Consider the following 72,089-nt stretch of genomic DNA (forward strand, 5'->3'; position numbering starts at 1 on the left):
ATGTAACTACCCTTAGTTCATTTTACATTGAATGAATAGCATGTTTGAAATATGTGATAGATTAGGTCCTATTAGGAAAAATCAAAGTATATTAAGATTGTGTTTTAAGATTTTAAATGTGTAAAATCTAACAGTAACGAAGAGGTTCCTTCAAAATTTGATTGGCATGATGCACAATGATGCTGATGTCTTGATTGATTTTTACCAGTATTAAATGTCAAATCTCTCCCGTATATGAGCCAACTAATTATATAGAGAAATTTACCTGATAGGCCTAACTGTTGCATGTTATTACAAAAGCTCCCTTGTAGTTCTGACAACTCCAAGGGAACCTTGTTTAATACAGTTTGTTATTTGCCAAACCTCATTCTATCAAGTTTGTTACTGGGCAAACCCTGTAGTGGAGATCAATGTCATAAAATTGAAGTTTATGGGATTAATATTTTACTTGTAGAGTTCGATTTTGTGATAAATTGACCTCGATCATGATTTCACCATTAAATCTACAAAATAATATAAATAACATGGAAAGATAGAGAAGATAAGGATTTTTTACATGGTTCAGCAAACAAGCATACGTCCATGGGCTCAGGGAGCTGTTTCACTATAAATCTCAGGTTACATGACCTCACCTCCCTTCCATTTTTCTTTTCCCTTCATTCCCTTTTCTCCATTCTTCTCCTTTTACAATAGCCTCCAGGTCTTTTAATATAAAAATCCTAAAAAGAGTCCTAACCCTAATTAAGTTACAATTGACCATATTACCTTTACCCAAATTAATAATTACATAAAAAGGGGAAGATCCTCTTAAATTAAGATTCTTTCTTAATAAGATAGAATCATCTTCAAATGATGTCATATGTTTGCCTCAAGATATGTGTTGACGGTCCGAATTGATGATTCGGATGGGAGACGATTTTATCCCTCCACATAGTCCCCTCTCAAAGATGGAGATCGATGTATTCAGATCCGCCTTTGAGATATACTTCTGATATAAGTGAGCACCATCTTTGATTTTTGAACTGGTATGATTTAAAATCCTTTGAACTTATTTTCTTTCTTATTTTTATAATTTTTTACAAATTAGATATTCAACTTGGTTGAGCTCTCATAATAAGTAAATGCTTCAATAATAGAATTAACCGCAAGTCAAGCTTAGTTTCCTTAATGAGCCAAAACTTTGATAAATGATAGAAGAACTGATCGAAATCCCAATTTAAGCTTAGATCTCAAAATGATCCAAGACTTAGATAACAATAAAATAACTGACCGAAGTCCCAGATCGGGCTTGGATCCCAAAATGATCCAAGACTTGGATAAATAATAGGTGAACCTACTAAAATCCCAAATCGGGCTTGGATCCCAAAATGATCCAAGACTTGGATAAATAATAGATAAACCGACTGAAATCCCAAATCAGGCTTGGATCCTAAAATGATCCGAGACTAAGATAAATAATAGATGAATCGACCAAAATCCCAAACTAGGCTTGGATTCTAGAACAATCTAAGACTTAGATAAATAATAGAATAACCAATAGAAGTCCAAGATCGAGCTAGGATCCCAAAATGATCCAAAACTTTGATAAATAATAAAAGAACTAGAGTCGCCCTTGTCTAGTAAAAATTTGCTTCACTCTCTTTAAATTGAAGCTCGGTTCACGTAAAACCAACTTTCATGCCTTGTTTGAGTTTTGCATAACTCACCTCGTAGAGTAATGCTCAGTTTCATGAGGAATCGAACTTCTTGCCTTATTTGGTTTTGCTTCACTTAACTCATAGAGTGATGCTCAGTTCCAAAAGGAACCGACCTTCTTACTTTTTTAGGTTTTGCATCACTCACCTCATAGAGTGATGTTCTATTTTAAGAGGAACCGACATTTTTTCCTTATTGGATTTTGCATTACTCACCTCATAGAGGGATTTAAGAGGAACCGACATTCTTGCCTTCTTGAGTTTTGCATGACTAACCTCATAGAGTGATTCAAGAGGAACCGACCTTCTTGCCTTTTTGGGTTTTGCATCACTCACCTCATAGAGTGATGCTTGACTCTAAGGGGAACTGACCTTCTTGCCTTCTTGGGTTTTGCATTACTCACTTCGTAGAGTGATGCTCAATTCCTAAGGAAACCAACCTTCTTGCCTTATTAAAATTTGCTGAAAAACTTGAAAAACAGAGACCACAAAGTAGGTAGAATATAATCATTTTAATAACATAAATTCATAGAATAATTTTTTTTTATAAAATTGGAAGGAAATCAAATATATTTTTCTTACCGTGTTGAAAACTTCAAGGAAAATAATTTATAATACCATCTTTAAAATATATATCTTTTATATAATCCCGAGTCCAGTCCTTAATTATACTTGGACCAAGCCCTAAGTACGAATTAACCATTTTATTTTATTGATTAGGCTTGCACCGATTTCCCGTGTATACCTTTTATCTCGGTGGATTAGAATTATGGGTTGAACCTCTTACCTCAATAGAGTCTCTAAACTCAATCAAGTTAGGTACAAGATTAGTCCCCATTCCACTTTTATGCTAAGTTAACTCACATAATAATTGGGTCAAGTTCCTTAATTATGGGTATGACCTAAGCCCCTGAGCAACATAATTGTCTGGCTCAATTTGATGGGAATTGGGGATCCCAATGAATTAAATTGGACCCATGTCCTTTTAAAGTTTTAATTTATTTATACAACAATATGAATTTCCATATACACCAATTATTGATGTGCAAGTCAAGCCTTGATTTTCAATTTCTTTTAGTGATATTAATTACTTGAACTTAAATAATAAAAAAAAGGTCTCATATTCCATGTATCCAAGCTAATTCTTTTACCCCTCTTTCTTGTTTATGAAAAAAAGATCTTAAACATCAAAATTGATGTATAAGCCATGCACTAAAGTTTAGCCTTGAAAATACCTTTTACCCTTTTAAAACATGAAAAAATATCTTACTCTCTTACATCAAGATTGGTGTATAAGTCATGTATCAAAGTTTAGTCTTTTAAACATACCTTTTGACTTTTTGACTATTATTTTTCTTTTTGCTAGGTTGCTGATCCTAAACGCAATAAATGACGATGTCATCTTTCATTAGTTGGGGCACACTCACACGTTTCCTTCACAGGCCAATTGCACGTGAGTCCCATTCTTCTCATTAATCTTGAGTACCAAAACTAAACCAACTCATTGATGTATCGAGACAATACACTACTATTGTCTTCAGCAAACCCTTTTTGCCTTCTGTTTTCCATTCCTCAATAATGAAATCATCCCTTCCTCCACCACAGACTTCATGATCAACTCCACAAAGCCTACTGAACTAGTTCAGTAAGTCCACGAGTGTGGAATAAATGATAGCCGATAGCTAGGAAAAACAAATATGGGCAAAACTCGAAGTGCCTTCGTCTTGCAATTTATATCCATTGATCGTGTTGTCATGATAACATAACCCACTACAATAAATTTGAGAATGATAGAGAGAATAATAAGATTCAAAACTATCCGTTGCCATTTTTGACGACTTATAATCGACCTCTATTTGATTTTGCATCACTCACTTCATAGAATGATGCTCGGTTTCAAGAGGAACCGACCTTCTTGCCTTATAAAAATTTATTGAAAAACATGAACAAACAAAGATCACAAAGTTCATAGAATATAATCCTTTTAATAACACAGATTCATAGAATAATTTTTTTATATATAAAATTGGAAGAAAATCAAGTATATTTTTCCTACCTTATTGAAAACTTCAAGGAAAATAATTTATAATACCATCCTTAAAAATATATATTTTATGTAATCCTAAGTCAAAATCCATGATTATACTTGGACCGAGCTCCCAAGTGTGAATTAACCATGTTATTTTATTAATTGGACTTGTACCATGCCCCTATGTATACCTTTTATCTCGGTAGGTTAGAATTATAGGCTGAACCTCTCACTCAATAGAATCCCTAAACTGAATCAAGTTGGGTATGAGCATAGCCCCCATACTATTTTTATGTTGACTTAACTCACGTACAATTGGATCCCGTATTAATTATGGATATGACCTGATCCCCCGAACAACACAATTGTTTGGCGCAATTCGATGGTAATCGGGGGAACAGATGATAGCAGATAGGCTAGGCAAAAGAAATATGGGCAAAACCTGAAGTGCCTTCATCTTTCAGTTTAAATCCATTGATCTTGTTGTCATGATAGCATAACCCACTACAATTGCTTCGAGAATGACAGAGAGAGAATAATAAGATTCCTAACTATCCGTCACCATTTTTGACGACCCATAATCTACTTCTACCCGTTTCTTTTTCTTTCTTTCTTTTGTGATCTTACAGTAATCCTCTTCACAGTTACCCGTACCATGCGGTTTCTCGTAGTTCATTGTTCCTTCCCATGGACAATGCTAATCGTAGATGTCAATTTTGTGATAAATCGACTTCGATCACATTTCACTATTAAATCTACAAAATAATAGAAAGAACATAGAAAGACAGAGAATACAATGATTTTTTACGTGGTTTGACAAACATGCCTCCTTCCACGAGCTTGAGGAGTCGTTTCACAATAAATCTCATGGTTACATAGCCTCCTCACCTACTCTTTGTTTTTCTTTTCCCTTCCTACCCCTTTCTCCATTTTCCTCATTTTACAATGGCCTCCAAGCATTTAAATAGAAAAACCCTAAAAAAATTCCTAGCCCTAATTAAGTTACAATTGAATACATTACCCTTACCTAAATTAATAATTATATAAAAGGGGAAAAATCTTCTTAAATTGAGATTCTGCATTAATAAAATAGAGTCTTCTCAAACGAAGCCACGTATCTACCTCGGGATATGTGTTGATGGTGCGAATTGATGATCCGGATGGGAGACGATTTTATCCCTCCACATTACCCAACATACCTTGGAGTGGATTCCAACTACATCAATTTGTGCCATTTAAAAACATTATCTAATGTCATAAGGCTATAAAGGATAAAATTGTGAAAAAGATAAAACCCAAAAGAAAAAAGTTAATTTTCACTGATGAATATTAGTTTTAAATCTAGGAGTTTACTAGCCATCGACTTTCAACAATTACGATCAAGTTGAAAAAGGATCTTTCATATTTTTTTAAAAATTTTTTCTATTGAATCAGGGTTTTTGCATGAAATCTAGAAGACTTGGTGAGTTGATAATCCATGTGGGTCAAATGACCTTTAGTAAGATTTCTAAACTAAGTTAGTCACATTAGCCTGATTTATAAAGTAAGGTTTGTTCAAGTAACGAACTTGATAGAGTAAGAGAGTTTTTGTAATAAAATTGCAACAGGTGAATCTGATTGTTAGCAATTTGGAATACGACAAAAATTTGATTCATGAAAAATTCGAGTTCTATTCGATTTTAGATTGCAAAAATCTGGTCTAAAATTCATCTAAAAATTCAATAAATGGAAAATATGATGCACATACTTCATATGCGTATTATCCCTTCATTTCAAAAATTCGAAAACCAAAAATTTGGCCATATGATAATGATGTTAATAGTGACGGTGATCATAAAATTGGTGATGTTAATGGTGATGGTAATAATTAAGGTGTAATCTCAAGTAAATGTAGAAGGTCTTGTCATTATTTTTATTTAACGATAAAAAAAAATATTTATTATGTAAAAAAGTGGATTCCTCCAAAATTTTGATGAATAGTCGCTTCAAAGTTGGTTTGTGTTAGATGTCACAACTTACAAATTTACATTTTGTAACATATAACAAGTTATAATAACAGTATTTTTTTCTCCAAGTTTTATAAAAATTCATATAAATTGTAAAATTCATAAAAATCGTATTTTATTTTTTTCAAATTTAAAATTTATGAATTATTCAAAATTACACAATAATTCAATAATCAGGAGAATAATACTCTCATTGGAAAAAACGAAAAATTCGTTTATTTTTCAAGGAGTCTGACCCCGTCAACATTTGAAGATAATGTTTTCAATTACCAACGAAAAGACAAGCAGCGCTCCTCGTTATCACGTCATTTGCCGTCTCCACCTCGTTATAGTTTCTTTTAAAATCTGGAAAACTCGAAGCAGATATGATATGGTAACCACATCTCTTCCCAACTCACCATAACCTTAGAATTCAACGATCGAGTTAGCCAACCATGGACGAGACAAGAACACTTTCTTCATCTAGCCCCGCCAAGAATCCAAGGCTTGGCCTCTTCGTCTTGTTGGTGGCACCACTAGCCCTCGCAATGATTCTCTACCGAATTGACTTGTTCGACCCAGCGACGATTCCTGAGGACAGCTTGTCTTGGGCATCAGTCTCTGTCTCGAACCACAATGCCCAAATTCTCCAAGTTACGGAAAGAATTGGAGATGGGCTTTTGTCAGGGCCCGAGGATATCGCCTACGATGCTGAATCGCGAGTCATCTACACGGGTTGTGATGATGGATGGATAAAACGAATCACAGTGACCGAGTTGGCTGCCGATGCTGTTGTGGAGAACTGGGTTCATGTTGGTGGCCGACCCCTCGGACTCGCTTTTGGACCTGACAAGGAACTCGTCGTCGCCGAGTCATATAAGGTCAGTAATTTAGTCGAGGAGTCCATCTCTTTATATTGAACTCGTTGGGTTTGAGTCACGTGAGACCCACCTTTTTAGTTTTCACAGACCACTAACAAAAAGTCTAAGTCAATTTCTTGGGTGAATTTTATCAGTTGGATCCAGTCATTCTCGTCAAAGTTGAGCGATTGTTGGCTCATAGCGCTGCAAATTTAGGAAATTTTTTTTTGCTCACATAGATCTGGGATCCACCAATCACATGTACTCATTTGTATTAAGGGCATTTTTAATTTACCAAAACACCCTTGTTAGTTACAAAACTATCTTCTATGCTTGGTGTGGCAAGAACTAGGGTGCAACTTGGTTCGGTTTAGAGCAAAATCAGAATCGAATCGACCAAGGTCGGTTCCATTATATGGGAAACAAAATCGAACCGATTTAGTTTAGAACCGAACGAACCCAAACCGATCTTAATTCGGTTTGGTTCGGTTCGATTCCATGGGTTGTAAAAAAAAAATTTACACAAATTTATCAATAAAAATTATATAAACAAATGAATTATGAAAAATTAAAAACCCAAAAGCAAGATTATGGGACACATAAAAAATTAGATTAAAAAAAAAAAAAAAAAAATCGAGGTTCCTTACTAGACTTGCAACAGATTTTAAAAGCACACAAATGTTCCTTACTTGACTTGCAACCGATTTTAAAAATTATGGAAAAAAATTAATTTTTCTCCAAAACCAAAACTACCAAACCCAATTTCCATGAGAGATTGAGAGGTACCTGCAGCCGCATGCCCTCAACCACAGGCTGAGAGAGAGAGAGAGAACCTGCTGGCCACCGGAGTGGAGAGCACGCTCGCAGTCACACACACGTAACCTCACACCGAGAGAGAGAGAGAGAGAGAGAAGGCGGTGTGTAACGGCCATATCATCTGTCACCTAGAGTTAGGTGTAAGCTCGCCCCAGAGCTACTCGGAAGCACTCGTGTAACAGTATGTAAGGCTCGTTATAAAGTCATGTCAGCCCCCGTACCAGGGCATATCTGTTAGCTTAGGGTACATGTCAGCCCCGTGCCAGGGCACACTTGTTAGCTTAGTGGCATTTTCGTAATAAGGGAGTATGACCGGCCTCCACTTTTGATGTTTCCTTCTGGAAACCTGGGAAAGACTTAGCATACACTTTGTAGGAAGGGTGTCAGTACTATCCCAATCCCGGGCCTACACCCACGTTGTTGAAGTCCTTGAAGCCCAGTTCCGTGGAAGTCCCGCGTGTCATAGGATCATTTATTGCTTTGTAACGCATCTATTGCTTTTGTAACGCGTTACCCCGCGTAATCAATATTATATCAACAAAGTTGCCTCCGGGCTTTGCCTCGTGCTGCCTCATTTACTTGTTTGCTAGCTACGTGTGTGTGGTGTACGATCATTTTACAAGCTTGCAAGTGGATTTGACCCCCTTGTGCCGCACGACCTCGCTTCGAAAGAATAGGGCCGTGATAGTTGGTATCAGAGCTACAGTTGTTTGAGCACAGTTGGAATTTCAACTACGTTGGTTAGGTACACGTTGGTTTTATCCCCAGCTCTTCCCCCAATTTCCATTTAGTTCACGCGAACGATGGCAAGAGGAACTACTAGTATCGCGGACCAACCCGCTCCAAACACACTACCACCACGTACAAACAAGGAACGCATCGAGGTATTAAAAGAGAAGGTAGCCATGCTATCCGGTCTCGTTGATGGTATTGCACAATTAGATGGTCGACAGTACACGTAGGAAGAAGAATCCGTGACCTACAGAGGTAGAGTGACAGACCTCGAGGAAGATAACCGAGGCAACCTAGCCGTCTTACAGGAACAGATTACGGAGCTCATTACGAAAGTAGGTCTCCTGGTTTGCGCCGTCGGTAATTAACGGCCTACCAGTAGTGATGCTTCTCCCTCACGCTTGTGAGCACCTGAGCCACGCACCTTCGATGGTGTTCGCAATGCGAAAGAGCTCGAGAATTTCCTGTTCGACATGGAGCAGCACTTCCGTGCAGCTCGTCCGGATTTCGAAGAGATAAAAGTAACAACTGCTTCTATGTACTTTGCAGGTGACACCAAGCTATGGTGACGAACGAAGTACACCGAGATGGAAAGTGACCAATGTTCCATCGATACATGGGAGGACCTCAAGAAAAAATTGAAGCACCAGTTCTTACCAGAGATCGTGGAGTTCATTGCCCGCAGAAAGTTGAGGCAACTCCAATATATAGGTACAGTTCACGATTACGTTAAGCAGTTTTTCGCCTTGATGCTTGATATCCGTGACATGTTAGAGAAAGACAAGCTGTTCTCATTCCAAGAAGGACTCAAGCCTTGGGTTCAGACAGAACTCCAACGGCAACATGTGGAAGATCTCGCGTCAGCAATTGTCATAGCTAAGCGGTTGACTGATTATACTCCCGCGGGAGGGAGCCAACAGTATGTACATCCTCAGTCGAAGGGTTACTACTAGCAACCTGAGTACACAAAAAAGTCTTCGAATGGCAAGAATGGAGGGCATAGAAAGAGTTCTAGTCCGGGATCTTCACGGAACTCCTCTCCTTCACAGAGTAAAAGTACCTCGCCAGTCAAGCGTCGTCACAAGCAAGTATGCGTTTTGTGTGGTGGGCCTCACAAAACAATTAAGTGCTCACAGCGAGCCAAACTGACTGCACTATTAGCTTCCTAGAGTGACCCTAGTCACGAAAGTACGAGTGGGCGAGATCATGAAGATTTTTCTCACATGGGAGCCTTGCATCTATTGAATGCAATGAAACAGACATCTAAGACTCGGAATAGCCAGAAACAGAAGGGTCTTATGTATGTCGATATTGAAGTTGGTAGGAAGACCACCTAGGCAATGGTTGATACAGGAGCAACGCACAGTTTCATTACCCCTGCAGAGGCAAAGCGTCTCAATATCCGGCTCGATAAGGGTTCAAGCCGTATGAAAGCTGTAAACTCCCAAGCCACTCTTATCCAAGGTTCGCCCAAGTCAGTGTCCGTCAAGATAGGTATATGGAAGGGTAAGCTTGATTTACTCGCAGTTCCGCTCGATGAGTTCAGAGTTGTCATTAGGATGGATTTTATGCGATAGAACAGGGTTGTACCAATGCCATTCGCCAACACCTTGGGCATGCTAGGTGAATGTCCAAGCTTTGTTCCCATCTCCACAAGCAAGGAAGAGGGAAATTTAATTTCAGCCATTCAGTTGAAGAAAGGGTTGAAGAAAGGTAAGCAACCGTACATTGCTTCCTTGAGAGTTGAATCCGCAGAACAGGACCATAGTTTAACTCCCACACAGTTTACACAGGTTTTAGCAGAAGTTGATGACGTGATAGCGAATGAGCTTCTGAAGACACTACAGCCACGTAGGTCGATAGATCATCAGAATGAATTGCTACATGTTGCCACACCTCTTATAGAGAGGCCTTTCAGGATGAATCCTCCAAGATTAGTTGAGTTGAGCAAGCAACAAAAGAAGTTTGGGTCTTCGCGACGTTGTATCGATTATCGAGTATCGAAGAAGATCACCTTCCAAAACAAGTATCCGATCCAACAGAGTACCGACTTGTTTGATAAGCTTGGGACAACCAAGTGTTTTTCAGAGTTAGGTCAAAGATCAGGTTACTGTAAGATTCAAGTTGCAGATGAAGCCCCTCAGTTACTTCGTCAGAGTGTCAGCAAGAATTGGGATGTACCTCAGAGTGTTCTCAGCGTCAGAGATTCAAGAGTCACAGGGAAGTTATGGGACGGACCGTGCAGACTACTTGGGTTCCAGCTTGATTTTCCAACTAGTGTACATCATCAATCAGATTGGCCAACGGAGAGATTTAGTTCTGCGTTGGAGTATTTTAGGCATCTTGCCAATGTCGATCATCAGAATTGGGTGAATTTGTTCAATTCCACCTTTCAGAAGAACTCTTCCTCCAACAAGAGTACTTTTGAACCTATATTAGGCCAACAGTGTTTAACTTCTCACATTATTGTTTTAGGCTACAGGAGACACAGTCCAAGGACGTATAGGTTTGCTAAACTCTAGTTACCGTACAGGTTATGCAGCATTCACTCTGTCATCCATGGAAGAAGTCTCAAGCCGTACTATGCAGATCCAGGAGATCCCGCACGCAACATTCCAACACGTACATCTTCTCATTTAGCTTTTCAGCCAGAGCGTGTTGTCGACAAAGTTCTTGAAGATGTCATTTCAGCAGCAGTTCCATCCAGCAACAGCAGCAGCAGCACGTGGAGTATTTCGTCACACAGAACATGCCAGAATTTGAAGCTACACAGGAGAGTGCAGAAAACGTACAACCTTTCAAGCAGAAGATTGAAGAGTTTGCCAGGTCAATGTGACGAGGACGTCTGCAGAATAGGTGGGGGAGTTTGTAACGGCCATATCATCTGTCACCTAGAGTTAGGTGTAAGCTCGCCCCGGAGCCACCCAGAAGCACCCATGTAACAGTTTGTAAGGCTCGTTATGAAGCCATGTCAGCCCCCGTACCAGGCATATCTGTTAGCTTAGGGTACATGTAAGCCCCGTGCCAGGGCACACTTGTTAGCTTAGTGGCATTTTCGTAATAAGGGAGTATGACCGGCCTCCACTTTTGATGTTTTCTTCTGGAAACCTGGGAAAGACTTAGGGCCTGTTCGTTTGGACTTTCAAAGCCAGCTTTTTGAGCTTTTAAGCCTAAAAAGCCGACTGATGTATGTTCGTTTCGGCTTTTGTAGCTTCGATAAATTAAAAAAAAAGCTTTAAAATGGCTCTTTTTTAGAGTCTCTCCGTGCCGACTTCTTCGTTCGGCTTTTGCGCGAAGCTCGTTACCGAAAAATGGTAGATGTGCAATTACCGAAATGCCCTCATCTTTAGTTAAATTTCCAAGCCATTTTTAACCTAAAATCGAAAGAGAATCGAACCATTCTCTCTCAACTTTCGTCTCCTTCAACCCACCAACTGTAACCCTTCTCGTTTCTCTCGCTTCTTCAACCCGATCAACTGTCAATCCTTCTCCCTTATCTCATCTGTCTCTCACGCTACAAGAATCAAGAAACATTTTTCGTTTCTCATCTTCTCCAGCAAGTTCGATCAAACGATCGACTGTCGACGATCGACTCTCTCAACTTTCATTATCGCAGAGGTCTCTTCCCTCTTTCTCTCATCTTTTTCTCACAAACGAAAGCCCTAACAGTAGAGCACAAATCTCGTCTCATTACAGACCGCGATTAACCACCTCTTCTGTAACGGCAAATCGAGTCCTTTGCTGTCCGCCATTAACGACCAGGTAAGGTATCAAATTTTAATTTGTTTATTTATTTTTATTTTTTGATAATTTGTTCAATGGAGCTGACTTCGGATGAGTTCTGATTTTGCTGTAAATCGACTTGATGAGTTTTTTTATTTCGGATTGTTATCGATTCCTCCTAATTCAATGCTTAATTTATTTTTTTTTAATTTGTTTATTTGTTTTTTTTGATAATTTGTTTAATTTGTTTATTTTGGATGAGTTCTGATTTTGTTGTAAATCGACTTGATGAGTTATTTTTATTTCGGATGAGTTCTGATTTTGGAAACCATATAAAAATGTGAGGTAATCAATACTACTTAAAGATCCCAAACTCATATAAAATATCATCATCATCATTATTTGGGATTGGCTGCACGAATCTGTTCCTCCATTCAATTTTATCTGTTAGAAATTTTCGAGAAGTTTAAGGGTCGTTGTGTACAACATCAGAAACTACCTAAGATGCAAATTTAAATAATTTTGGCAGTTTGCATTACTCTATTATGTACTGTAATCTCTTTAGTGCAATAGGAAATAGTTATCGTTTATAAATATTGTGTTATAGAGTTCCTCGAAATTTCTTACATATGGTACTAAATCTTAACAAATCATAGATATATTGGATTTGTTTGTGGTGTGGAGAAGCTTGAGTATGTAGTGGATGAATTGGATGTGTTATATGTTGCTACTAATGGTGGACTAGTTGAAATGTTTGTTTCTGATTTGAACACTTAAATGCTTTGGGGGTTGTTGTACTTCTTTATTTTTCTTAAGCATACAAAAGAAAACTTCTTACTGCGTAGATGTAATTAATTCCAGTTTACATTTTCAGCAATCAACCCATTAAGACAGGTTCCAATAATAGTCGATAATGAGTAGAAGGATCAAAATGAGCGATCATGGGACTAATCTGAGCTTCTCCTACACAAACAACTCACACCCAATTCAACAAATTTATCTACTAATTTAACTAAATGAATGAGTTGATATATAATATAATGGTAGGATATATATACCAGTGACCCAAGAGACCCACATGGAAGTAGGGGAAGAGATGGCTAGAGAAATCTGTTTAGGGAAGTTGGAAGTAGATTTCTTGGTAACCCTTGGATCATTTATAGGTAAGTCATCACTACCTCGAATGATGGATTGAAACGACTGAGTCTTGGGTACAAATGGGCCTTCTAGTGTTGTTGGGATGTTCTCCCCAGTCACCAACAACAGGTCTGTTAAGACCCAAAACATGATGAAAGATTTCCATAATTTACAATTACCCATGAATCTCAATCTCTTTGTTGTTGTTGTTGCTGATTTTTATATAAAGACCTCATGGCTTACGCATGAGCAATTTTCTTTTACTTGATGGGAGAATAAAGAAACTATATAAATAAACTAATAGTAGTGATAATCTAACTACCCCACGTGGCATACTCAATCAACTCTACTGACGTGACAAGTTCAAGAGCCGCAAATCTGTATGCCTCTGGATCCACGGTTCCCTCAGGATACACTTTTTTATGGGGAGGTGCAGTTGTGTATGCCGAGGCATACAGATCTACGACTCGAATTTATCACGTCAAGAGAGTCGATTGGGTGTGCCATGTGGGATACTCACAATTCATAAACTTAAATCTATTGTGGCAAAAATAGTTTATAACTTTACCATGTCAAGGCGTGTAGGAAGACTGTGTGCATTCATCATTATTCTTTCAAGAAGGGATATTATCAACACAATTTGTAAAGTGTAATGATTTTCTGATGCCACACGTTCACACACATCCCAATCACCGAACCATATATCATTTGCCTTGGTGACATTGTTAGGAAATTATTTCCAAATAACTTATGCCAAATTTTAAAATTTGTGATTGAGTTTATTTTGTAAGTTGAATTTTGGTGACATTGGTTGATATTGTATTTGATTGTTAAATTATAAGTTGATTTTGATTTAGGATTGAGTGAATGGTTTGATGAATTGTATGTTAGGTGTTTGTAAAATTACCAAACTTAATTATTTGTTTATGATAATTATTTGTTTGCTTATGATTCTTATTGTTGTTACTCATATTTTATTACGTTTTTCATTCTTTATTCTTATCTATTACTTTTCATTTTTTTAAATGAATAATCAAATTATCAGATGCCAAGACAAAAAGTAACAGAACCAAAAGAAACAGAGTCAAAAATTGATTCTGCAAGATGGACACCCTATCTTCATAAGATTTGGGTTGATATCTGTGTGGAATTAGTTAAGAAGGGAAAAAGACCCGGTACTTCATTGAATGTATCAGGGTATTCATCTCTAATGAAGCAATTTCAAACAACGACGGGGCTTAGTTACACTAAGAAGCAACATAAGAATCATTGGGATAAAACAAAAGATACTTGGGCTAGATGGATTAAATTAAAAGCATGTTCTGGAGTGGGTTATGATGCTGTTAACAATAAGGTATTGGCGAGCGATGAATGGTGGAACTCTTGGTTGGAGGTAATTTTCGATTAGATTACCAAATAGGAATATCACGTTTACCAATTCAATTTTATAAAACAAGTTTATTTATTTTGTAGAAAAATAAAACTGATGCACAATGGCGTTATGATGGACTAGAACATGTTGAAGAGTTGGATATACTATTTGGAGGGACTTATGCTACTGGAGAGTATGTTGCGAGCTCTTGTAATCCTGGTGTGCGTCCATCTACTGAGTCATCTAGAGCAGTTGAGCACGAGCTTCAGGATGATGACGATGATGATGATGATGCGTTTGTTCAAGAAACGCAACCACCAGAGTCCCAACCACCTGTCGATATTAGTCCTGATGTTGATAGTGATGGTATCCCTCCATTTATTGCACCATCGTGTATGAAATCTAAAAGTAACATAGATTTCCAACATTCCAAACGATAGAAAATGACGAATACAGTTATGTTGGGACGACAAATTGAGCATTTGGTTGAAGCAGTTTCATCTAGGACGAGTGCGAGTAGTGCAACACCCCCACCACCTACACAATCTGGTAGCATTAAGGAGTGCATTGATTTGTTGGATGCAACAACAGAAATCATTCCTAATAGTGATCGTTATCGGTTTGCACTAAAATTATTCAGTATGAAGAAGGAGTACAGGCAAATTTGGTGCACGCTGAAAACAAATGAACTCTGTATCGGGTGGTTGGATGGTGAAATGGAGGATGCTCGAGTTCATCATTCTAGATAGTGTGTGATTTTAATGTGTTTTTTGTGGTTTTAATATGTTTTTTGTATTACCATCTTTCATTGATGGTTATGACTATATGCCACCCCTATGGTGGTATGACAATGCTTGTCTATTTTTTTATGTTTTTTTTGGATTATGTAATATGTTCATTAGGTGGTGAATGCTATTGACAATGTCCATTATGTAGTAAATGTTAAACATGCTTATTTTATTATTTATATTATTTGAATGTTATAGTTTTAAATGAATAATTTGTGTTTATGTACTTATACAGACTTATGGATTCCGATGATGATATTTCCACCCATGGTGTGATTTGTCATTAGATATTTTAGTAACATGTGCCACTGTTGCGATACATCAATATGTTGACACCTTTATTTATAGAGAACCACATAGGAATTCTTGTTATACTGGAGCAGATTATGTGCGTGACATCATTGATGGACTTGGTAACACATGCAATGATTTATTTAGGATGGAACGGCATGTTTTCCTAAATTTGTGTGACATATTAGAAGGGAGGGGTTTGATAAAAGACGAAAAGATGATCTTGATCCAAGAACAAGTTGCAATATTTGTCTATACCGTGGGTCACAATGAAAGGCATAGGGTACTGAGGGCTACTTTTAAGCATTCATTGGATACTATTAACAAATATTTTCATGTAGTTCTTAGAGCCTTAATTGAAATTTCAAAATTTTTGATCGTTCCTCCTAATCTCAACGAAGTCCCTATGCATATACGAACCAATGAAAGATATTGACCATATTTCAAGGTATTTTCTCAATGATTTCTTTCATTTATCATTATTTATAATAACGTCAAATATAATTATTTATATTTGAATTATGTAAATATAAGGACTGTGTTGGGGTGATCGATGGGACTCACATCAGTGCACATATCCCATTCATGCATCAAAATAGATTTCGAGGACACAAAGGCATAACACAAAATGTTATGGCCACTTGTGCTTTTGATATGACATTTACACATATCGTAGCTGGATGGGAAGGATCAGCTAATGATTCTCGCGTGTTCTTCGATACTATTACGAGGCCATCATTACAATTTCCACATCCTCCTCCAGGTTAATTTTTTTTAAATAAAGATAAAATACAATATTGAAAATGTCATTATTAATAGGCTGTCTTTTTTTTTTCAAGGCAAATATTATTTAGTCGACTCTGGATATCCGTTGATGGAAGGCTACCTCGCACCTTACCGGGGTACAACATATCATTTACAAGATTTTAGAAGAGAGTCAAGGCCAAGAACAGATAAAGAATTATTTAACTATATGCATTCTTCACTTAGGAATGTCATTGAGCGATGTTTTGGAGTTTTAAAAGCCAAATGGACAATTTTGAAGTAAATGCCACGTTACAAATTTGAAACACAACGAGATATTACATTGGCTTGTATGGCACTCCATAATTTCATCAGGAAGCATGCAATTGCAAATGAAGAATTTTTACGTTTTGAGGAAGAACAAATTGTGGAAGATGAAGGGGGTGCATCTGAACATGATAATAATAATGAGCCTGTAGATCGTCGATCTCGTGTTACCATGGAGAGGACAAGGAGTGGAATAACTAATGCATTATATGCTGCTTATGATAGAGCTTAAGAACTTTGATCTATTTTAGATTTGCTATTAATGAAAATTATAATTCTCTCTTTGTATGACATTGCAACACTTTTGATTTTCGTATAATATGTATGTGTTTGAATGTTAATGTGTATGGGATATTATGTGGATGTCGGATTGTGCATGGGATGTTATGTGGATGTCAGATTGTACATTGGATGTTATGTGAATGTCAGATTATATATGGGATGTTATGTGGATATTTAATTGTGTATTATGCAGGTATTTTCTTTATCAGGAAAATTTCATATGTCCATTTTAAAGAGGAGGTGTTGCCAAAATTTCGATAAAATCATAAAATTTATACATTTATTTAAGTTGAAAATAATTATTTTAATCATTTTTTAATATAAATTGATTATATATATTAGTATAATTATATATTTATTGTATTCTGGTTAATTTTTGTGCATTATCAATATTAAGGGTATTCTGGTCATTTTACCAGAATCCAGCAATAAAAAGCTATAAAACGAACAGGCTTTTCTGGTTTCTGTGCTTCTATAACGAACAAGCTTCTGCCGAATATGGCTTTTCAGGCTCTGGGCTTCTGCTTCTTCCAGAAGCCAGCTTCTGGAGCTGAAGCTGGCTTCTGTAAAGAACAGACCCTTAGCATACACTTTGTAGGAAGGGTGTCAGTGCTATCCCAATCCCGAGCCTACACCCACGTTGTTGAAGTCCTTGAAGCCCAGCTCCGTGGAAGTCCCGCGTGTCATATGATCATCTATTGCTTTGTAACGCATCTATTGCTTTTGTAACGCATTACCCCACGTAATCAATATTATATCAACAAAGTTGCCTCCGGGCTTTGCCTTGTGTTGTCTCATTTACTTGTTTGCTAGCTACGTGTGTGTGGTATACGATCATTTTACAGGCTTGCAAGTAGATTTAACCCCCTTGCGCCGCACAACCTCGCTTCGAAAGAATAGGGCCGTGACATTGTGGCACCGTGGTCGTCGCCCGTCGGTGGCAGTCTATGGTTGCACATGGCAGCCACAGAGACGAGTAAAAGAGGGTTAGGTTTATATAAAAAAAATTGATTTTGGGTCGATTTTCAATTTGGTTCGGTTATTTATAAATCCTGAACCGAAAATCGAACCGAACTTATCGGTTCTTATTTTGTTTAACCTGAAACCGAACCGTTTTTAATTAAAACCGAACCAACCCAATCCAAAATTCACGGATTGGTTCGACTCTCGGTTTGAACCGAATTGACTTACACCCCTAGCAAGAACTGAGTCTGTGAGCATTGTGAAAAAAAAAACAACTCCAAATTTATTCATAGACTAACACTGTTTTGACATATGGCACAGACGACATAAGCAATAGCTCGAAAAACATTGTTTTTTTTATATTTTAACATGAGGTTTTTCATAAAATTCATAAGGTTGTGGTATTCAATTGCAAATATGATAATTCATGTGGATCCCACAATACTTTTTAAGATTTGAATTCTAAAAAGAATAATGCTAAAGTGACTTCTAGTTGGAATCTCATATCACACTTCTTGACGTGAAAGTACGAGAATCATAGATGTTTTTCATTGAGACATGAGTGAAAAAGCATATATGGTTCCTATCCACTTTCATGTCAAGAAGTCGATATGAGATTACAGCATGACTCATCTAAAAATTAAGATTTCTGGCAGTGGATGTGTGGGAAGGAGAGAGAAATTTCTCTCTTATTACTTACGTCATCAACGCCACATGTCAAAATGGTGTTGGGCTGTGAGCAAACAATCACTAATCAAAGTCATTCACAATGATCGTGGTGATGAATGCTTAATCAAATGGTTTGAAATTTCTTAATTAAGGAAAAGAAATTGTGAATAAGAGACAAACAAGTGAGGTATAATTATCCAATGCTCACAATCGAATGACCGGTATTTATTCAATTCCTCTAATAGTCATGTAGTTGGGTTAGGTAGGTGACTATTGAGAAATAGAATGAGTCCCCCTACCCTTCCTAACTTGTAAGGATTTCACCCTTACAAAGGGTCCTTAGGCTCACCTCTTGGCATCCAAAAACATGATCTGATTCTTCAGGGTTGTAGAGGATGAAATTATATGAATTTTGAAAAAACAATTCAAAAAAGAGTTATTTTTCATCATTGAATTTCATTTTTAAGTTTGGGAGTTATGCGGAATTTCGATAGCCATCCATTTTCAAAACCTTGGATCTAGTTCAAAAGCAATTGTTTTTTTTTCCTTCTTCTTTTTGCATCTCAATTTTTTGATGAAACTTAAGAGGGTTTTGGTGTTGGATTTCTGATGTGGTAATCCATTTGAGCAAAGGCTCAAAATTTTACTATGTTAGGAAGGAAAGGGTTTCACATAAAGTATTCAATAGTTAGGGATAGGGCTCTTAATGGATCGGATCAAATCGAAATCTGATCTGTTCTGATCCGATAACTTCGAATCTTGATCGATGTTTTGTAATCCAATAACGATCTGATTTGATAAGGTTTTGATGCGATATATTATTGGATCAGATCTGAATCAACCATGTAACAATCTGATAAGGACTCGATCTGATAGTATGTTAGAAAGTATATAAATTACATTATATATTTGTTGAGACGTATGAAGTTTATTTAGACTTTGAATATAAAAATGGGTTTGGCCCGATCCAGACCCAATCCGATACTCTTATCAGATTATTCTCGGATCTGATCTGATACTTATTGGACTGGTACCAATCAACCCCGATCCGTACCTGATATATTGACAATCCTAGATAGGAAGGACAGCCCACCTCGATTGACACATTCCTTTATCCTCTAATGTGTTTCGCAAAGAACATGATTAGGGTTAGGATTGTCGAAGCCTGACTGTCATGGACCTCGTTTGGGTATTCCATTGATGTCCATTTAGTTATCGAGACAGGATCAGAAAGGCTGAGTTTGGCCCACTTCATGTAAAGATAGGCTTGTCATGCGGTCTAGCTTGATCCTGTTACACGTGTGGAGGTCTTGAGTTTGATCTTATTGTTCATTTTGACAACCTGGGTTGGGTTTCGATTTATGTGACCAGGTAGTTGGTCCGAGAAGGCCCGACTTGATCATTGATAGACGAGTTTGATTTTTGTTATGGAAGCACAATTAAGCTCGAGCCAATTCAAGCACAATCCAAACTTAGCTTCATCCATTGAATACCTTAGCTAGGGGTGTCAATTGAGTAGGTTGGCCTACTAACGTAAAACGGTCCATTAACAAAATGGTTTGGGCATTGGTCTTAAGCTCACAAAGGTAGGAGCAAAACTCATTTTGTTTCTATCGTTAAATCAGGTCTGGGCCAACAATCAGCAATCTAGTCCCGTCCTTTTGTATATATATATAAGGAATCCTAACGTCCAATACTTCATAGGGACATTAGCATTGTCCAACACTTTTTTTTCCAATAACACCCCTCATCGTTTTATCTTTTAGTGAAAAAGACAAGTTTGTACTAGACTTTTACATAATAAATACTATGAACATTTAAGTATTTTCTAGTATGAGACCCAACAAGCGAAATGTGAGACCCAACAGGCATAACGTGAGACCCAGCAAGCGTTGCAAGAGGTCCAAGCTACTCTTGTGAGGCTGACGGCATGGAATAATTAGTAAGGCGACGGTCCTACGAGTCGTCAACCTTACTGAGAGAGGGCTGAAGAAATTTGTGAACGCCATCCAGAGATTCCACGTAGGCAGCTAGCCTATGAGGATAACCTGAGTAATGATGAGGAAGATGTTGAAGCCATACTTCGGAATAATCGGAGGGGTTACCAAGGGGAACATGATCGACAGACCTTTCGTATGAAGATGGACCTGCCCAGTTTTAATGGTCAACTTCAGATCGAGGGGTTTCTTGATTGGTTGGTATTAGTCGAGAGGTTTTTCGATTATATGGATATTCCTAAAGATAAAAAAGGTGAAATTAGCTGCGTACAGACTATTGGGGGAAGCTTCTGCTTGGTGGGAGCAATTCCAAATTACACGGATGTGACAAGGAAAGGGGATGGTTCGGACATGAGCTAAGATGAGACGACTGTTACGATCCAGGTGCTTCTAGATCATAAGCAGATTATGTTTCAACAATATTAGGACTATAGGTAGGGAAGTAGAACAGTCTAGGCTTACCTAGACGAACTCCACAAGCTATCGTCGTGTAATAACTTGCTGGAAACAGATGTACAACAAGTTGTTAGGTTTGTTGGGGGGCTGCGTTGGGCTATATAGGATTGAGTTGTGATGCAAATAGCCTACCCCTTAACCGAAGCCGTTGTGTTGGCTATTAAGGCGGAAACTCAATTGGACAAATCGAAAACAACGGTCGTAGCAAGAAATTCCTTTGATTCTAATAGTGCTATAGTAAATAAAGGAAAAGCCCCAATGACTTAGCCACCTTTGTTTAACACCACTCGCGGGACAGGTAACAATAGAGGTCCAACAAAGCCAACCAACACTGTTCCACCAAAAGTGGCACCTCGTAACCCTTATGTTCGTCTAGGGTTTGATACGTGATGTAGATGCGGACAGCCAGGACACCATTCCAACCAATGTCCTAAAAAGGGTACCGTTAACTTAGTGGAGCCAGAAGCAAATGGCAGATTCGAGATAGAGGAGGACAAGAATGAAGTGGCCTATATTTATGAAGAGGAAGAGGTAATGGATGGTAACGAAGAGGAGCTGTTGTCACGTTCTCTGGTGGTTCAACGACTTCTTTTAGCACCAAAACGGGAAAAGCCATCTCAATGGAATAATATATTTTGAACTAGATGTACTGTGAACAAAAAGGTTTGTGATGTCATTATTGATAGTGGCAGTAGTGAAAATATAGTGTCGAAAGTAATGGTTACCAAGTTGGGCTTGCAAACTGAGGAACACCCTTCACCGTATAAGATTGGCTGGATTAAACGACGTGTTGAAGTGAAGGTAACTGAAATCTGCAGCATTAATTTTTCAATTGGGAAGAATTATGCAGATGAAGTTGTGTGTGACGTTATGGATGCCTGCCATATGATTTTGGGACGACCATGACAGTTCGATGTGGATGCTGCATACAAGGGTCGTGTTAACGAATATGTTTTCATGAAGGGAGGCCTGAAGATTGTTTTGGGGCCCAGAAAAGAGGAATTTCAATTGTTGAACCGAAGTCAAAGGGCAAGTCAGTATTTCTAGTGGATGGGAGCAAATTCATAGAGGAAACTAAGGAATCCAGAGAGATTTTTGTTGTGGTAGTTGGGGAAGAATTTGGCAGAGAATCTATGGAAATTCCGCCTGCGCTTAAACCTTTGCTAGAGGAATTTCAGGAAATTATACCATCAGAGCTACCAGATGGGTTGCCTCCTATGTAGGACATACAACATCAGATTGATCTCACACCGAGAGCAAGTTTGCCTAATCGTCCACATTATTGGATGAGTCCCAAAGAAAGTCAGATTCTACAAGAGTAAGTAGAAGAGTTGATTAAGAAGGGATTGGTGCAAGAGAGCATGAGTCCTTGTGCGGTTCCAACCTTGTTAGTTCAAAAGAAGGATGGTACTTGGTGCATGTGCATCGACAACCAGGTAATCAACAAGATCACTATTAAATATAGGTTCCCTATTCCTCATTGGAAGATATGCTAGACATGTTGGTCGGATCCAATGTCTTTTCGAAAATTGACCTTCAAAGTGAGTACCATCAGATTCAGATCAGGCCTGGAGATGAATGGAAGACTGCTTTTAAGACCAAGGAGGCGTTGTATGAATGGTTAGTGATGCTGTTTGGACTCACCAATGCGCCCAGTACTTTCATGTTGCTCATGAACTAGGTATTAAAACCATTCACTGGAAAATTTGTTGTGGTGTACTTTGATGATATATTAATATATAGCTAGAACGAATCTGACCATTTTGCGCACTTGAGGAAAGTACTTACAGTTTTGTAGCAAAATAAGCTGTATGTTAATTTAAAGAAGTATAGCTTTATGACCAGCAGTTTGTTATTTTTGGGATTTGTGGTAAGTGTTGATGGGATTAAAGTTGATGAAGAAAAGATTCGGGCCATTCGGGAGTGCCCAACTCCACAAACAGTAGGTGAGGTTCGTTGTTTTCATGGTCTGGCAACATTTTACAGGCTGTTTGTTAGAGATTTTAGCCGGATAGTCGCGCCAATTATTGAATGCATGAAAAAGGGGAAATTCCATTAGGGAGAGGAAACAGAACAAAGTTTCACGCTGATCAAGGAGAAATTATCATCTACCCAGTTTTAGCACTGCTAGATTTTGAAAAATTGTTTCAAGTAGAGTGCGATGCCTTTATTGTTGGCATTGGTGTTGTACTTTCTCAAGAAGGTAGATTGGTTGCGTTTTACAACGAGAAGCTTAGTGAAGCTCGCCAGAAGTGGTCTACTTATGAGCTGGAATTGTATGTTGTTTTTCGCACCTTGAAGGTTTGGGAACACTATTTGGTGCAGAGGGAGTTTGTCTTATTCAGCAACCACTAAGCGTTGAAATTTATCAATAGCCAGAATAGTGTCAACCGAATGCATGCCTACTGGATTTCTTTTATACAACGCTTCACTTTCAGTTGAAGCATAAGGCGGGTCAATTAAGCCGGGTAGCTAATGCTCTAAGCAGGAGGACGTTGTTGTTTGTCACAATGCAGACTGAAGTGATTGGGTTTGACTATCTCAAGGAGTTGTATGCAAATGATGGAAGATTTTTAGGATAGTTGGGCAAAATATCAGTTAAGACCTTCTATTGACGGAATGCATATTCAAGAGGGTTATCTGTTTCGAGGCAACGCTTCACCTTCACCATGAATTACATGGTGGAGGCTTGGGTAGACACTTGGGTCGTGATAAAACAATAGCTCTTGCTGAGGAGAGGTATTATTGGCCCCAACTGAAACGAGACATTGACAGTCATGTTAAAAGATGCCCCATTTGTTAGGTTGCCAAAGGCCAATCTCAAAATCCAAGTCTGTACATGCCTTTTGCCCATTCCAGTAGCACTTTGGGAGGATCTTTCCATGGATTTTGTCTTGGGCCTTTCGCTAACCCAACATGGATTTGATTATGTATTTGTGGTGGTTTATAGGTATTCCAAAATGGCTCACTTTATTGCTTGCAAAAAGACCTCAGATGCAGGTGCACGTGGCAAATTTGTGTTTCAAAGAGGTTGTTCATTTGCATAAGGTTCCCAAATCCATTACTTCGGATAGGGACACCAAATTCTTGAGTCATTTTTGACAAACTTTATGGAGACGGTTTGACACATCCCTGAATTTCAGTAGCACGAGTCATCCTCAGTCCAATAGTCAAACAGAAGTGGTGAACCGCACTCTTGGGAATTTAATTCACTGCATTTTTGGAGAGAAGCCTAAATAGTGGGATTTTGCTCTTGCACAAGATGAATTTGCTTATAACAGTATGCTAAATCGGCCTACTAGGAGGACCCCATTGCAAATTGTTTATTGTTGGCCTCCACGCCATGCTTTAGACTTGGTTCCTCTGCCAAAACTTCCTAGTTTGAGTATTGCAATAGAAAATATGGCGGATCGTATCAAGGATATTCAAAAGAGGTGTGGAAAAATTTATAGGAATATAATGCCAAATACTAGGCCGCTGCTGATAAAAAGAGAAGGGCTCAAGTATTTCAAGAGGGGGATCTGTTGATGGTTTATTTGCGCAAAGGGCGGTTGCTAGTGGGCACGTACAACAAGCTGCAAGACAAGAAATATGGTCTTTTCTAGATTCTGTAGAAAATTAATGATAATGCCTATGTCGTGGACCTCCCTACAGATATGGCCATCTCTTTTACTTTCAATGTTGCTGATTTGTTTGAATATCATCCTCCTGATGTGTCATCTTCTCAATTAATTAACTTGAGGTCGAGTTCTTTCCAAGTAGGGGAGACTGATGTAAAACAGATTGCAGAAGAATTCCTATCACGGAGGGACCTCCAACAACAAAATCAGAAAAAAAAAAAAATAAATAAATAAACACTAGTAGGAAGAGAAGGGTCAAACGTCAGAATTGCGTGAAATTCAGTAGGTGACTTGGAATCGATGTGCTGTCCAATACTCCTGCCGTTGGTTAAGACCTATGCCGATTTTCGGGCAAATTCCTTCGTTTTGGCCTTCAAAAGCACGTTTTTGCTATATTTGGCAATAATGTGCTGCTTAATTTCAGAAGCTGCAGTTACCGTTTTGAGTTGTCCTTTTTTACCAGATTGTTGCTTAAGTTTAAGGCTTTTGATTTATACTTTTAATTAGAATTTTCCTATTTTTGGAATTGTTAGTGCATGCGATTAAAATCCGGTGTACGGCTCTCATGGACCCCAACTCGTACTGATCTCGATCCGAAGTCACTCCGAGTGCCTCTCTCCTCCCGACGGCCTGGTACCTGCCACAGACACTCTGACGCTCAAGTTAGAGAGACAAAGGAATAGTAATCAATACTGGTTAGTCCTCAATCCTTTCAGTCCCCTCATAATAGTGTTTTCTGTGCTATTTAACCCCCCATCCCTTTTTCTTGGGTTTCCCCCTCTATAGGCTGCAATATAGGCTATAATCATGGGATATCTACTGATTCTGAGGGGTTGTTTACCTAAAATGGATATCCTGGAATGATCGAGCTTATCTGTAATGATTGCATCCGGGATTTTCGGAACTGACGTGCACGCAACAGTATTGCGATTTTCTAGAGGCCTTGCCTATCCTGCTTGGTAGGGTAGGCCTCGCTTAGTGCTGTGCTACCCCGCTAACCAGACTAGGGAGGTCTCTGTTCTGACCTGCCCTGCTTGCTGAGCAGCGTCTTATTGACTTATCTGTGTTAGGTACCCCCTGGTCGGTTTGGACACGTATACGGCTAAGATTAGTATGCAATTATTTCCCTTTACAGTTAGTATTTTTCCTTATTTTAGTTTTTTCTTTCCTAAAGTTATAGACCTAGTCGAATTAGATTTTACAGCCTATATAAAGACTGTCTCTTTTCATTGTAAGGTTAACTTTCATTCAATAAAAACTCTTCTTTCTAAGATCTTATTCTCTGAGCCCGTGGATTCGAGTGTGGTACTCTTTTGTTTGTGGATTCGAACGATTTTTCAAGAAGCAGGTGGTGCCTACTTCTTCATAAGCTTCCGCTACATCATAACATTTGTCCTTTTTTTTTTCCTCAATTTGGTTTCTTAATCTTATCTAAACCATGATCCATACAAAGCTGATGAATTAGATTTTGTTTTCAAGATGTAAAATCTCTACTACTTAAATGCACTGCATAGAACTACACGGTAAACCCACTACAAAGGATCTGCTCCCAGATACTTTTCTTAGCGATAAGATAAGAGTGAAAAGCATCTGTGATTCTATGCCCATTTCCACTTCTGCAATGTGTGAAACGATGTAAAATTTAGAGAGCTGCTACTGCCACACCAACTTTTACGAATGCCACACCAATGCCAATGTAAAAGCCCCAAAGAGTTGCACACAGTTGATGTGGCGTTAGTAAAAGTTAGTGTGGCAATAGTAACTCTCAAATTTTAATGTCACTCCGGCAAGTCTCTCTCTCACTCTCTCTGTAGTATCAATCATGTTTTTACGTGCCACATGGACCTGCCTTCCATATATATATATATATATATATAATACCCCTTGAGTTGATTCAACCAAGTTTCTCTGTTCACAACCATACATGTGATAGATAATTTATTTCTCTTTTAATATCACATTTCAGGGACTGCTGAAGGTCACAAGAGAGGGAATGATAAAATTGTTGACTGATGAGGCTGATGGGCTGAAATTCAGACTAACGGATGGTGTCGATGTTGCGCGCAATGGTGTGATTTATTTCACGGATGCATCCTATAAATACAACCTGAATGAGTGTGAGTTGGACTTCCTTGAGGGTCGGCCTTATGGAAGGCTCATGAGTTATGATCCATCAACTAATATGACCCAAGTACTTATCCGTGACCTCTATTTTGCAAACGGAGTAGCCATCTCGCCACAAGAAGATTTTGTTATCTTCTGTGAAACCACCTTGTAAGTTTTAAGGGGACTCAAAACCTTACATGTTCGAGTTAATCTTTTGTTACTTAATAATATAAGTTGGGCTGGCAATGCTCGGCCCAGCCCATTGTGGAAACCACTTGGATAGCGTTATTCGGCCTGTTTAGTAATTGGACCACGATAGATTGTCTTAAGTTAAGGTTGGACTAGAAATTTATAGCTAGGCCCATTGAGGAGCTCATAACTAGGCTCAAGTACTGTGCGTCCGGCCTTGAAATAGGTGAGCTTTATTTGGCCCCACCCAACCATTCAGCTGGCAGGCAATCAGGGCTGGAGTTAGGATTTTGAGCTCCCAATAGCACTGGGCTATTTTACCCACTGACATTTAACAGTCCTAGAAATTAGTGGTCCTGACCGTATTAAACAATCTCCCGTTTAATTCGCAAAAAATTCACTAATTTTTTCAATAAAGTATTATTTTTTTGATTATTGAAATATTTCTGAATAATTCACCTATTTTAAGTTAAAAAAGAATAAAACAAGTTTTTTTTTTAAAGAATTTTTATAAATTTTGGTAAAAGAAAATACTATTGTAACTTCTTGTATAGTTCAACTTTGAAGCAATCATGCGTTAAAATTTGGGAGGAATCCACCTTTATACGGGGAAAAATGCCCCTTTCATCATCTAAAAAAATAATGACATGCATAGCACCTTAATTTTCAAACAAATGATTTTTCCATTGACTTTATTCTACTTTTATAAACAAATGGAACAATAACCTCAATGCCCTCATTATCACCACCATCATTATTACCATTACCACTAAATCATCACCTTCACCATCACCAATTTCATCATCACCATCACTATAATGTTACTGAACTTTTGAAATGAAGTGAATAATACACGTTTAAAGCATATGCCGCATATTTTCCATTGATCAATTTGTGTTGCTTGATGAAAAATGAGGAAATTGATTCTTGAAATGATAATCATTCCAGGCGAAGGTGTAGAAAATATTACATTCAAGGTGAGAAAAAAGGATTGATAGATGAGTTCGTGGATAACTTGCCAGGGTACCCTGACAACATCCGATTTGATGCAGACAACAGTCGATATTGGATTGCGCTAGCTTCGGTAATTTAATTGATTCTTTCTTATCATTGTTTTTATCCTCAAGCTAATCTGATAATTTTAGTCAGGCTCCCACCCTTTTATTAATGCTTCTAGACACACTACATGGAGGGAAACTAGTTTCCATCCATGTGCCATGTCTAGAAACGTCTAATCCAAGATTTTTTCATCTATTAACTAGTAAATGAGAAGGGTTCACCTTATTCCGATATTTTATTTTTTTCATGGGGAACATTAGAAATAAGTATTTGTGACCAACACCTAAGGTTCCTCTTGAAATTACAAAAATTATCTTGAATTGAGTAAAAATGCAAATATTATCTTCAAAGACTTTTAAGTTTACTCTTTAAAGAGTACATAATTTAGACATCCCCATGTTGGAATTTAGATTTTGTAATGTGTGAGATGTGGTTGTTAGACTCGAGAATCTCACAAGGATTTCCCAAGAAGAAAATAAAGTAAATGAACCTAATGGATCATGTCTCATATTTATAAGTGTGGGGTCAGATTCTGGTGAACGATGCTGATGGACTCTATCTCACAGATCCGAAGTAGTTCATTCCACCTCCCTCCTCACTGGCATGGTACCTGCCCAAAATTCTCCGATGCTCAAGTTAGAGTAGTAAAAGAATAATAGAAATTACTGATTAGACTCTCAATCGGCCAAAAAATCCTTAAACCTGTGCATATTGTGTTATTTATAAATCCTTCTTCTAAATCAAGGTTTCCCCTTCTCGCGAGAGGTGATCCTAGAGAATCTCCTAATTTTCAAGATCCTAAATGGAACGGGGATCTTTTAGATTGGATATGCTATATTGGGGAGATCTCCTCCGAGATCTTGGGGCTTGATGTGCACAAACCAAAATTACGGATCTTCTTTGACAGGTCTACACTACTTGGCAGACCAAGTCTTATTCAGTGCTATGCTACCCCTTTATCTAGGCCAGGCGCTCTCTACCTTGGCCTGCCCTTTAGCTGGGCAACGATCCGTATACTGATCTGTGCATGGTACTACTTAACCGGCTTGGAAACGTGTACGGTTTCGATGATTGTGCAAATATGGTCTCTATAATTATCCCCTTTTGAGAAGACGCTGAAATCGCCTCGACCCATCTTTACTAAATAATGGATAGGGGTCCGATTTATTAATAAGGGACTTTTGAGAAATGGGAATCGCCACCTAGTTTAGGTCTAACAACCAAAATTAACTCCAAATGGATATGGGTCGATCTATGGATCAAAGAGATGGGTAAGGGGTCAGATTACGGGTTTCGGAAGGTGTTAGGCACCGAACCTGCCCGATCAACATGATCGATCTCTATTACGATCCGAAATCATCCTATGGTCAACATACAAAGACTACAGTCAAGGTCATAGTCCAATCATCATCATCAATTTATGTTGGGTTTACCAAATAAATCCTATGGCTAAAATTGTCCCAATTATTACATGATCATTCTTTAATTTCCATAAAATATGAAAGGGTTTGGAAAAGCCCTGATTAGTTCCATGATCTAAAATTAATTAAGAAATTCCACTTGCAAGTATTTTCCAAATTGTCCAAAATAGAAACTGTCAAATTAGAACTTAGGATCTCTAAATTGGAATCTGAACTTTCCTAAATTAGAAATTTCAAAAGATACATTTTCCAAAATAGAAAGTTTCAAAAAATGTAAATTTCTGAATTAAAAATTTCTAACTTTCCATAAGGATACAGAATCTTCTAAATTGGGAAATTGATAAAATATGAAATTCCTAAAATGGAAATTTACAAGTATGTGTCTTTCCCAAAATAGAAAATTATGCAACCTCATATTAGAAGGTTTCCAAATATGAATTTTCCAATAACCTGCAAATAATTTCTAAAAGGAGAATTGTATGAAAATGAATTCCCAAATTGGAAGGTTATGGATTTGCCAAGAATCACCAAATTGGAAATTTGCCAAAAACAAAGAATTCAGGTTATCACACTTACCAAATTGGAGATTGATACATATCATCGCACAAAATTTCCAAATTTGCAAGGAAAACCCATAAGAAAAATTATATATTCATCAAATCCTTAAATTAACCAAACGAGCATGCATACATGATTTTCGATTTTGTCAAAATAGCTATCACTCAACAACATGCATACTCGTCATGCTAAAAAATATATCATCACGAACTCATTGTAGAAGTATAGGACCATCATGCTTAAATACAAGGATCATGTCATCACAAGTTCATAAAAAAAATAAAAATAAAATAAAGGCAAAAGCAAAACAAATTCTTTCCTAATCCTATCGATATGCAAAAAACAAAAAAAATATATAAACAAAATATCCTCCTAACCCCTATTGAGATGCAAAAACGAATAAAGACCTAGAACAATACCCAAGAAATTATTCTAATCCCATTGATATGCAAACACAAAAAATACACAAAACAAAAAAAACAATCTAATCCTACTAACGTGCATAAGTTGACGAGAAAAATAAGAACAAAAAAAACTCATAAAATAAAAATATTTTCCTAATTCATTGACATGCAAAAATCAAATAACACATAAAAACAATGTATCTCCCCTTATTGCGGACCATCCAAGATACGACAAAACGTTATGTGGTATCAAAAAAAAAAAAATCTTCCTAAAACCAAATGATCATGACACCAAAATCAACATGACCCTTAATGTGGGAAAATCATACAAAAACAGAGAGGTAAACGACAATGTGCCACGAAGAAAACGAAGAAAAAAAAAAAAAAACCAACTTACTTAGTGATTCGAGAATGACGTGATTGGTTCTTTCAGATACGATCCCAATGGCTTGTGAATGTACGTTGTCGAGAGATGAGGACAATGAAACAGATGCCCGGATGTGTACTGTGATGATGTTGTGACAGCAATTAGAAGAAAAAAAAAATTGAGCCGAGAAGTGGCTGTACTAAGTGCAAGGAACACGATGGTTGAAAGAGATAGCTCTCGGGATACTGATTGAAAGTGGAGATGGGAATAAGTATTGCAGTAATACCGCAGGGGCGTGGTCTTGTCATTGTTTGTTGAAGAAGAAGTTGGGCAGCAAAGTTGCAGGGGCGTTGAAGTGGGGGAAGAGAGGAATGAGTTGCAGGTTTTAAGGAGATGATGGAGGGGGCAGCAGGGGATGAGGACGTTGAGTGATAGGCTTGTGAAGGCTACTGTTGTAGAGGATGAGGGCTGGAAATGTGAGGGAGGGGAGGGCGTTGAAGATGCTGGCTGGGGCGTTTTTGGTTTAACAGAGAGAGAGGCTGTAGAATCGATGGAGAAGAAGAAGATTAAGGAACTGAGTTGCAGAGGCGAAGTGTAGAGAAATTTGGAGAAGAAGACGTGCAGTAAAGAGGAAAAATGTGAGAGAGGAGAAGGTTGATGGCTGGGCAGGGAGGCGTAGCTGTTGGAGAAGAAGAGACTAAGAGAAGATGAGCAGGGAGAGACCTCTCCAATCAGCCAAACGATGTTCCCCTCTTTTTTCTCCTTTTTTTGAAGAAGAGAAAGTGCTCTCTTTAATATAAACGAAATTTCTATTTTGGTTTATTTTTTTGAAAATATTGTTTCCTTTTTGCTTTATTCTTTACACGTCTTTCCCTTCTTTATTTTTTTAATTTCTTTTTGGAGAATGATGGTGAGACGATCTCATACTACTCGTACTTTGTTTGTCGAGTTATGGTTGGTCGATTGATTGGTTAATTATTTTATTTCAAATTTTTGTTGGTTAATTAAATTCTTTTTATTTTAATTTTGAGTTTTATTTGTTGATAAATTTTGAAATTTTGGGTTTGGTTAAAAAAATTTAATTTGATTTTTAATTGACCATTTGATTTCGATTTTATTTGGTTGGTCGATTGAATTTGACTTCAAATTTTAAATTTGTTGATTAGATTTTGGCAGAATTTCAGTTTAACTTTAATGGTTGATTAATTGATATTTTTTATTATGGTTGATCAATTTAAAATTTTTTTATAGGATTTAATTTATTGATTGTGTTTTAATTTGATCGGTTGAATGGTTTTTAATTTGTTTTTTATTAATTCGATTGCTTGATTAAATTTTAATTATTCGATTGTTTGATTTTGAATTAGATTTTAATTGTTTAATTATGAATTAAATTTTAAGTTTTAATTGTTTAATTTTGAATTAAATTTTAAGTTTTAATTGTTTAATTTTAAATTTGAGTTTGATAAAAATTAAATTAGATTTTAAATTTGATTTTGATTTTTATTACATTTTCCTAAGGATCGAGATTTCTAAGTTGAGTTTGGAGGTCGAGGGGCATTTCGGTCATTTTATCAATTTTTGTAGATTTTTACGAATTTTAGCGTGAAGTTTCTTTCAGTCCCGACATGATTATTTCTAAGTTTCAAAGTCATGTTTTCTTAGCGTAGCGAGGTCTCTAGGTTATCGAATTGTGTAGCGAACCTAAACGTACGTGCTTGCTAAATCGGGTGTAATGTGTAGCGATCCTAAGCGTGCGTAAATTTCTATGTCAAGTCGTAACGAGTAGGGGAGATGAAAAGAGTGAAAATGGGAGGAAACAGGGATAATACTCACAAGCCTTCGAGTTCTTTACGATCATCATTAGGAATTCACGGTAACTAGGTGACGAGTTGTCGAATTAAGCATATGCAAAAATGGGGTGTCTACAGACGCGAAGTCTTGTCATCTTCTCGAGACACGTATCCTTCTTCTAATTAGCTATCATGATTCTCTATCATTGCCTCCGCTCTTAATGAATTGATGCATTTAATGTAGTATCGCTTCAAATATTTTTTTGACGACTGAGACAAATTATCCCTTATATGTGGCTGTCCACATGCCCCATTAGCGTCTATATTGCATCTCAGGCTACGACGGTTAGGTTGGATTAGGCTATCCTCATAAGTGTACGTACTCCTTTACGTTCTCTTATAAATAAGTGACTTGCACTAGCTTTTCCTCCTACTGTGTTATTGCCTGTGCGGTTTCATCTTTTTGTGTCTACAACGTTTTTTTTTCTCTCTGTTTGCTTCACCGTCATCTTTACCTCTCTTAGGCTGAGGTAATCTTCTATTCTTATCTTTTCTTTTTTGCAAACTTAATTTCTCAATGGTTTCCGACATGACCCAATTTCGAAGGAGACTATATATCATTGCATTTGTATCTATTTGGGTTTGCAAAGATCCCAAGAACCCTGATGAGCGTCGTCAAGGGGAAATCTGGTTTACGCCGGCCAAATCATGGTTGGCCTAAGTTTCCCACTTTCTCCCTTCCTCAGAGAGGTATTGAGTAAAATAAACCAGACCCTAGGACAAATGTCTGGTAAATTTTACCACTTGGTGGAAATAGTGAAAAAAATGGGTATAACCCCCAATGACTTCCTCTCCAAATACAACTTGAAAGCTATCCCCCAACGCCTTGAGTATTATTCGTTGTCCTCCAAGAGTGCAGCAATCGCACTGGTTCCATCTCTCCTTAGTGTTGACAAATGGTGATACAAGGACCCCTTGATTGTTTCCAAGAATTGAGAGTTTGCCCTTGGCATTTCTCGTGAGGGGTTCAGGGTCCCTCAGACCTTCTAGGGTAAGTCCAGCTTTTAGACACCTAGTTGCATCCCATTTTCTGCCTTGTGTAAAGTTTACTATAACTTTGACTCTTTCCCTTTTTGTAAATTCTTCTGCCCTTTCTGTTTTTGAGGCTAGGAAAGAGCAGTGTAGAGCATCCAAATATAGGAAGCTAGTGGCAGTGGGTCTCCAAACCAGGGTGACCGATAGAGTGATCGAATGAGATCAGACCCATCCTTCCCCTTCTTCTTTGTCTCGGTCACTTGTATGATGGGCTCCCTTTGATTCGGCCAGATCTCTGAAGACTTTTCTTTTCCCTTTGTCTCTGTACTCGTCCTTCATTATCCTCCATTTCCCTTAAGGTTTTTCGACGTCATTAATATTGACCTCTCGGAGTATCCTCTCTCCCTCACCCCTATCGTTAAGGCGATGGGCATGACTTTGTAGCAGTATAGCCCTTTCTTGGTGATGAATGCCATCTTCTCTTGATATGTTGGACTGAGCTAATTGTAACCATAGTAGCCATCCATGAAGGATAGCTTTTCCTGACCTGAAGTAGCGCCTATTAACTGGTCAATGTTTGGCATATGAAAGCTATCCTTAAGAGAGACCTTATTTAGGTTAGTAAAGTCGATACAAACTCTACTTTTCTTATTTTTCTTTGGCACTGCCACTATATTAGCCATCCAATTAGGGAATTACACTTCACTGATAAATCCTGTTCTAATCAGCTTGTTCACCTTTTCATTATTTACTTCTCTAAAAAGAGGTGCTAGTCTTCTTGGCTTCTACTTTACTGACCTCACAGCTGGCTCAACATTTAAGTGATGGTAGATCATTTTGGGACTGATCCTTGGCATTTCTTCTATGGACCAGGAGAAAATGTCCATGTTCCTCCTCAGGCACTTTACCAGTTTTTTCATTTCCTCTGGGCTTAGTTCTGCCTCTACCCCAATCTACCTTCCTTCCCCCACATCTACCATCTAGATGTTCTCTAGGCATGGGGGCTCACCGGGCTCAACTTCCCCCCATTGTAATTGCTATTATTGAGTTTTTCCTCGGAGAGCTCTTCCTTGCCTAGCATGCACACCTGGGGTACTACTTAATCCCCTCAGATGTCCTACATCCCCTACAATATTGGGAATCTCAGGATCTGGTAGTATGTTGAAGGTACGACCCTTATCTCATAGGTCCACCATCTGCCGAGTATAGCATTGTAAGGGGAGTTCACTTCGATGACCATAAAGCTAATAATCAAAGTTATCGGCCCTGCCTACATAGGCAAGACTATTTCTCCCCACAGTTGGCTCATCCTCCCATCAAACTCAATCAGAGGGACTTTTGCTTGGGTAAGTACACTTCTATTGAGACCTATATTCAGAAAAGTTGAGGTATACAAAATGTTGATTGAGCCACCGCTGTCAATCAGCACCCTTTTCAGAGTAAAAATGCCTACTTAGAGGGTTACCACCAATGTGTCATAATGTAGCTCGTAAAGGTCATGATCTACTCTTTGTAAGGCTCAATTTACTTTGTGTGCCCACTCCTCATCGTATAGACATGCACAAGGTACTTTGCCTGTTACCTTTTGACTCTTTCATCAGTCTTGTCTAGGCTTGACCTCTTAGATTCTTGCTTTAGGATAACGTGAATAGCTGCTGCCCTTCCAACCCGCCTTTCAACAAGTGGTTGATCAGGCCTTTGATTCTTATTTGAAGGAGGATTCTCTCTCTATCTCCTAGGCAGGTCCCTCAGCCGACCTTGTTTTGCCAATCTCTATAGAAATCTTCTTAAAGCTTGGCACTTGTTGGTAGTGTGGCCCCGTACCTCTCATAGTATCGCTCATCTTACTTTATTTGATCTCGAGGGAGAGGTGTTGGCCACTCGAAATATGACTCATTCGCGATGAGGTGTAGGATTTCACTAGAGGCATAGAAAAGTATGTCCCTTTCCTCCTCCACTCTCTGTCCTACTCAGGCGGTTTCTTCCTGCTCTGTTGTTGTGGCTGTTATTGTTTGCTAAGCTTCACCATAGTATCTATGACTTTTCTCTTTCCAATTGAATTTTGAGGGTCATCTTCCAATATGATATACTTTTCCGCTCTTTCGAACAGTTCACTTAGTGTTTCTGGTCTTCTTTTCACAAAAGACCTATATCCTGAACCAGATGGCAAAGAGTTCCTGAACGCCACTACTTCCATTCTCTCATCACAACTTTCTAGGACTATCTCTTCTTCCTTGAATCTTCTCGTAAATTCTCTTAGGCTCTTCCTCGATTGGATTCTCATGTTGAGCAGAACATCCACATCTCCGCCACTTTTCCTGTTGCCAATGTAACACATTACAAAGCTCCTTAAAAGAAGATATTGATCCACATGGAAACTTATGAAACTAGATCAACGTGTTTCCTTACAAACTAGAAGGGAAAAGTCTGCACATCAAACCCTCGTTCCCTTCCCACAACATAAGCATCTGTTGGAAGTGGAATAAATGCTCTACTAGGTCCTTCGTCCCAAAGTAAGGGGTGAAATATGGCGGCATGAATTTCTTTGGGATCTTTTCAGCCAAGATCTCCGCTGTAAAGGGGGATCTCTGAATACCCCTGATGGCTTGCGCCACTACTATGCCAATATCTACACTTTTCATCGTCTCCTTCTTCTTTTGGATTATCTCTTTGATCTCCTCTCGAGTCAAACCCACTGTGGGCTCAACTCGAGTAGTAATAGTGGCAGCTTTCATTTTTCCTACCCTAGTTAGGTCTCGTGGTTGAAACCTGCCTTCTGTATTTGAGGCATAATCATCTCCAACAAGAGGCTGAGGATCTCGTAGAGGGAGATCTTGTCTTGCTTACTGTGGTTATCAAGATGCTGACTCAGATTTCGATTCTGGTCAGCCAAGTCGTCCATCTTCTTCTTCATATCCTCTTATTGTTTCCTCATATTTTTAACAGTACCAGAAAGTGTACCACAGGTGGGGGTGCATTGACTTTGATTGTTTTAGTGGATCTCACCATTGTTTCGATTGAAATCAATATACTATTGGTGTTACCACAAATGGTGCTAGATTTGTTGGGTTAGATTTCAGTGAGCGGTGCTGATGGACTTTGCCTCACAGATGTGAAATTACTCCTTCTACCTCCTTGCTAGTACGTGGTACCTGCCAAAAACTCTCTAACACTCAAGTTAGAGTAGTAGAGGAATAATGGAAATTAGTAGTTATACTTTCAATCGGCCAAAAGATCCTTAAGCCTGTGCATATTGTGTTATTTATAGATCATTCCTCTGAATTAGGTTTCCCCTTCTTGCGAGAGGTGATCCCGAAGAATCTCCTAATTCCCAAGATTCTAAATAGAATGGGAATCTTTTGGATTGGATATGCTATATTGGGGAGATCTCCTCCAAGATCTCTAGGTTTGATGTGAGCAAACCAAAATTACGTTGACCATGTCTGCTCTACTTGGCAAACTAGGTCTTGTTCAGTGCTGTGCTGCCCTTTTATCCAGACCAAGCACTCTCTACCTTAGCTTGCCCATTTGCTAGGCAGCGATCCGTATACTGATCTGCGAATGGTACCACGTAATCGGCTTGGACACGTGTACGGTCTGGATGATTGTGCGAATATACCTTCTACAACAAGTATTTGAGGGGTTCCAACGTTTTCCAAGATATATAAACATTGGGGTGCCAATAGCATTAATGGGTGTCAACCCATTGACTGAACCATTGTTTTTTTATGGCCTTGAAATAGAACGGCATAGTCCTTTCATGTGAGGTCGCGAATTCATGTCTCCCTCTAAACAAGGTAAAGCATAGAATTTGTTATGACTACTAGGTAGTTATTCCATAAGTGTGGAGTAACTTAATGAGTCACTCCCAACCAATACTAAACCACTTCTTTATTCTCCTTATGTGGAAACTATCTCATCATTTTAAATCGTACCATTAGCATGAACCAATAACTCCCACTTGGTGAAACTTAAAAATAATATTGTTCAATTAATGACTTTCTTTGGTATACCTACACTTTGTCTTAATCATTAATAATTTATACACCCAGATTGTCATCGGACTAAATAGACTTACGTGCGCTTGTTTTTTGCTCCTTTCTGATCACATCTTGTTCTATATGATAGATCCTTATATCATATTGAAGAAGTCTTCATTTTACTTTATTTCAAGTAAACGGCATTGTATTCCCACATCTAAGGATTTTAAGATCCATACCTTAAATTCTACGACAAACTCAACCAAAACACATCATTATATTTTTTCGGATTTGGATTTGAATATACATGTATTCGAACCAATTACTATCCATTAATAGCCTTAATTTTTCAACCTATATGGTAAATTTTTATGACTCAAACCTCATATTCAATCCATCATTTCCAACCTTTGCCTTAATCCTTGGTGGAAAATCCTTGATTTTTATTTTTCAAAATTTTCATTATATAGTACTTGTCAAAAATTCCTATCTTATTCTTGAGGTTTGATTATTGAAGCAGATAAAATCTTCACATTGAAGATGAGGGAGATGAGGGAGAGAAGAAGATAACAATAACTTATCCACGAGGTCGAAGATGACTAGTTTTGGGAAAAAAATCAATGGTTTTTGGCACATATGCTGACGGCAATGAAATTTAAGTCATTTTCATTAATCTATTATAGAAGAAGGAGATTAAGGGGACATATCATCAATTTGAAAAAATAAAAAAGGGGATCCGAAATATTCACTAACAAATTAATTTACAAGTTTTTGTCCTTGTTGATTAATGAATTCTTCAATTTTATAACTGTTAAAATAATTTATTTTTCTTAAAAGGGAAAGACAATTTTATGGGATGCTCTGCTGAGATATCCTTGGCTTCGGAAGACAACAGCAATGTTTGGAAGATTTGTGAAGCTTCCCATGTCAAGAAAAAATAGTGGAATAATGGCTGTGAATTTGGATGGGGAAGTGATTGCCTTATATTCTGATCTGGGATTGACATTGGTGACCACTGGGTTCAAGATAGGGAATCATTTATTCTACGGCTCACTAATCAAACCGTACATTGGTCGACTTGATCTTACACAATATGCTGCATAATTCACCTTTATCAATAACTATTTACTATGCCATGTCATTTTTTTTTCTTTCTTTCTTCTTCTTGTTGTTATGGGATGAACTCTATGTCTACATTATTACAGATTTTTATCATGATGTAATTTGGAATCATTTTAGAGATTTCGTAATGCATCTTGCAGGTGGGACTTTTTCTTTGTAAATCCCCTTAATTGTTTGAAAGTAATTTGATGGTCAGTTTTGAACTTTTTCTTTCTTAAAGCAGCCCCGATCCCATTTCAATTGGTGAGATTGTTGATTCAAATTGTCAAGATGGACAATTCAAATCATTGAGATCAACCCTTTTTTTTTTATATTAATGTTTCATTTTTTTTTTCTTTGTTATTACGGGATGAACTTTTCTACTCACAATATTGCAAATGTTTGTCATGGTACAATTTAGAATCGTTTTAGAAATTACTTAATGAACCATGCAGGGGAGACCTCTTTTTAAATCCCCCTAATTTTTCGACAGTAATTTGATGGTCAATTTAATTCTTTCTTAAAGAGTCTGATGCCATTTCAATTGTTGATTCAAATTGTCGAGATGGACAATTGAAATTATTGAGATCAACCTTTGTTCAAATTGTCGAGATCGACATGTTGTGATTTTTTAGATCAAAATTGTAAATTGTTGATCTCAACAATTGAACATAAACCATAAAGATCAACATTCAAATTGTTGAGATAAATAATTTGATTTGTTGATCTTGACAATTTGAGCTTGCTAAAGAGAAATGGAATTGTTTCTATGTCATGCTTTCAGATTGATCGTGTATTTGTCAAATTTATTAGAGAATGCTTGGATCCTGGCTGAACCAAATCAATGATCCTCTTTAAATATAAGGAGTGGATAAATGACATGTTCGAAGCACGACATGAAATCCAAGAAGAATATCACACTGTTTTTTATTATTATTATACTTTGAAAGAAGGCAAACTTGAATCCACAAGTACAATTTATTGGAAAAAATTGAAACTTTTTGATAATTTGAAGAAAAATTTACAAGCAAAAAACCCCCTTCCGATGATTGAAATAAACTTTAGACTTTTAGTTTGACTCCACTTTTACTTTCATACTTACCCAAAATAATAAAAGTTTTCAAAAAGTAGAAAATACCATGAAACATAAATAAATACACAAATAATCTTAAAATAAGAGATTGAATCGGAATACCAAATTCAAGATAAAATTTACTAAAATAACGAGATTTAAATTCTGACTAAATTCCCCCCCTCCCTCAGGCCAAAATGAAGAAATGAGAGACAAAATCTGCAAATTAAAGAAATATAACATATTCCAAGAAAACTTCTATTTATAATTGAAAAAAGGGATTATCGAGCCTTAACTACATGATGGTTGAGATTTGTGGAAAAATAAAAATAGATTACCTAAAGATTAGTTCCGACGGATACATAACTTCTTAGGGAATCCCTAACATCTCAACAGTCATGTTGATGGAGAACCACAACCGATGGGTTGAGGCTAGCATTTTCCAAGAAAAAAAATGTAAATTGTAGAAGGATATTTTCAAACCTCGACCCACACTTGAAACTTTTCACCAACATGACAGTTAGGATTTGAGGAAGAACGCAAATTTCTTAGAGATTAAATCTAATATTCAAGGGACTAGTACACTTTTTCCTTCGGTTACATTTTTCTCTAGGAATCATTAACATCCCAACGGTCATGTAGATGGAGAATGATAAGTGACAAATATTTCATATTTCATCATGGTTTTAGGGGTATTTATGCAATGTTTCTTTGTTTAACTCCGGTTTTACATGTGAAGTCATGCATTATGTTCATTTTAATGCCTTGCACATTTTTTTATTATTATTTCATGGCATATTTGCATGGAATGGCATACAACTCAAAGATCTTAATCATGTACGATATATTTATTGAACTAAATTCAATTGCATAAGAATTAGAGGAACAAAGACACAATTGAAAGCCCATTGTAATCAAAAAGAATTTCCATGAGTTTAGAACCAACTTGGAGTCCCACTGGCACATGACCATTGTGGCATGGTAGTGTTATACCTCATAATGGGCCCATTCACAGTTCGAGCCATGGTACAAATATTTCATTTGGGAGTAGACACATAGACAACAGATTCAGTTGTGAGCCTAAGAGTATGAAGATTTGAAGGTTGAAAAAGTCAAAAAATCAAGAGAATTGAAAGAAAAGAAGCAATTGCAAGAAGAATTGTAGACTCAAAAGCCAATAAAAGTGATTTTTTTAGATTGTAATTTATGGTCGCTATATATAGTGACCAAGGAAGATAGTGTGGAGGATATTTTTCGAAAAATGACACATGGCACTTATAAGATGATTCTGTCGAATACCCAACCGATCACAGGAGATCAGAAGAAGAGAAGAAAGTCAACTTCTTAAATCGAGATTCAGAAGGTCTTAAAACGAAAGTTCTGAAACCTCGTATCCCCGAAAATTAGAAACTTAACCATATTTGCGAGAAGCAAGGGAAATCCCCAAAATGGCGAAAACGGTTGAAACGGAAATAGCATAAATCATGAAAGAAGCCCTTATAAAGAGAAAAACACAAGGCATTATGAAGGCATGTGATTTCTCCCTAAAAACCTTAAAATACTTTTTTTTTCTTGTACCAGGGATTTGACTTAGGCGTCGGAGAGGTGTCGTTGTGTAGACACCCCATTTTTGCATCCGCCTGATTAATCAAGTCGTCAACCCGATCGCAAATGTTCCCAATGATGGATGTCTATTCCAATGCTTTATTTTGTTACTAGATATGTTTCAGAAATCCGAATGAGGTATCTCGAACTGACAAAACTTAGAAACCACGCTACGCTAGGAAAATACGACCCCAGAAACATAGAAATCATCATCTTGCAAACCAAGAAGAAGCTTTACGATAAAAATCACTAAAAATGACTAAATTACCAAAATACCCCTAACATCAAAACAACCCTAGAGCCTGCATTACGCTTAGGAAAACCCACTCAAACACATAAAACAACAAATTGAAACCAAGTAAACCACTTCACCAATTTTCACAAAATTTGATAAAATTATGAAAATACCCCTTATAAAGTTCACGACCATTTCATACAAAAAACTTCATAAATGACAAAAACCAACATTCCCATTGAATTCCTTACGAAAAACTGATTCCAAAACATCCTGGAACATTGAAAAACGACTTAAAACGTAAAAAATCCTCTCCGAGGGCAAAATGGTAATTTCACAATTTTAATAATTAAAAATTTCAAAATTAATAAATAAATCATTAAATGATGTAAAGTGAAACATTAATAAAATTAATTATAAAATTGAAACCAAAAAATTGATCAATGAGGCTTTCAAGAAAAATTGTTGATGGTTCGCAAGATATTTCTTTAAGGACCCCTCCATTTGGGGGTCCAAAGAATCAAAGATATAATAGAGGGGAGTTCTACAAAAATTTAAAGTCAATCAAGCAAGACTAAAGTCAAGATATTAAAGTTAATCAAATAAGATTAAAGTCAAAATTAAAGTCAATTAAGTAAGACTAGAGTCAAGTATTAAAGTCAATCTCATAAGACTAAAGTCAAAACCCTAAATTAAAACCCTAATCTAAACTAATCGAGTCAATCTCATAAGACTAAGGTCAAAACCTTAAATCAAAACCCTAATCTAAACTAATCAAGTCAATCTCATAAGACTAAGGTTAAAACCCTAAATCAAAACCCTAATCTAAATTAATCAAGTCAATCTCATAAGACTAAAGTCAAAATCCTAAATTAAAACCCCAAAGACTAAGTCAAAACCCTAATTGAAACCCTAAAAGAAACTCTAATGCTTCTAAAAAATTTATAAATAGGAGCCTCCACACCCTATTTTCGTATCAAAGAAAAAACCTTAGGAAAAGTAGGTGAAGAAGCCTCCACAACCTCTCAAAAACCCTAATTTTGGAGCCTCAACTCCTTACCTAACACCCATGCTTTGATTTTAGCCTAAAAAATACATAAAAGCCTTTCAAAAACACCCCAAAATCCATAATAAATTCAAAGCACCCAGATCCAAGAAGGAGATACCTTACCTCGGAGATCAGAAATCAGATCCGGAGATAGAATGAAGTAAGGAGTACGGTACAAGGAGCATTTTCACCAGATCTGAGGGAATAGAACCTTTGCAGATCGAAGGTAAGGTTTTTATTATTTTTTTGTCTAGGTTTTGTCATTAGCAATGTAGTTATATTTGGGATAAGTAGAGACCGGCATTGGCCGGGCGGGGTTGGTGCCTAACACCTTCCAACCCCGTAATGTGATCCCCGGATTCAGTTTTTCTGTAGTAGATTAGTTTTTTTATCCGTTTTAGAGTCAGTTTGGTTCCTAGACCGTAGTAACTAGGTGGCGACTCCCAAACCTCAAGGGTCAAAAGCAGATCCGCGCACCCCGCGGATCGAGGGCGCTTTCACATTGCAGGCATACCCAGGTGTACAGGAAATAAAGGAATCATAGTTTAGTTGGAATCTCGAGGTAGTGCAAGTTTTTGCATCTACAATTTGGCACCGTCTATGAGGATCGTTACAAAGAGAAATGAAAAAAATGGTGAGAATAAGGAGAGAAAAACCTGAAGAATTATCAAATCCACCATTATCACCACAAGACCTTTGTAAGCGATGCACCATTTGTTGACAGGGATGAGAAAAGCGATGCGACAAGGGCTCAAATGCTAAAATGATGAAATTCAAGTGATAAGAAGGGAAAATGGAGAACTCAAACAATGGTTAGGTGAAGGAAGTGAAACATGGGGAAAAGTGGGAGCATGACAGGAATCTCCACTCCTTGTAGGAGATCAAATCAAGATTGATCAGACAATAAATTTAGCAAGAGTAGGAACTCAACAGGGACATGACAATGAGGAAGTGGAAGAGCTGCTGTGGAGGAGGGACAAGGAACAAGCTAGGAGAAGAGATTCGGGGTGCCACGCTCAAAATATAATTCGGGAACTTAGAGGGTCACCATTTTTACTAGGAATAATGGCATCCGACTCGTCGAGGATATTTTATACCTCGAAATTCAAGTCATTCGATGGGCGAAAGACCCAATGGAGCATATCCTTTACTATACAGGAACCAGATGGTGTTGTACCAGAACGATGACTAATTGCTTTGTAAACTCTTTCCAACAACATTGAGGCATGGAGTTGTATCCAAGTTCCAAGAGTTGCCCAAAGGATGAATAAAAAACTTTTCTGAGCTCGAAAAAGCTTTTGTCAAACAATTCATACACTTGAGAAAGAGGAAGGTTGGAGTAAATACACTCTTTCACTTACGATAGGAAGTTGGAGAGAGCATCCAAGCCTTCATGTGACGATTCCAGACTAGAGTGTTGGCAGTAGAGAATTTGGATAGTGCTATTGCATGTGCATCCTATATAGTAGCAATAATTCACGGGACATAATTGCATAAATCACTAATCAAGACCGATCCATCGTGATTAGAGGACTTGTACGCGTAGGTGGAGAAATATATCTTGGTAGAAGAATCAATAAAAAATAAGGGCAGACAACACATGCAACCACCATCAGTGCAGTAGAGCTTGAACTCCTAGAAAACCATAATGAGCAAGGGAAGAGAAGGATGGGAGGAAAAGGTACAGGGAAACTAAGGAAAGGTCGGGGTTGAAGACCGGATGGATCTATACACCGTTAAACGAAAAAATGTCAAAGATCTTGAGGCATATATGAAACGATTCGGGATTCGTGCAGCCACCATGAAATTATCGAGGAAAACTTGGAAAACCATATTATGACTACTATGGTGTGGAGGATCATTCGACTGAGAACTACTTTAGGCTAAGGCATATCATTTAGGATATGATAGAAGACAAGAGACTCAAAAGATTTGTAATAGCTACTAGGGAGGAAATGAGGAGTCAACGAGGAGAGGAACAGATGCCCCTACCCCCACCTCCAATGGAGGAAAATCATAGAGACCATGAAGAACAAAGGATGATAAATACGATAACAGGGGAGTACAGTTCAAAAGCTCAGACTAGAAACATTGCCAAGTCTATGGTTAGGAAGATTCAGTATGAGGTCGGAGTGTGCCAAGTTACAACGAGGGTGGGCATGGCATAGGTACTAGAGTCCATATGGGGGGACAAGGCAACAATGTTTACTTAAGACGACTTCTGAGAAGTAGCCACACCCCATTACGAAGCGTTGGTGGCAACATTTTCGGTGAGGAACGTGGATTTAAGAAGAACTTTTATCAACGCTGGCAGTGCCGTAGATATCCTCTTCGTGGAGGCTACAAACAAGATGGGGGTACCAGAAAGCCTTGAACCAGCTAGAGAGACTGTGTTCAAATTCAACGGTGCTTCGACCATTCCTGTTGGAGAGATTATGTTTCCAATCATTGTCAAACCAAGGGTTATCATTACAAGATTCATTGTAATTGATGCCGACTTGGCTTACAATGCAATCTTAGGAAGAAGATGGATACACGACATGAACGCAATCCCACAACATATCATCAAATGGTACGATTTCCAAGTAGAAATGGACCAATGGAGATTAAGAGGGACCAAGAGATGTCATAGAGATGTTTTACAACAGTACTCAAGTTTGGAAAGGTTACCAATGTGATACCACATGAAAAGAGGAATGAAGCACCAAAGGTAGATCGAGAGCAATAGAAATTATAAAGGGAGTCATAGAAGGAACGGGTAACATCGGTGGAATTAATAATGGAAGTAAACATTGAGGAAGAAGGAAAAACGAATATCGGGAAAAATATGTCTGAGGAGCAATGGGGGGAGTTGATACAGTTTCTTAGAGCCAACAAATATGTATTTGCATGGTCATTTGATGACATGCATGGGTTAGATCCTCTTATTGCAAGCCACCAACTAAATGTGGAAGTAACAGCCAAACCAGTCCGGCAGAAGCCAAGAAGATTATCTCACCAATAAGACAGGTGGTAAACGAAGAAATTAACAAGTTACTCAAGGCCAGGTATATCCGAGAAGTCAAATATCTGGAGTGGATAGCAAGTATCTCATGTTGTTACTTAGAAATTAATATGTTTATGACTTTTCTTAACTTATGGGACAAGTAAGGGATCAAACCCAAGAGAAATGGGGGTGGTTACCAAGATAAGGCAAAATGAAATCTAAGTCAATATTCTAAGCACTATTTTTGTGTTTTCTTTAACAAAAATGAAAAGAAATGTTGCTAGAAAATAAAGTAATAGATATGAAAATTAAACTAAGAAGTAAGAGAAGAATACCATTAGTGATTAGAGTAACCTAGGGTTAAAAATTAAAATCACGTTTAAGTTCTATCCTTTTTTTAAGTCAACTGCAAGGGCTTGGTATGAGCTCCTTGGGTTAGAAAAAATAATATGAAGCTTAAATAACACAATAGTTAGGGCTCCTTAATTCACTAATGTATGAAGCTCTTACTACTAATTATCTATATTAAGTATATTTTATCTTGATTTAATCTAAGTATAAAACATCTAAGCTAAGCATAAAAGGTGTAAGGATTCATCTAAAACTTTGATCCATTAGAGTTGGATAAAACTTTGAAGAGAACCCAATAATCATAAATAAACATAGAAGGATTATAACTAAAATAAATAATTAAAATCTTGATCCTAGGCTTCTTCCTCTCACTAATGGAGGGAGTCTAGCCTATGGTCATTGTAAGGACACAAGAAGAAGTCATTAAATCAACACTTGTAATCATTGAGTGATCAAGGTATAATATCTTCTCTTGGAGAAATTATAGAGAATTTATAGAAATGTAACCTATCTAATAATAAAAAATTACAAGAGAAAATGCCAAGGGAATTAGGGAAGAAGAGAGAATGGACAAGGGTGTAGACACCTCATTTTTGCACTCGCTTAATTAATCAACTCGTTAACTCGATTACGACAATTATCAATGATGGATAAATATTCTAAAATTTTTATTTGTTACTATATGTATTTTCAAAGTTCGGATTAGATATTTCATACAAATAAACTCTAGAAACCACACTATGCTAGGAAAATACGACCCAATACATAGAAATCATCATTTTGAGACAAAAAGAAACTATATAAGAAAAATTACAAAAAAAATGATCAAATTACCAAAATACCTCTGACGTTAGAATATCCTTAGAGACTACATTTTGCTTAGAAAAATCCTTTCAAACACATAAAATAACAAACTAAAATTAAATAAATTGATTAACTAATTTTCACAAAATTTAACAAAATTACCAAAATACCTCTCATATGGTTCACGAACATTTCAGGTCAAAAACCCATAAGTGAGACAAACCAATACTCCCATAAAATTTCTTATGAAAAATTAATTCAAAAATATTCCAAAATGTCAAAAAATGACATCCCAACTCAAAAGTCCTCTTTGAAGGAAAAATAGTAATTTTTTAGCACTAAAATTCGAAAATCTGAAATTACTAATTAAAATATTAATTAATGTAAATTATAATCTTAATAAATCAAATCAAAATTTTTGAACCAATAAATTTAATTAATTAAGCCCGTGAGCAAAATTTTAAGCGGTGACCCATTTATTCAAGTGAGGCATACCTAATATTTAATAAAAAACCTCCACCAAAGGTTCCAAAGAATTCAAAATAATTTAATAAAGAACCCTCCATTTGGGGATTTTTCTAAAATTTAAAAATTCTCATTCTACATAAGTCAAAAAATAAAACCTAATTAAAATCTTATGTATATCATTTAACAGATTAGTTAGAGATAGACCTTATCTCTAAGAGACCAAATCAAACTTTCATCTAGTCAACAAAGCTCTTTAAAAAGGAGTCTCCACCATCTAATTTCGTAATTCAAGAAAAATCCTAAAAAATCAACGTAAAAAACTCTCCAAAACCTTCCCAAAATCCTAAATCTAGAGTTCCAAGTCAATACCTATACCCAAACCCTAATTTTCAACCTAAAAAATATCCCGAAAGCCTAAAAATACTTCAAAAAAGCTATAAAAATATCTAGATCTAGAAGAAAAAAGTCTTATCTCGAAGATCGAAAGTAAATCTAAAAATAAAAATAAAACGAGAAGATTTACATGAGGATCACTCAACACCAATATTTTTAGAAATCATCATCGTAATCATTCAAATAAAAGAAAAGATAATTTCTTTATTTTTATTCTAAATTTAGGCCATTTTTTGCAATGTAAATATTTGATAGGAGTAGAGACTGACTTTTGCCGAACAAGATTGGTGACTAACACCTTCTAATCTCGTAACTTGGCTCCCAAACTCATAATTTATTCGTAATTCTGTGTTTCTTATCCATTTAGAGTCTTTTTTTTTATTCCTAGACCATAAAACTAGGTGGTGATTCCCAAAAAGAAAAATAGGATCCACACCCACGGATTGAGGACGCTTTCAGTGGTGACTCTACTGGGGATTTATTGTTTGAGGGTCAAACTTGAAAATCTGAAATATTACTGTATTGCAAGACTGACTTAGTTCTTTTTATTATATATATATATATATTCTTTTAGCATGGTTATGGATTGTTTGATTGGTTTTATAATTTTTGGGCGTTTTATTTTTTAGTTTCTATGATCCAATCGAGGGTCACTTTTGATGACTCAAAACAATTCAAGATTTCAAAAAATAATGAATTGAGAATAGAATAGTAATTGTTGAGATGAGGAGTCATGAAAAAGTATTAAAAACACAAAAAATCTTTTTGGGTTTGTGAGTCTGTCCTTTGGTAGTAAAATAAAAAATAGTAAAAGGAAAATAAGTATGTGTGTATATATATATATATATATATATATATATATATATATAAAAATTAAAAAATTTAAGAAAAAATAAGGACATAACATGGCATCCCTTTCTGTTGTGCCGTTGTTGAGGAAAGAATAACTTCTTGTGTTGTTCGAGATTTACTATTGCCACACCAACTATTACTAATATAACATTGAATATGTGCGATTATTTTAATGATTTGTATAAGAATTGATGGAGGATTAGTGAAAGTCAATGTGACAATAACAACTCTCTTATTCATATGAACATATTATTTTTTAACCAACTCTAAGTTTCTGATGACAGAATTTGTGGGTTTCAAGTGAACTAGATTAACTCACTAACCTAGTAAGATTATATAGCTTACTAAGGGTCTTTGGGATTGCATTGTGGCATCAAAAACATGGTTTTAGAGACAAAATTTTCTTACCTTGAATTTTTTTTTTCTCTCAATACAACTATTTGTTACAAAAGTTTTTTTAATTTTTAATTTGATTTCATAGCCACTTATTTTCAAAACCTTGGATTTAGGTTATTGGTTTTAAAATTGACTTTTACTCTTGGATCCAAGTTTTTTCCCTTCAAATAAAAAATGTTATGGTATTGGATTATTGATGCGATGAACTACGTTGGCCTAATGACCCTTAGTAAAATTTGAAACCTTATGAGTTGGTCAAGTTAGCCTATGCTCTCACTCACAGATTTTTTCAGGTAACAAACTTTATAGAATAAGGGAATTTTGTGTTAAAAATTCAACAAGAAGGTTTTCCAAGCATGTCCCTCACCAAATTATTATTATTTATATATTTTATATTTTATTTATTTTATTTTTTTTTAATAAAACATAATTCAGTTAAAAAATAAAAAATAAAAAATATATAATTTTCTTGTACCTATCTCAATGATTGGTCAATGATTTATATTATTTTGTGTTATTCTGATTGATTGATCATCTTTGTTCTTTTTTACACTATTTTGATTGATTTCTTATATGATATCCAATGATCTTAATTAATATATATATTTGATGTGCGTGTATTGATCTTGATTGATGTTATGGATACATTTATGCTTTCTGACCATATTTTTCTAATATCCTTACTTTGGTGATGTAATGTGGCCCATGAACCCATTTATTTGAAAAATACCCCAAGCACACCCTACTCTATTTGCACACACTACTAGCACATCTAATTTATGATGTATTGCACGCTTGCATGTCCTTATAGTCAACGTGGTACTAGTGTGTAACCCAATCTTTTCATGGGATGCAACGTTATTCATGAAAATCACAACTTCAGTCATGTACCTTTATGGTATATGAAACTGGGGAATCAGTACCGTTTGATCAAGTGACCCTGAAAGGTATATCGATGCATCCACGCTGGAGTGACCTGAACCTCTATCTTATTGTAAGCCGTAAAGTCACATGTCCTGATTGCCAACGTAGTACTAGTATGTGATCGATCTCATTATGGGATGTTAAACCGTTTATGAAAACTACAACCCTAGCCTCGTACGTATACGGTATATTAAATCAAGTCACCATGTACCGTTTGATTGAGTACACTCGAGAGGTATATAGGTGTACATGGGTAAGGGTGGCTAGATAAATTGCATTGCACATAGTAAACCTAGAATTTAGAAACTTTCATATAGGTTACGACTCTAACCTACCATGGGTTCTCTTGGATTACTTTATTCAATCCAGCCAAAAGGTAATTGGGTGGACCAGTCCATACTGCTCAAATTAAACCTGCAATATAGGTTTGACCCAAGTGGCAAGTGGATCTAACCGACCAATACTAAATCAGTTGGACCAATTGGTTTTAGGTTCAAGGATTCGACCTAATTCCCACCAAGAAGATTCAACCCTATAGTCAAACTAATTTGTCTATGCAAAGGTTCAGCTCCAACTGGAGTAGATTTATGACTAACTTTTCTCACCCTTGTGGCTATTATAAAGTTATATGGCATTTGGATTCGATGTTTTCCACTAAACTTGGGCTAATTTGTGTCAAAATTTTAATCATGTGATTAAGAGTTCAACTTTTATAATCAATACTTAATCATATTTCATTCCAATAAGATAATAATTGCTCCTAAACATTTTAAACCGCCATCTACGCCACTTTAGGTCCATAAAAAAAGTCGTCTTACCAGAATACCATCATCAAGTCTAAGTAGCCAGCCTTTTCCACAAGAAGAAACATATACCATGAACAAAATAGTATTACGTCAAATTTTAGAATCCTTTCAAATACAAATTATTCCTTCTGTTCAAACACAAATTGAGGTCTTGAAGACTAAAAAAAGAAAAAATAAAGCTATAGAGCCTCAAGCTGTGTTTGACCTCGTCGAAGATCAAGATGATGATTAATTACCTGTCGATCCAATCTTTGCCCATCGAATAACTCAAGTTGAAACTGATTTGAAGAATATCTAGGATCCAGATGATCTTGCGTTTAGATTAGGGGCAATGACTTTATTACTTACAGTCTGTCTACTAGAGAAATTCACATTGCCAGACATGGATAAGTTTGACGGGATTGGGTGCCCTAGGAATTACTTAAAAGTATATGTCGACATCATGCAATCTCAAAGTTTAAGCGAATAATAGATGATTCAACTTTTTCAGAGAACTCTTACAAGACCGGTCTTACGTTGGTTAATGTCATTGGACTCATCTCGTATAAGAATGTTTGAACAATAAATTATAATTTAAATAAAAGAACAAAATACCTTGGCAAGCAAGGATTGATCTATAGAGACAACATTAATTATGAAATCTTTTTACTTCAAATCCAATTCAATTTATACAAACGATTAAAAACAGTTTTCAAGAGAAATTATCTAAAATAAAATGCTAAAAGAAAAAAATTTAAAATACGATATAGAAGTGTAGATCAGTCGGATCCACCTTCACAAGTTTTATCAATGATTTTTTATCCTCTATTTATTTCAATCTACCAAACAAAGCGAATGTTTGTGAATTAGAATATCAAATAATTATAATAGAAAAGAGATTGAAAGTATGTAATTAATATATTAAGCCAAAATCATGAAATAATTATTAATTATTTTCTATGAAGCATGGTTAATCTTGAACTTATCAAAGAATGAATCATCAAAACTTTGAGAAATAATCAATATTAAATATGAAGTTATATACTTAAAAACTATGACAGTAAAATAATTAAGCAATTATGAAGAGAACAATAAAAATATGGACAAAATCTTGCTCCGACCTCTTCATTCGATCTAACAGAGAAGTTAGCCAATAATCATTGCAAAAACAATAAAATAAAAGAAAATGAACGTGATGTAAAAGAGAGAAGAAAGATGGGAGAAAGGTAAATCTTTTATTACCTCTTGAATTTCGAAACCAACAAAAGTTCTTTGATTACAACTCCTTCTTCTAAGAAAAATAAGAACCAAAACAGGAAAGAAAATTTACTATTATTCTAATTCTCTAGATGATCTTCAACTCTTGGTTTGGTATCCTATTTATAGAGATATATTAGGCTTTTTAAGGGAATTAGGGTTTCGAAAACATTCTGTGGTTATAAAAATTCAAAACCCTATTTCATTATGAATGCTTTTCAACCATCAATCTTCAGAATAAAATACGAGGCTTGACTTACTACCTTGACCACGTCGCCCTAGTTAACCTGTGTGCCGTGATCAACCTGAGCCACAAGACTTGGGTCTTGGTCAATTGATTGCTCCCGGGTCTTTGATCGCAATGAATGCTTTAAATCGTTTGAATTATTCCCAGAAATTTATGATCTTTTCCTCTTACATGAAATTAAAAGCAATTAATTCTAAAATATATTATTTAATTAAAATCCATGATAAATATGAACTAATCATGCATTATGTCTAAATAAAGGGATTTAGTATGAATTTATTCGTAAAACCCATGCAATAAGGGCTCTATAAATTACTTTCTAGACCTTGATCACACTCCCTAAACCTAGATTTTGCTAGTCTCGAGTAAAAATAAAAATAAAAATAAAGTTACAAATCACTTTCTTAGGTAACGCGATTGCCTTTAGTGAATGCAACAAGCTTTTAAACCCCTAGGTTACCCCTAGTGGATAAGTTTGACTCGTGAGAGCTTTGTAGACACCCCATTTTTGCATCCGCCTGATTAATCAACTCGTCAATCCGATTGCAACGGTTCCCAATGATGGATATTTATTCCAATAATTTATTTTGTTACTAGATATGTTTCAGAAATCCGGATGAGGTATCTCAAATTAACAAAACTGTAGAAACCACGCTACGTTAGGAAAATATAACCCGAAAAACATAAAAATCATCATTTTTCAGACAAAAACAAACTTTATGATAAAAATTACTAAAAAATAATCAAATTGCCAAAATACCCTTAACCTCAAAACAACCTTAGAGCCTACATTACGCTTAGGAAAACCTTTCCAAACACATAAAATAACAAATCAAAACTAAATAAATCATTTCTCCAATTTTCACAAAATTTGATAAAATTATGAAAATAATCCTCATAAAGTTCACGACCATTTCGCACAAAATTTTTTATAAATGATAAAACCAACATTCCCATTGAATTTCTTACGAAAAATCGATTTCAAAACATCCAGGAACATCAAAAATCGACTTGAAATGCAAAAGTACTCTTCAGGGGCAAAACGATAATTTTTCAATTAAAAAAATTTAAAATTTTGAAATTAATAAATAAAATATTAAATAATGTAAAGTGAAACAATAATAAAATTAATTTAAAATTTTAAACCAAAAAAATCGAGCAATCAAGCTCTCAGGAAAAATTGTTGATGGTTGCCCAAGTATTTATTAAAGGATCCCTCCATTTAGGGGCCCAAAGAATTAAAGATATAATAAAGGGGATTTCTCCAAAATCTTAAAGTCAATTAAGTAAGACTAAATTCAAGATCTTTTAAGTAAGACTATAGTCAAGATATTAAAGTCAATCAAGTAAGACTAAAGTCAAGATATTAAAAGTCAACCAAGTAATACTAAAGTCAAAAGCTTAAAGTCAATCAAATGAGACTAAAAGTTAAAACCCTAATAGAGTTCTAATTAAATAATAATTCTAAGCAATCATAATTAAATAATAACTCTATTTAATAGAATTCTAACTAAATAATAACTCTATTTAATAGAATTCTAATTAAATAATAACTCTTTCTAAGAGAATTATAATTAAACAATAGTTCTCTCTAAATGAATTATAATTAAACCTTAATTCTATCTAAAAGGCACTTTAAAAAGTTTATAAATAGGAGCCTCCACACCCTATTTTCGTATCAAATAATAAATCCTAAGAGAAGTAGGTCAAAAAGCTTTCCTAGCCTCCCATAAACCTTAATTTTGAAGCCCTAACTCCTTACCTAACATACATACCTCAACTTTAACTCAAAAAATACCTAGAAGCCTTTAAAAAATACCCAGAAATCTATAAACAAATCCGAAGAATCCAAATCTAAGAAAGAGATACTTTGCCTCGGAGATCAGAAATCAGATCCTGAAACAGAACAGAGCGAGGAGTACTGTATAAGGAGTTACTCTATCAAATCTGAGGGAACAAGACCATTGTCTACAGAAAGGTATCTATTTCTTATTTTTTTTATTACTTAGGTCTTTTAGCAATGTAGTTTATTTGGAAATTAGTACAGACTGGCGTTTGTCGGACGGAGTTGGTGCCTAACATCTTCCAATCCCGTAATGTGATCCCCGGACCCGTATTTTCTTTCGTAGATTAGTTGTCTTTATTTCAGAGTCAATGTTCGTTCCTAGACCGTAATAACTAGGTGGCGACTCCCAAACCTCAAAGGTCAAAAGTGGATCCGCGCACTCCGCGGATCGAGGGCGCTATCAGTGGCGATTCCACTGGGGACCATTGAGGATTAGACTTGAAAAGCCTCAAGTGTGGGATGCATTGCCAGTAGGACATTTTTTTATTTATTTTTTAATTATTTGTTTATTTTATTTTTTTATTATTCTTTTTGGCTTAATTATAGATCATTAGTTTGGATTTTTACTTTATTTTGGCACATTTTCATGGTTCAATTTATGATCATTCGGAATGACCCTAGATAATGCAGGATGTCAAGAGGATAATAGTGTAGAAAAAATGGTTGTTGAACCATTCTCATTATTTGGTTTATTTTATATCTTTGGGTCGTATTATCTTTTCTTGACATTATTTGGATTGATTTTGGGTATGTTATTTTGGAGTATCCCCTTTTATGATTCAACATAAGGTCATTTTTGGATGATTCTAAATAATGAAAGATTCAAATTGACATAAATTGAGTAGAATGATGGTGGTTGGGATGTGAGTTATGGATTTTTTATTTAAAAAAAAAAAATTTTAGATGAATTTTTTTTAGTGCGTTACTAGGCATATGCGTCGAGTTGTGAAAATAAATTATTTGTGAGTAGTGCGCTAAGAAACAAAAAAAAGTACTTTTTTTAATATTGTTCGTGATGAGGAGAGAATTCCAAGAAAAAAAATATCAGAAAAAAACTCGCAAATTTTTTTTTACACGTGGTGTGCCATTAGTAGAAATCCATTTATGCTGTTTTTTATCTCCTTCTCCAATAAAAAAAAAAACGAAAACTAGCAAGAGAGACGTCTCTCTCTCTCTCTCTCTCTCTCTCTCTCTCTCATCTCCTTCTCCTTTAGTTTGAGAGAATCAATTTTGTGGACCAATTTTCGATTCTTTAAACCGAATCTGCAAGTACCCATTCTCTCCAAATCGATTTTTGTTTCTTTTTGTTTTGTTGTTATTTGGAGAAGTTGCCACCAACTCATTCAATCTCAGATCCAGACATGAAAGAGGCAAACATTTTGGGGACCAAAGAAAAGAGAGAAAGAAAGAAATAATTGTCTTTATCTTTGTTCTGTCATCTTCTTCTCTTCTCTGCATTTTCAAAAACCAGATGACTCCATCTTCTTTTCTCTTGATGGCTTCCCGGGAATCTATTCCATGTGTTTTTTAGAAACAACATCGCTTATCACAATATCCATCATCAGTTTTATGGAAACAAATACCACATCTTTCAGCCATTCTTCGATATTTGGGATGGAGTTCTTGGAACCTACATGCCTTGTTCTCTTAAGAAGAGATAAAATCAAACCATGGCCCACAAAAGTTGAGGGGGTTGATTGATTACCGATGGATATCTATTTTGAATTGTTGCTTTCTTGTGTGCCACATTTATTTGTTGTATGCCAAAATGTTAAAAAGAAAAAAAGGGGTTCAAATGTAATGTGTTGGCAGCAACGTGATAACAATAAAAAAAAGAAGGGGCAAAAGCAAAAAGGTGAGGCTATCCTCACCAATTTCGTAAGATTTCAAATCTTGCTAAAGGTCTTTGACCTCCCCACGTGGCAACAACACAAATTTTTTTTTTAAAGAATTATTTTTGAAAATTTGCTTGGCAGATTTATTATTATTAAAAAAAAAGGGTAAGGCTATCCTCACTAACCTAATAAGATTTCCTACTTACTAAGAGTCATTAACCTCGTCACGTGGCACCCTAAAGAGTGATCCAATGCCACGTGCTTGTGGCGGATAAAATTTTGAGATTTAAAAAAAAAAATTTAATAAAATTTTTAAAAATTAATTTTCATTTTTGAATTTTAAATTTGATTTCATAGCCGTTCATATTCAAAATATGAGATCAAAGTTAAAAAATGTGAATTTCACTTTTGGGATCCAAACTTTTCCCTTAAATGTAGAAGGTTGTAACATTGGATTACCGACATGATGAACCACGTTGATTTGATGACCCTTAGCAAAATTTTGAAATCTTATTGGATTAGTCAAGCTAGCCAATTTCTTACCCAAAAGTTTCTTAGGTAATTTTTTGTGGTCCTCTCCACGTGGCAAAAAAAAAAAAAAAATCAATTTGTTTAAAAAAAAAAAAAAAAGTACATTAATCCTTATTGATGAGACTATCGTTGTTCTTCTCACCGGAGTTAATAATAATCTTAGTTTTACCTTACTTGTGGGGCAAGTAGGGGATCGAACCCAAGAGAAAGGAAGAATAGAGCTAAGCTAAGAAGATAAAATTCAAATTAACTAAAAGAAATTAAAACTGTTTTTCTTTGTATTTTTGAACTTATAAGAAGATGTAAAATTGCTAGAAAATAAACTAAAGTAAATGAAATTAAAAACAAGTAAACTTATGAATTAAAACACCATTGGAGGTGGATCTACCTAAAACATGTTAATGAGCAATTTCTAGTCTCTAGCCTTTTTATAACTCAATCATAAGGGCTTGGTGTTAGCTCCTTAGATCGAAAAGTTTTGCAATTAAAATGAAATAAAGGAACAAAAACAAAGTAGAATTTCTTGAGAACTTCTTACTACAAATTATCTAATTTAAGCATACTTTATCTTGATCTAATCTAAGCATAAAGTATCTATATTAAGAATAAAATGTGCAAGAAACTTAAAGAGAATTCATAAGCATTTTAAATAAAAGAAAGGCATAAAATTAGAAATAACACAAGAACTTGCTCTAGGCTTTTCCACTCTCCAATGGAGGGGAACTTAGCCTAATGTCATTGCAAGAGAGGGAAGATAAGAGATGAAAGAACTTTTCTTCATTTCATGGAGAAAATTACAACTTCTTCTTCTTCTACTTCTTACAAGACTAGTTAACCAAAAGAAAATAACTAGAAAATGAAAATACAAAAAATAAGAGAATAGGCAAAGAGCCTTAGATTAAAGGAGTCTTGGATAAGAGAACCAAGATGGGACCCTTTCTCTAGAAATGAAGGCTCTATTTATAGAGAAAAATGTGTGTAGAAGAGTCTAAAAGTAGCCTCCACTTTTCTTTGCACAAAAAGACAAAAGAGGAGAATATGAGTTAAGGATTAGGGCATTCCAAAGTGTTAGGGCATTCCAAAGTGGGCCCAAATGCTTTTGCCTTGAGATTTTGATTCCAAATTGTTGATTTTCTGCACAAGAAACACACGTAATTAGATTTATCTAGTAAATGAATTTATTTATATATAATTAAGCCTAATTAACATGCAACGTGGTGGTTTGAGGCTTATCATGATTATTATCTTAATATAGAGAAATAGGTACAAAAATCAAGATAAATATCCAGAAAATGTGCGTATAATTGAGTGTTTGGAGACACTCATCACACCCCCAAACTTACCTTTTTCTAGTCCCTAGAAAATAAAACTGCCACTTTCGTAGGCACCTCGACTGCATTTAGCGAATGCAGCAAGCCCTTGAACCGCTAGGTTACCCCTAGTGGACGAGTTTGACTCGTGAGGATTTGCAAAAATATACCCACAAAATTTGAAAACAACTTTGAAGTAAAAATAGTCAAAATCAAAACTTATATTGAAAAGCACAAGTCTTTTTTTTTTTTTGATTTGTCAATCAATTAGAAGTACTGCTTGGTATAGAGTCCCAACCCTTATTTCTCTACAACAAAACTTAGACTTAAATTGACCTTTAAGTGATAGTGATTCTAACTCAGAAATTTAAGAGATTCGATTTCCCAAAATGAGTTTCAACCTTCTAACTACTCAAGAATAACTGGAGTAACTTAGGGTTTAATTCTAAACTTAGCATCCTGTCTGGGGTAGTGAGAAGTGTGGATATTCACTTTAATACCTCTAAGGGGCTTTATCTGTGATATTCCAGTATACTCACATTTTTACACTTGATGGCTTTCACCCTACTAAAACTTTACATAAACTTTTGGATCTTTGACTTTTTCTCTTTTTTTTTTTTTTTTTTTTTTTTTTATATTACTTCTTCACTATTTTTCTAAGAAAAGTAGGCAGCCCTTTTCAAGGTACCCAGTCTAATTCAATGGTTGCTGTACAAGGTGTATACAATCCAGTTCTGTTTTTCTTCTAATCAACCAACCAATTGAACAAGGAAGTCAAAGTTCATCAAACCTAGTTTTTCCTTAAACTCTAGGTAGAAAGAAGGTAACAAGCTCTTTTAATACAATCTAGACTCTTGGTAACCTTATTAGAAGTGACTATAAACCAAAAGATAACTTTGCTCTAATTTTTGCCTAAGAGAAACATAAATGGGGACTCCAGATCATAGCTTCCAATGAAAGACTGATTAAATATTTTCACTAAGTGCTTAAAAGATACAAGCTAAGACTTTGAGAAAAATACAACAAAGTTGCCAACCAAATATTTTTCAATTTTTTTTTGTATAAAAGAAGAAAATAATAAGTGGAAATCCAACCCATACACCCCCAAACTTAAACATTATATTGTCCTCAATATTTCAACATATACATGCAAAGGTAAAATTGAAATTGACAAAATGAAATGAAGTGGGTTAGATAGCACCTGAGAAAGACCTTATAGTCCTGTTGATATTTAACACAATGTCCCTTGAAGTGCATGGATTGCCTCCCAGAAGCGCTAAGTTTAACGTCTTTAGCTAGACGAAAACATAGTTAATTTTGATAGACGGGATCATCGAGAAAAAGAACTTCCTCCTGCGGAACATACTCGAGAAACGGTTTGAGACGTTGGCCATTCACTTTGAAAGTGGATCCGTCCTTAGGATTAAGGACTTCAACAGCACCATGGGGGTAAACTGTTTGGATAATATATGGGCCAGTCCATCGAGACTTAAGTTTTCCAGGAAAAAGGTGGAGTCTATTATCATACAACAAAACTTTTTGATTAGGAATGAAATTCCTCCTAAGAATGTGCCTATCGTGAAAGAATTTGGTACGCTCTTTGTACCTTTTGGCACAATCATACGAGTCATTTCTAATCTCTTCTAACTCGTCTAGTTGTAACTTTCGCTTCTCACCGGCTTTATCAAAATCAAAGTTGAGGCGTTTGATCGCCCAATATGCACGATGTTCTAGTTCTACAGGGAGATGGCAGGCCTTGCCAAAAACTAACCGGTAGGGAGACATCCCTATGGGTGTCTTGAATGCAGTCCTATAGGCCCAGAGTGAATCACTCAATCTCAAAGACCAATCTTTCCTTGAAGGATTGACTGTTTTTTCTAAGATAGTCTTTATTTCCCTGTTAGAAATCTCCACTTGTCCACTTGTTTGTGGGTGGTAAGGTGTGGCAACCTTATGCGTTATGAGGTATTTCTTCATCAACGCAGCAAATATCTTGTTGCAAAAATGCGAGCCACCATCACTTATGATAGCTCGTGGAGTACCAAATCTTGAAAAAATCGTCTCCTTGATGAATTTTATCACAACTTTGTGATCGTTAGTTCTACATGCCACAGCTTCGACCCATTTTGACACATAGTCAACGGCAAGTAGGATGTATTGGTAACCCTGGGAGATAGGAAAGGGTCCCATGAAGTCTATACCCCACACGTCAAAAATTTCGATGATCAGGATAGGATTTTGAGGCATTTCATTTCTCTTAGAGATTTTTCTAATCTCTGACATCTATCACAAGATTTGCTAAACTCGTGGGCATCACGAAAAATACTAGGCCAGAAAAAACCGCATTGTAAGATTTTCATGGCGGTCTTCTTACCACTGAAGTGCCCTCCGCAGGCATGATTATGGCAAAACTCTAGGATACTGACTTGCTCATAGGTTGAAATACAACGTCTAATGATTTGATCGGGACAATACTTAAATAAGTATGGTTCATCCCAGAAATACCATTTTGTTTTTGACAGAAGACGAAGTTTCTCTTGACTAGTCATTTTGACTGGGAATTGACCTGTAACTAGGTAGTTGACAATGTCCGCATACCATGGAGCATTGGCTTGAGAGATTTGCATAAGTTGCTCATCGGGAAAGGATTCAGAGATGGGTAAGGATTCCTCGGATGGCTTGTTAACTATCCTAGACAAGTGATCAGCTACGACATTTTCTGCCCCTTTTTTGTCTCGGATCTCGAGATCAAACTCTTGTAGAAGTAGAATCCAACGGATTAATCTTGCTTTAGCATCTTTCTTTGATAGAAGGTACTTCAATGCTGCGTGGTCTGTGTAGATCACAACTTTAGATCCTATAAGGTAGGGGCGGAATTTTTCAACGGCATAGACCACTGCTAGCATTTCCTTCTCCGTTGTAGAGTAGTTAAGCTGAGCATCGTTAAGGGTTTTACTAGCATATTGGATAACATGAGGTTGTTTTTCAATTCGCTGACCCAAAACAGCGCCTATTGCATAATCTGAAGCGTCGCACATAACTTCGAATGGAATGCTCCAGTTTGGAGGTTGAATAATGGGTGCCGAGGTTAACTCGGACTTGAGCTTGTTGAACGCAGAGAGACATGACTCTGAAAAGTCGAAAGGAACATCCTTTCCCAATAGCTCACATAAAGGCTTCGAGATTTTCCCGAAATCTTTAATGAATCTACGATAAAAACCCGCATGGCCTAGGAATGACCTAATTTCTTTGACCGTTCTAGGAGGTGGTAATTTTTCAATTAGACCTACCTTTGCCTTATCTACCTCAATCCCTTTAGCAGAAACAATGTGCCCTAGCACAATCCCCGATGTTACCATGAAATGGCATTTTTCCCAATTGAGGACTAGATTGACCTCTTTGCAACGTTGAAGGACCAAAGTCAAGTGATGGAGACATTCCTCAAAACTTGGTCCGAAAATTGAAAAATCGTCCATGAACACTTCGAGATATCTTTCTAGCATGTCGGAAAATATACTCATCATGCACCGTTGAAAAGTAGCGGGTGCATTGCATAATCCAAAAGGCATGCGACGATACGCGAAAGTTCCAAAGGGACAGGTGAACGTTGTTTTCTCTTGATCGATTGGAGCAACAGGTATCTGGTTGTACCCGGAATAACCATCTAAGAAGCAATAATAAGAATGTCCTGCTAGACGCTCTAACATTTGATCAATGAAAGGTAAGGGAAAATGATCCTTAGGAGTCATCGAGTTGAGTTTCCTATAATCGATACACACTCTCCATCCATTTTGGACTCGAGTGGGGATTAATTCGTTGTCTTGGTTCACTACCACAGTGATACCAGATTTCTTAGGAACTACTTGTATAGGACTCACCCAACGACTGTCAGAGATAGGATAGATAATACCCGCATCTAGCAATTTCATCACTTCCATCCGAACCACGTCTTTCATGACAGGATTTAGTCGTCTCTGAGGTTCTAAGGAAGGTTTAGCAAAATCCTCTAAACGAATGTGGTGCATCACCACAGATGGACTAATTCCCTTGATGTCAGCTATGCTCCAACCAATAGCTTCTTGATGTTCCCTTAATACTCCTAACAACTTTCCCTCTTGGACTTCATTGAGGTGAGAGGAAATGATCACAGGCAAGGTTTGATTCTTGCCAAGAAATGCATATCTCAAGGTCTCTGGAAGAGACTTGAGTTCCAATTTTGGAGGCTCGACATGAGAAGGAACAAGATTGGATGTGCGTACAGGAAGACTTTCAGCTTTTGCGTGCCACCGCACAGAATCTAAGAGTGGAACGGATTCAAGCAAAGCATTGACTTCGCTTATAGACTCTTCTACGTCCAAGTCAAGGCCAAAGTGAGCCAAACATTTCGTTAGGGGATCAGAGTACCCTAATTCTTGATACGTTTGATTGACTAGCGTATCTATCATGTTCACTTCCTCCATACCATCATCTACATCAATTCCTTGGAAATTGTGGAAGACGTTCAGTTTCACTTTCATATCCCCAAATGCTAAAGTCATAATTCCGTTTCTACAACGAATGACTGCGTCAGACGTGGCTAAGAATGGACGTCCTAAGATGATAGGAATATGACTGTTCGAATTGATGACTGGCTCTGTGTCTAAGACAACAAAGTCAACAGGAAAATAGAAATCTTTGACTTTAACTATCACGTCCTCAACTATACCCTTTGGAATTTTTATGGACCTATCGGCTAGACTCAACGTGATATCTGTGGGTTTCAAAACCCCCAAACCTAATTGTTTATAAACCGAATATGGTAAAAGGTTCACACTGGCCCCTAAGTCTAAGAGACATTTTTCGACCACTTGATTTCCAATATGAATAGAAATTGTCGGACATCCAGGATCCTTAAATTTTGGTGCAATCGTTTGTTGGATGAGTGACGAAGCTTGGGCTGCCATAATAGCTTCCCGAGGAAATGGTGTTTTCCTTTTAGCTGTGGTCAAATCCTTTAAGAATTTCGCATAAGAAGGTATCTGCTTAATGGCATCTAGGAATGGGATATTGATATGCACATTTTGGAAGACTTCTAAGACACCCTCAAACTGCTTACCTTTTTTAGAATCTCTAAGGCGATGGGAAAATGGAGCTTTTGGAATTGGCAAAATGATAGGAGGATTTTCCAAATCTTTCTTCTTCTCTGTTGGAGACTCTATGGCTTCTTTTTGAACTTTGTCCTTTTCTAAGACCTTTTCTCCCGTGTCAATAGGTTGGACCTTGTTGTCCACCTTCTTTCCCGAACGCAAGGTGTGGATAGCCTGGACTGAGTCTTGTGGAGCTCCAGAATGGCTTCCTACTTCGTATTGACCTTTTGATCCGTTTGGAATCAAAGGTTGACCTCTAGGGTTAGGGATAGTCTGACTAGGAAATTGACCTTTCTCTCTCCCACTCAAGGAAAGAGCTAACTGCCCCAACTGAACTTCCATCTTAGCTATGGATTGCGCAGTGACTTGGTTAATCTGAGTTTGATTTTGATGGGTTTGCTGTTGAGTTTGGATGAACTGCTGTTGCTGCCTCATCAACTCGGCAATCATAGATTCTAAAGACGACTGTTGTTGGGCAGGTTGTTGGTAATTGGTCATGGGATCTGGTATGATGGCTCTGCAACCGGTAGATTGTTGGGGTTGATAAGGGACTTGAGGAACAATAGCTTGGTTTGTGGAAGAACCAGATTGCCTAGGAAAACTCCTATTGTAACCTGACGGACCACTAGATTGAGTAGGTTCGTTCTGTCTGTATGAGAAATTAGGATGAAACCTATTATCTGGGTGATACGTTTGGCTAAAAAAGTTTGGAGTTGGCTTCTTAAAAGCACTATAGCCATTAATCGCATTTGCTTGTTCAGCTTTGATTTGAGGCAAGGTGGGACAACACTCGACCAAATGGTCATTGCCGTCGCATATGACACACAAAGAACTCGGTTCGACAGTCACTTGCGAAATTGTACGAGGGTCTAGGTGAGGTTTGGATGCTGAGATGGTAAAGGCATCTAACTTCTTCGTGAGATTATTCATCCCACTCACTAGACTACACATGACATTTTTGAGATCAGGGTCTGCCTTCATCTCATACATGCCTGTCTTCCTAACCGGATCGTCTCTATCAAATTCTTCTTGGTTAGTACTCCAGTTTTGAGCACTCTCAGCTAACTCTACGAGGAAATCGTACGCTTGGTTGGGAGTCTGGTTCATGAACTGACCCTTATGCATTGACTCGACTAAGGTACGTTGATTCATTGTTAATCCTCTATAAAAACTTTGCACCAACTGTGCTTTGTCAATGCCATGGTGTGGGCACTTGACCAATAAATCATTGAATCTTTCCCAAGTTTGGGAAAATTCATCATCAGGACGGGCTCTAAAATTTCTAATAGAGTCCTTCATTTTCTCAGTTTTGGCCACGGGGTAGAATTTGGCCATAAATTTTTTTGATAGAACATCCCAGGTAGATATGGAATTGGGTGTTAGGGAGTTCAACCACGCAGCTGCATGGTCTTCCAAGGATAACGGGAACAGAATAAGCTTGATACTCTCCTCATCTAGATTCTGATTTCTAAAAGTTTGACATATAGTCAAGAATCGATTAAGATGGGTGTAAGGTTGTTCACGCTCTAAACCGTGGAACTTAGGGAGCATATTGATGGTGGCAGCCCTAATTTCAAACTGAGGTGCATTGTTCAACGGTAAAACAATGCATGTGGGAGGAGATGCGGAAGCTGGAGCGAAGAGCTCATTGAGAGTTCGCTCTCGATCACCCATCATAACTACTGATGGTGTCTTGCGTATCCTACTGATGGTACGTTCGATCTCAGGATCAAATGGTTCTAACACGTTATTTTGTGAACGTCTACCAAGCATACAAATCACACAGTCGATCAAACAATCACGAAAAGAAAAGACTGGACCTAGATAGGTTGCCTAAAGCTAGACAGCTCCTAACTGGGTAGAAATAGCGCAACTAGCCTTCCAACTCGGTTCTATGAAGTCAAGTTTGAATCATTCGGATCTCCAGATCGGAGGAGGCGCATAATGCATAAGCAAGAGCACGCTTAAATACCTTCCTTTCTTGAATAGACTGAGTCTATCCCCTCAAAGGGCAAGATCTTACTAGATACAAAAATGACCAAGAAGCGCAATTGGCACAACTTGAAGCGGAATTTCTCCTATTGAGCTCGTGGGCCCTATAGTCAAGTCTAATTGATTTTAATTAATTTGATTGGATGACTAGTGAATTGATTATCCTAATTAGAGCAAGGAATTGGTAATGACTTCCAATCCTTATCTTATCATGCCATCCCTAGGAGAGGGGTGCTCTTTACTACCTAATTAACTATTCCAAGTGTGTGCAAATTGAAAAATAACATACAAAGGCAAGGAGTAACCCACTAGCAAAGAGAGGCGTGGGTGTTTCGGGATTACCTCCCGTGCTAGACGGGGTGAAGACGGTTTGAGTCGACTTAGGCCACCAACTCCAATTTTGGTGTGCGAACCTAAGGAGCCGTGACGGTATTGTCCACCCGTCGTCCTTCCTTAGTCTATTACAATCCAAGCCTTCTTGGATAATTAATAAAAATTACAAGAAATCCTATACAAGAGTTTCTAAAACAGAAAAATAAACCTAACTAAAGATTAAAGAAATTGAAAGAAAAGAAGAAAAAAGAAAAAAAAAATGTTCACCTACAAGAAGCAAAACAGAAATGTTAGCAGAAATGATAGTAAATGGACTCAAAAATAGAATCTGACTTACCGCTATCTTGCTGACTTTGTCACATTTTATAGAAAATTTTGTTCTACCCCAAATCGATATACACTAATAGATAATCGGAGATCGGAGTAGAAAGTTACAGTCAGTTTAAGTTCTGCTGTCAAGGGTGAAAAAGAAAACGAGAATGACTTTTTTTTTTTTTTTCAATGTTTTTTTCTTCTTTCTTCTCTCTTAAAATCTCAAGAACACTTGAACTTATAGAAAGAAACCAAAAGAAAAAAATAAAATAAAATAAAAATGAAAAAAAAAAATTTTAAATCAAAACTTACCACTACTACCTTTACCTTTCCCCGGCAGCGGCGCCAAAATTCTGATGAGACTATCGTTGTTCTTCTCACCGGAGTTAATAATAATCTTAGTTTTACCTTACTTGTGGGGCAAGTAGGGGATCGAACCCAAGAGAAAGGAGGAATAGAGCTAAGCTAAGAAGATAAAATTCAAATTAACTAAAAGGAATTAAAACTATTTTTCTTTGTATTTTTGAACTTATAAGAAGATGTAAAATTGCTAGAAAATAAACTAAAGTAAATGAAATTAAAAACAAGTAAACTTATGAATTAAAACACCATTGGAGGTGGATCTACCTAAAACATGTTAATGAGCAATTTCTAGTCTCTAGCCTTTTTATAACTCAATCATAAGGGCTTGGTGTTAGCTCCTTAGATCGGAAAATTTTGCAATTAAAATGAAATAAAGGAACAAAAACAAAGTAGAATTTTTTGAGAACTTCTTACTACAAATTATCTAATTTAAGCATACTTTATCTTGATCTAATCTAAGCATAAAGTATCTATATTAAGAATAAAATGTACAAGAAACTTAAAGAGAATTCATAAGCATTTTAAATAAAAGAAAGGCATAAAATTAGAAATAACACAAGAACTTGCTCTAGGCTTTTCCACTCTCCAATGGAGGGGAACTTAGCCTAATGTCATTGCAAGAGAGGGAAGATAAGAGATGAAAGAACTTTTCTTCATTTCATGGAGAAAATTACAACTTCTTCTTCTTCTACTTCTTACAAGACTAGTTAACCAAAAGAAAATAACTAGAAAATGAAAATACAAAAAATAAGAGAATAGGCAAAGAGCCTTAGATTAAAGGAGTCTTGGATAAGAGAACCAAGATGGGACCCTTTCTCTAGAAATGAAGGCTCTATTTATAGAGAAAAATGTGTGTAGAAGAGTCTAAAAGTAGCCTCCACTTTTCTTTGCACAAAAAGACAAAAGAGGAGAATATGAGTTAAGGATTAGGGCATTCCAAAGGATTAGGGCATTCCAAAGTGGGCCCAAATGCTTTTGCCTTGAGATTTTGATTCCAAATTGTTGATTTTCTGCACAAGAAACACACGTAATTAGATTTATCTAGTAAATGAATTTATTTATATATAATTAAGCCTAATTAACATGCAACGTGGTGGTTTGAGGCTTATCATGATTATTATCTTAATATAGAGAAATAGATACAAAAATCAAGATAAATATCTGGAAAATGTGCGTATAATTGAGTGTTTGGAGATACTCATCACTTATAATGATCGTTCTATCATCAATTTAATGTTCATTGAAATCTCGACTTTTTTAAGGTCACCCAAAATGATTTTTTGATTGGACCATGAAAAAAATTGTGCTAGGATTTGATTGATTATTTCTGATCGATTGCTCATCTAATATGCTATGATCTCTACAGATATATTTTGGATATGCTTATTTTGATTTTGATCTCGATGCTATGAATTGTGATTAATATTTCAATGTTGTAATGAAATGATCAAGCCCATGGGCCCATTGGTTTGAAAAAGGCCCCGGGCACACCCCACCTTGTTTTGCACACACCACATGCACGTTAACTATTTTGCACGCTTGCATGTCCTAATATAGCTAACGTGGTACTAGTGTGTGGCCCAGTCTCTTCGGAGATGCGACGTCATTCATAAAAATCACAACTCCAGTCACGTACCTTAGGGTATATCAAACTGGGGCGTCAGTACCGTCTGATCAGGTGACTCGGAAAGGTATATCGATGCACCCAAGCTGGAGCGACCTGAGCCTTTGACCTATTGTAAGCCACACAGTCATTTGTCCTGATTGCCAACGTAGTACTAATACGTGGTCGGTCCCCTCGTGGGATGCCAAACCATTTATGAAAGCTACAATTCTTGACTCATACCCATAAGTATATCAAGGATAATACAAGTACATCAATTGCACTTCTTGGTCAAAACCGGTGCCTAAGCGAAATCCTGCCCCGCTGTACCTTATTGTACGAGGGGGATAGACTACGTCTATTATAGAAAAAAAGTTATTTAAGTGAGCCCTTACTCAACATCGTGTGCCACCTCTCAACTGGGCATCAAACTGGCTGTTTTTCACTTCAGAGATGTGAGTTGGAGTTTTAAATTATCATTTATACGGTATATCAAACCAAGTCACCACGTACCGTCCGATTGAGTATGCTCGAGAGGTATATAGGTGTACTTGGGTAAAGGTGGCCAGATAAAAATGCATTGCACGTAGTAAGCCTAGAGTCTAGAAACCTCTCCCATAGGACACGACCCAAACTTATCAAGGGTGTTCTAGAGTTGTTTATTGAATGGGACCTTGTGAATAATGAATGTCTGTGAATGATGAATTTATGTGAACGTGAACGTACGATTTTGTCTTCAATGATCAAATCTTTTTGTTTAAACCTAATTTGAAACTACTGTATTACTGGGTGCACCGACCCAATAAAGAATCCATTCAAAATGTAGCAATAATTCATAATGACCCAGTCTATCTCGATCCAACGATCATGTTGGGCCGGGCCATTTAAATCAAAAGGGAAATCAAAGTTTTTTCTAAATTCGAGTTTCAACTTATTTTAAAAGAAAATGTTTTTCCCAAAAGAAAAGAAAATGATTTTTACAAAAGATCTATTTTTTTTTGCGTGAAATTTGGAAAATTACTGAAATATGCTTTTCTAAAGGAAAAAATTATTTAAATAAGATATTTGATAATTCAGTAAGATTATTTTTCCTTTTGAAATGATCATTGCATAAATGAATTGTTTAATGGCTTGGTGCATAAAATTCAATAAAATTTCAGGATTCATTTAAAATGTTATCAAGGGGGTAACATTGAAATTGATTAGATTCACATTTGATGGGGTCTCAAGGTTATCATTGCAACTAAGCTCAATCGTTCATCGTTTTGTTAGGGTTACTAGTCCGATCAGTTAGAACGAATGTCAACGCCAAATCAATCATCAGAAATTCTCAAAATTTCTCAACATCATCTAGTTGTTCCCTAAAGATCATAGTGCCTCAGTCCTACCGGTTGAAAGCAATATCTAGAGTTCACAGTCCGTAATCAAGCCCGTTGTGGGTACTTGTCTTGAGTTTTCATGAGTCACGTGGGTTAGTCTGAATCCATTTTTTTTATCAATCTATCAATGTCATGTTTTCTTTAGATCGAGTTTACTCTTTCCTTGTTGAGTCGAGTTATCGAGTCTATAGAGGTGTCTGTCGCTCCATATTAATTTAAAGAAATGAAAGAGATTTTTGATTACCCTGGATGCAATGATAATTTAACTAATAATCTGGCTTCGAAGGGAGAATCTTCTGACGAAGAACCTCCCCCTGAAATAATCAAATTAATTGAACAAGAAAATGAATGTAGGGCTCAACCTCTAATAGAAGAAGTAGATATTATCAACCTCGAAACAAAAGAAAGTCCTCAAGAGATTTGGATTGGGATTACCTTATCTCCCGATGAACGCAAAGGGATAGCAGAATTACTCAGAAATTTCAAAATACTTGCTCACGTGGTCTGATGAGGATATGTTAAGTGCAAGCTTGGGTGTTGTCCGCATGGAATAGATACTCGCTCGATGAAATAAAAACACCTACGAGATCAAAGAAGATGTTACAAAGCGTATCAATGTTGTCCTTACTGCATCATAAGTCAGTACAGGGTACCTTTGGAATTGATATCTGATAACGGGTCACATTTTAAAGTCAAGATTACTACTCTATGTTCAAAGTTTAAGATCCGGCATCATTTCTTTACCGTCCCCAGATTAATGGAAGGGTTGAAGCAGCCAATAAAATATCTCAAAACAATCATCAAGAAAATGTGTCAATCACACCGGGATTAGTTAGAGAAGTTACCATTCACACTAGGGGAACATCATACTTTAATGCAGTCTTCCACTGGAGCTATTCCCTACTTCTAGTATATAATGTGGAAACAGTCTTGCCAGTTAAAATGGAAATCCCGTGTCTCAAGGTCTTGATAGAAAGTCAATTATTAAAAATAGATTGGATCCATCATGGGTACGAAGAACTAAATTTGATTGAAGAGAACAACTTAGAGTTATGTGCCACGTGCAAACTTATTAAAGAAGAGTCACTCTCACATTTGACAAAAAGATCAAGGCCTGTCACTTACAAGTCACGGATTTAGTATTCAATGAGAATAAGACACTTATCTTTGACCCCAGAGGGAAGTTCAAACCTAATTGGGGAGGTCCGTTCATCATCAAAGAAAATATTATTGGAAAAGTTGTCAGACTTCAAGATTATGATAAAATTGTACTACTAGAACCAACCAACCTTGACCAAACCAAACGGTACTACATTTAAGGAGGCCATCTTTGGCCGAATCAATTATCTTATTCTCCAGTTCAATGTATCCTTTCTCAACCCCTTTGCAGTCTTTTCAAAAAAAAAAAACCTTTTTATTTCTCAGCCAGATCACCTAACCTAGGGGAGGGACGAATTTGAACTACGTCTTGGTCTGATCCCAAAATTCTGGGGTACGTAGGCAACCTGAAAAATTACTTCAGGCCCGACCACATCAAAATAAAAAAATAGATTCTCCAACAATGAAAACATCTAAAAAGAAAAAAATTCAAAAAAAAAAGAAAAGAAAAAAATATCATTCAAAATGGGGAAGAAAATTCAAGGAAAAAGAAAATAATTTAAAACGAAATGCCACACAAGGAGCATTTGGGTTTTTGAGCCTCACAATTCCTTTCTTTCTATGCCCAGTCCTAAGCCTACCTATAAAAGTCCTCCTAAGTACCGTGTGAAAAAGTTAAAGAAGGTAGGTGTAGATACCCCAATTTGAACGAACCCTCACTCGAAAGGGCCCAAAAACAGTAATTTTTCAATAAATTTGGCCAATAGGCCTCGAAGGCCTGAAGCATTAAAATTTGACATTTGTGATAAATCAAAGCCTCTAACACTTCAAAATGGGTTAATGGTCCACCAAAAAGCTCGCCATGCTCCGCTCCATTCGAAACACCGATCTTCCAACAAAATAAGCCAACGGGCCTCAAAGGCCCAAAGAGTTAAAAAGTGACAATTTCATTGAACCAAGGCCCCCAAGACCACCCAATGGTCTAAGGGACCCACCAAAGGGATCGAACCTATCCTATGATGACCCAACCTTCACCGCTCCATGCTTACATCCAAAGAAATCTATAAAATCCTTCAACGGGCCCAAAAAGCTCGATTTGCCAACACGTGGCATTTTTTGATCAAATTAATGATCGCAAAAATCCCAAAAATATTAAAAAAATAAAAATGTGAGACTTGGGATGCCTATACTTCATCTACCTTCCACCGCCCTATCTCCGAATTCGCGAACACCTTAAACCCGTTCAAGGCCCACAAACCATTAACCCTCTCCTAAATTAATTTCCCACCTTACACCCTAACCTAAAACTAACCCTATGTCACCTAAATCCTGAAAAACCTATTAACCCTCAAAATCCAATCCAAAACAAGCCTTACCCAATCCAAAATAACCTACAACCCCAAAGTCCAACAACAAAAGCCCACAAGACATCACCATATCCATATCCAATTATCCAACCCACAACCCCAATCCATCAACTACTACCCACATCAACCAATCACAATCTTCACACTAAAATATGACACACGCCATCACCACCCTTCACCTCCCTCATCTATCACCCATCCCCATCACCATTCTCTAAACACTCTATCTAACCCACATCACCTCTCTCCAAAATCACCTCAACCCATACCCTACCCTATTCCCATCCTCTAACATCATCAACCACCCATACCTCAACCCATACCCTAATCCATCACCATTTTCTAACATCATCAACCACCCACATCACCACCCATATCCCTTACAAATCAACCCATCACTTTCCTTTAAAACACTCCAACAAAACCACCTCAACCCATACTTCCCTCATCATCAACCAACTAAACCCCACCCTTCTCTCTAATCAAACAACCCCCATCAACCAATCAATCAATCTCATCACCACACTCTCTCATCACATATGCCACATGTCATTCCCTCCTTTATTCTCCCAAAAATCAACCAACCAATCTCTTACACTACCCATCCTTCCAAATCTAAACACCTTACCCTCTTTCATCAACCTAACACTCCTTCTCCAAACAACCCTCTTACACCCCCACTCCCCCATCAGCCATCACTCATTTCACCCTACCAAACACTCTACCCAAATGGATTTGGGTAGGATTCAAACCATTTGGGTTAAAATACTATCCATTTCCCTCATTACACAAATACCCTCACTTACCCCTCAAAATTTCATACCCTCCACTTCAAATACCCATGTCATTCTCTATTCTCCCAACCTTTAACCCTATTATACCCTCAAACATCCTCCCAACACCTATAAATATCCCTCCCCTCCTTCCAAAAAAGGTTACCAAGTCTCCCTAGGAAAAAAATCTACTATCTCTACTCATCCTCACTACTCTCTCATATCATATTCTAAAAAGGGAAAGTTCCACTCTCAATTCACTAAGGACTCAAGAGAATTTAGAAAGAAGAAGAAGAAGAG

General features: G+C 36.7%; 1 protein-coding gene across 4 annotated transcripts; it reads left to right on the forward strand.

The window, feature by feature from the left end:
- The first annotated feature begins 5,952 nt into the window (after positions 1 to 5,952).
- LOC147404682 (protein STRICTOSIDINE SYNTHASE-LIKE 7-like) lies at positions 5,953 to 38,630 on the forward strand. Of its 4 annotated transcripts, none has more exons than XM_086440742.1 (4): positions 5,993 to 6,589; positions 26,452 to 26,759; positions 27,729 to 27,864; positions 30,656 to 31,019. In XM_086440742.1, exons 1-4 carry the CDS (start codon positions 6,164 to 6,166, stop codon positions 30,731 to 30,733), a joined length of 948 nt encoding a protein of 315 aa, XP_086296868.1. In that variant the 5' UTR covers positions 5,993 to 6,163; the 3' UTR covers positions 30,734 to 31,019. The 4 variants fall into 4 exon arrangements, with proteins under 4 accessions (XP_086296867.1, XP_086296868.1, XP_086296866.1 ...); XM_086440740.1 differs by lacking the exon at positions 30,656 to 31,019 and adding an exon at positions 38,235 to 38,630 and having other exon boundaries at positions 5,994 to 6,589; XM_086440741.1 differs by lacking the exons at positions 26,452 to 26,759; positions 27,729 to 27,864; positions 30,656 to 31,019 and adding exons at positions 14,022 to 14,369; positions 14,450 to 15,313 and having other exon boundaries at positions 5,953 to 6,589.
- The last annotated feature ends 33,459 nt before the right edge of the window (positions 38,631 to 72,089 follow it).

This window comes from Akebia trifoliata, chromosome 4 (genome assembly GCF_017979445.1).
Source record: "Akebia trifoliata isolate Shusen 1 chromosome 4, ASM1797944v1, whole genome shotgun sequence".
Lineage (NCBI taxonomy): Eukaryota > Viridiplantae > Streptophyta > Magnoliopsida > Ranunculales > Lardizabalaceae > Akebia > Akebia trifoliata.

Bases quoted from the DNA above. Each gene is read 5' to 3' on its own strand.
- LOC147404682 (XM_086440740.1), top strand. From the start codon at position 6,164: ATGGACGAGACAAGAACACTTTCTTCATCTAGCCCCGCCAAGAATCCA. The intron at 26,760-27,728 runs GTAAGTTTTAAG...TAATCATTCCAG, and splicing joins ATCTTCTGTGAAACCACCTT to GCGAAGGTGTAGAAAATATT. The intron at 27,865-38,234 runs GTAATTTAATTG...TTTTCTTAAAAG, and splicing joins ATTGGATTGCGCTAGCTTCG to GGAAAGACAATTTTATGGGA.